This window comes from Lucilia cuprina, chromosome 3 (assembly GCF_022045245.1).
Source record: "Lucilia cuprina isolate Lc7/37 chromosome 3, ASM2204524v1, whole genome shotgun sequence".
Lineage (NCBI taxonomy): Eukaryota > Metazoa > Arthropoda > Insecta > Diptera > Calliphoridae > Lucilia > Lucilia cuprina.
Window position 1 is genome coordinate 51,329,090 of NC_060951.1, and position 72,089 is coordinate 51,401,178.

At 26.4% G+C, this 72,089-nt stretch overlaps 2 protein-coding genes and 1 long non-coding RNA gene across 3 annotated transcripts in view; 1 reads left to right on the forward strand and 2 right to left on the reverse strand.

Moving 5' to 3' along the window:
• Positions 1 to 8,740, reverse strand: part of LOC124419140 — a 13,454-nt gene extending 4,714 nt beyond the window's left edge. Inside the window, exon 1 of the long non-coding RNA XR_006940433.1 lies at positions 8,639 to 8,740. This is a non-coding gene — a long non-coding RNA (uncharacterized LOC124419140). The remainder of the gene's footprint in view (positions 1 to 8,638) is intronic.
• A 1,322-nt stretch (positions 8,741 to 10,062) lies between these two features.
• Positions 10,063 to 32,279, reverse strand: LOC111681053 (voltage-dependent calcium channel type A subunit alpha-1-like). The gene is made up of 2 exons (XM_023442772.2): positions 32,019 to 32,279; positions 10,063 to 10,315 (listed from the first exon to the last, which is right to left on the reverse strand). The coding sequence occupies exon 2, from the start codon at positions 10,312 to 10,314 to the stop codon at positions 10,063 to 10,065; it is 252 nt and encodes an 83-aa protein (XP_023298540.1). The 5' UTR covers position 10,315; positions 32,019 to 32,279.
• A 37,318-nt stretch (positions 32,280 to 69,597) lies between these two features.
• LOC111683203 (serine protease gd) overlaps positions 69,598 to 72,089 on the forward strand; it is a 4,565-nt gene continuing 2,073 nt past the window's right edge. The window contains exons 1-3 of the mRNA XM_023445255.2: positions 69,598 to 69,952; positions 70,990 to 71,140; positions 71,606 to 71,891. Of these exons, the coding sequence (XP_023301023.2) occupies positions 69,740 to 69,952; positions 70,990 to 71,140; positions 71,606 to 71,891 (650 nt within the window). The 5' untranslated portion in view covers positions 69,598 to 69,739. The remainder of the gene's footprint in view (positions 69,953 to 70,989; positions 71,141 to 71,605; positions 71,892 to 72,089) is intronic.

Here is a 72,089-nt window from a genome sequence, read left to right on the forward strand (position 1 = left end):
GTCCTTATAAGAATACAAATGTTTAAGTATTATACAGAGCTGCGTGTTTTAAATGCATTTCAAATTGTATGTAAATTTTTGTTATAATTTTTTTGTTCTTTCGTTCTTGCCTTTCTGTTCTTTAGATTATAAGTATTACAAGTGTTTTTTATGTCTGTTACAACTGTCTAAAATTGAATTATATTTATGTATGAATTTGTGGTTTTTTCATACCTTTCTTTTATGTTTTTAATTTCTATTTTCATTATTATATGGATATACAAACTCACACTCACACACATTTGACTACTTTTAAAAGGTGTAGTATATTGTATCTGTGTTTAATTGTTTATAATTGAATTATTAGGAAGTGAAAATATAATATTGTTTTATAAGTGTTATTGTTTCGAATGGTTGGCTGTCTTATTGGATTGTTTTTGTTTTCTTTTTCGTAAATTGATTTTGACATTGCTCATGAACTTTTAGGCCATAAAATGTAACAATGAATAAGAAACAAACAAGACACATACTTACATATTGTAAATTTAAGTTATCTAAACATACATAACCAAAAGTCAATTGAATTTCACAACTTTTAAATTGTTTTTAATATAACAATCTTTCTATTTCTAGTTGTTCTATAAACATTTTATTTATTTTTTTGTTTTTCTATTAAATTTTGTATGAAATCAATGTTTGTTATTAGTCATCCGACCACTATCATCGCCGCCTACACAAAAAAAAAAAAACAGTCAACTGAATTTTTTGTTTGTAATTCTAAAAGAGAGAGTTGTTTGTTGTTTTTTTATTATTGCAAAAACTACAACGACAAGAACAAATTAATTTTTGTAAAGCTTCTTTTTTTATTGTCAATAGATTTTATAGTATAAAGTTGTTCTTATTATCCCTTAAGGGTAAAAAACATCACATACAATTTTGTCAAGAAATCTACAGTTTGTTTGATAGAAGAAGTTTTTTTAAGGAGATGATGTCCGTTGTATTCTAGAAAAATTTCTACAAATTATACAATATTTTTGTAATGGAATATATGTAAACGGCGACTTAATGTTATTGGTGTAGGTGGATTGTATTTTACATCAGAGCTGTAAAATTATCTGTAAGGAAAAGATGGGATTTCTATTTCAAATTTTGTAAAATATTATTTTTATTATTTTTTTATATTTAAAACAATTTTGTTTTTTAAATTCTGAAATTTTTAAGAATTTTTTACAGAGCTATCGGTGCATGGAATTTTGTACCCTACATATCTATAGTGACTACGTTTGTACTGATGTTTGTAACAGTCAAAAATATTGGCCCTACACACACATCCTTTATGTGTCGATTTATGTATGCCCGTCTGACTGTCAATGTCCATGTGAAATTGTGCGCACGCTATTGGTCGCAAAATACTTCTTTTGAAATTTTAAATTGTTTATTGCTAAACTTATTGTAAACCGATATTTGCATTATTTGGAAAGTATAGCATCCTAATAGGAGGGTAGTTTTTTATGCCCTGTTGTCCCATTCGGGGTTTAAACATTTTAGAAGACCCTATTCACAGAGCGGCGACGCAGGCCTGTGGTAAATTAAATATTAGTTATTACCAGGGCAAACAAAATTTCATAAAGTTAACTTTTTATACGGACACACAGGTGGACATATTCTAAAATTGATACTGAACCGATACTTAATGGACAAATATTTTGAACATTACAATTAGCAGCACAAGCTCAAAATACCTTCAGAGCTATTGTGATTTTAAAAATTAAATAAAACTATGTCAAATTGTATTTCATAGAACCTAGTATTTTGTTGTTAAATCAAAATTTGTTGATAGGCTCTTTCAGCATATTCTAAAACCACTCCAAAAGGTCGTTTGTTAAACCGCGAACTGACGAGTGCATTCTTAAGCTTCACAGCGCCGAAACTAAATTATGGAGTGTAGAAAGATCGTAGGACAAATGCGCGGCAAAATTGCTTTGATCATTCCGCTAAAGCAGAAGTAGATACGATGCTGAGGAGTCTAAACGGGAAAATTCATCAGGAAAGGGAACGTTATAAGATCGTTCAGTGAATTTGCTAAAGATTCACTGACAAGGTCCACTAACGCCCATTAGCCTTAAATGAGTTTTTATCCGTCATAAGTTGCTAAGAGCATACTTGAAGAAGCGGCGGATGGATGGGAACGCGTGGTCTACAAACTATCATATTGGTCCTAGCCTTTTTTCAAAGGAGTTCATATATGTAGCTATTTGTCGACTCTTTCAAAATTTTTTAAATATATTTTTATTTATTTTTGAAATTGGCCCTTTTTTACAAAAGAAATCTTTAAGGGTTTTATAGTCGATTAATAAGAATATCACTTCTTTTAAATGAATCATTTTGTTTTTTTTTTTTGCTCGAAAGAAAGCTTACATCATTTACTTTGAAAACTTAATGGAATGCAAGTTAAATATCTATAAGAAAAAAATTAACTAAAAACAGCAAAGTTTTCGTATATTTCGTATATAAGTTTTTATATATTTACTATTTCACTTCTAACAAATTTTTAACTTTCAACTAATTTTGACATTTACTTTCTTTTGCAGATAACACCAAAGATATAATCGGTAAGTTTATGATGCTTTATAATATGTACAACTTACAAAGAAAATAGTATTATACAAAATACTTTTAAATATATTTGTATAACCTCTAAATCTTAACATAGTTTATTTCCAAATGCATCCAAAGAGTAAAAATCGTTTGCCAAATAAATATATCCAAGAAGAATGTGTGTATGTATAATACTTTTTAAAAGTACTTTAAAAGGAAACCCGCATTAAGAAAATGTCACAAGTACAATAAACTGCATACATACTTAAAAATATATCAAATGTAAATATGTTTCTAATCTTTAAAGTCATAAAATGTAGGACAAACATTTCACATGAAAAGAATAATAATATTGCGAAAGTCAGCTTTTTTCAGGAAATTATTTTGAAAAACAAAACATAAAAGAAACTACTTATTTTAATCGTTGTTAAATGGATTCAAAATAAAAAAACATGCTATAAATTTGAAAAGAGTAACTTTCCTTTCATAGCTCTTATAAAACTATATTTAATTACAGTAATCGTTTGATAGAGAAAACCTCTAAAATATTTTTCTTAGAAATTGATAAGAGGGTTTTTTATACTTATTTACATGTATGTAAAAATATTTTTACTCAAATAATTTTGGCATAAATTGGTTTTTATATCCCACACTACTATAGTGTGGAAGCGTATTATGCGTTTGTGCTGATGTTCGTAACAGCCAAAAAAATACTGCTATACAAACAAATATTAAATCTATCTTAAGTATACCACTCGGTTCAGAGTCACTTTTTGAGTCGTTTTAGTTATGTCTGTCCATCTGTCTATCTGTGTGCCAACGTAAAGCTTGTGCACACGCTACAGATGGCAAGTTTTTTCTTATAGCAGTTATAACAATTAAATTCAAAACAACCACAACCCTTAAATAGGACTTATAAGTTCAAATTTTAAATGTTCTAGTATGTCTACAAAACATGGTAGAGCTTGTTTTATAAAACTTTAAATGACATTGCCAATTCAGGTAATGATCGGTCTTTATCTGGCCCTAACCCCCATATAAACTCCCTATAAGGACATGACATGAAGACCATAATTACTTATAAACTAATATCACTATGAAATTCTACACAAATACTACTTTAATGTAGATGTAAATTCATCTACAAACATTTATAAGGATAGGAACATATTTACTCTTACCCCTACATTAGCCGATTTAAAGAAACCCTTTTCTTCTATAAAAAAATAATAAAAATCTTCCGGAATTAATGTATCATATGGTCGGCCAAGCCCGAGTATGCATTCATTTATTTTTAAGTTTTTCAACAGAAAAAATTTAACACCGTACGCGACAGGTCAATGAATTTGGTATTTTTATATTGATTTAATGAACTATTTCAATTGCAGTTGTTTTTGTTATTATTGTTAAATATAAACAACTAAACATGAATAAACAAAAACAAAACAATAGATACATTCTTCATAAACACTTGAACTATAAAGATAAACAAACACATATGAATAGAACAATAAAAAATGAAGTGTATATTTTACATACAAAAGTATATCTGTGAGAAATCAATTCCTTGCAAACACACACACACCACTATGGTCTACAAGTGACTCAGAAACTGAATGAATGGATAAAGGAATGAGTAGGTAAATGAGTACATTTCTATGTTAGTAAATAAAAAATTAAACATAAACAAATAAGTATGCATTCATAAAATACATACATATGTACATATTCAGACGTAAAAAGTAATTTTAATTCTATTTATTTATCATCCAAACGAAATAAAAACATTAACAAAAACAAAATATTTTGGAATTTTTTTCATGAAAATCTTTTTCGAAACGAATTTGTGTTAAATTGAAAATATTTTCTTTAAATATTTATTAAAATTTTGACACCTGATAATTTGCTGATCGATTTCTTAAAATAGAAAAGGTAAAAACTGTGAATTAGTTTAATATTGAATCATTTTTAATCTCATTTCGTGCTTAATTCAGAAATGAAAACATTAACAAAAACAAAGTATTTTGAAAAAAATATTCTTTTTGTGAAAATCTAGATCGAAATGCTTTTGAGTTAAATTGAAAATATTTGCTTTCAATATTTATTAAAATTTTGACATATGACAATTTTCTGATCGAGATTAAGACTTTTTTAAAATAGAAAAAGTGTAAATTGTGAATTAGTTTTTATATTGAATCTTTTTAAGCCTCATTTCGTATTTAATTCAAAAATACAATCATTCGTATACAAAGTATCATATAACTTTCATTTATGAAATGAATCTAGGATCAAATTAGGCCTGATCATAACGAAAATTAGCTTGATAATGTACTCTGATGCAAAACGAATTGGGTTAGATGGTAACATTTTGCACTTAGAAACCCAACTTTTAAACGAATGAGGTCTGCAGATTTTCGCTCAATTAAAATAGTTAATTCACCTCAAATTAGTCCCTTAAATCGTTCAAAAATTGGCTCCCTGGCTTATGAAATATGTATTCATCTAGGAACAGGAAAGTAATTGAAATTTTGTCCATATTCCTCTTCGTTCTGACAGCTTCTGTAGACTGCTGTAATAGTCATCAGCTTCTGTCGAAGTCGACAGCTTCCCGCCATATTTTGTTGTATAACTTCGATACATAAAACTAACTTGTGTTTATTTCGTCATGATCATATTCAAGATGGTTTTATCTGTATTATGAATTATGAACGAATTTGAACCATTTTCAACACCAACAAGTAAGTGTTATATTTAATATAAACCTACAAGTAAAAGTTCTATATTCAATTATGTCATAAATTCCGTATTCATATGAGCATCAGCTTGAATTTTAGATGAAGCCCTTTGATGGGTAGTTGGGTCAATTATGTATCAAACTTTTTTATGAATAAAATTGTTTAGAATTTAAGAGATTATAAACTCTCTTGAATTACAAATAATTTTAAATAAGTTGTATTTCTCGAGATATTTTTTGATTCTAAAACGATTTGTTGACATTATAGTGAAATGTAGACCGGTTCTTCTCGTTACCAAGTAAACTGCATCAATAGAGAATATTTTCAGCTCTCTTGTTTTCAACAATTCGACTGATACTGGTACTAAATTTCTACTAAAAGGTACTTAAAACTGAAATGAAATAGTCTAAATTATTATTAGATTCTTTTCTCTGGAAAATAAATTTTCGCTTTATTTAGAATTATTAAATGAATTAGTATTGTTAAAACCATTATTTGTATCAAAGTTATCACAGAATCTGTTAGATATTTGATCTGTCTGTAGGATGCCTATTTAGAAGAATGTGATGAAGTAATTAAGTCTAATTTTATTTTAATATTGTTGGCTCTATTTCATTTTTCGTCACGGTTGTACTATTTTTAAACGTGGATGAAAATAGAGGTAACCCTAAATAGACATTGCGGGGTTGTCCGACCGAACTGCTGGGAAGATTTTTAGACCCGATTATAAACGATTTCTCACAAAATTATCGTTATATTATATGTGTATAATTTGATATAAATATGTATATTGACATATTTGTAAAAATGTTAGATGAAGTCATGAACTGATTTTAATTATAGTTAATTTAATTAATCTGTAAATCAAAAATAATTTAATTTGCCTTTTCATAATATATAATCTAACACTTATGTACATAAGAAGTTATTTTAGGCATTTGCCATTTTGCCTTAGAAAAAACAGTTTTCTATACGTCTATAGGCGTGAGTAGTAATGACTTATTTAACTCCATATTTGTAAGTGTGCAATGAAAATGTATAAATAGTGAAGAGTTATAATATTAGACTTTCAACTCAATGTAACTCTTTGCTGGGAAACTATTTATTTTTTAGGTCAATAAAAGATTTGTGCCTTTTTGACATGTTTATACATATGTATGTGGTTAAGATATTGCAAAAGTCTCTTCCTTTGCGGAAGTTGAAATTTAATATCCTCAAACACTATTACCACTTTTCATAGCCTATTTTACTAGTAAAGGTACGTTGAACTGTCTGATAAGAACTAGCTTTATTATGCAGATACATTGAGAAATCTGCCAGAAGAAAATAAAATGCATATATAGTATTAGTATTTGAAAAACAATTTTTTATAATTTAATCTTACATACACATTTTTTTAAGATTTAATATTTATTTTAAGAAAATAATTTGTTTCACACTCTAAAGGGTTACTAGCATTTTAATTCACATAAACCTAAAAACAATAGAAACCCACTTAATTTTAATTTCGAGGGGGTTGTAAAATGTTTGTTCTATTTATTATTATTTTTTGTTCCTTTTTCTATTGTGTATGTGTAGAAAGATTTAATTTTTTTTATATGTATGTTTGTGGATATGTTTCCATTGGTGTTTGTGTGTGAGCGTGCGTGTGTGTTGGAATATCTGTGTGAGTTCAAACAATTAAAATCAGCTGTGTTGGGGATACAACGACCTGTCAAGTTATAACAAAAACAACAAATACAAGAACCAAATTAAAGTAAGGAAATACGAATACGAAGTAAAATAAAAAAACAACAAAAATTCTTATTTTTTCACTACATCTTTTTCTTATTCTATATGAGAGAGAAGAGTATTTGTAATAAAACAAAATTTAACGAAACTTTGTTGATAATTTCCTTTTTGATTTCACTTTTTGTTGTGTTTTTTTATTAACATATACACCACATGGTAAATTTCTCCCAGAAAACAGAAAGAGAGCTAGAAAGAAAAACCAAAAGAAACGCGAGTATTTGACAATGTAAAAAGAAAAAATACAACAAGATAAATGCAAAACACCGCTAACGAATACACTCTATATATACTATTATTAGGATAATGGAATGCACTAATCAAGTGTTTCTTTCTAGCACGCACTTCTAAGGATATTTGGTCTCGAAAAAGAATCAAAGAAAACTTTTAATAACTTGACAAAAATAAAAATAATCTCGTTTTAGATTATTAGGCATTAACGAATTTAATTTTTATTATAAATTTTTAATTATTTTAAATGTTGATAGCAATACAATTTAAAAAAGAAATTTACACACACATATATAGAGGGAGAGAAATATATTAATACACTTACAAACTTTTGCATAGCTATACATGTTAGTACAACATACATACATATACACGCATGATTATGTTCAAGGAAAATTTGACCGAATTTTTCCGTTTCTTGTGTTCGTTTAACTAACGACCACGATTGTGTTGGTTACGGCGACGATATGTCGTTTATATGTAAAAATAAAAAAAAAGATTTTTCTGCTTGTTTTTTCTTCTATTTTTCTAATGGGAATGGGACTTTTTTTTCAAATTCTGGGCATCAAGAATTCTTAATTACTGATTTCTATTACACACTCAAAAAAAGTTTTATAAAAACTTTATAAAATATTTGTTTCTTTTCAACTAACTTCAATTTTGTAACATTTAACTTTGTTTTAAATGTTTTAATTTTCATACACTTTCAGCACTTTTCATTTTGTTTAAAGCAAGAAAAAAATGGTTGCCCCTAAAATTAGGTTAAACTTTACTTGAGAAATTTCTTTAAATTCGAGGCTTTTAACCTTAATTCTTCACTCAAACCCGGGTATTTGTTGTAATTCTTTTCAGGTATTTATTTAGTTGTAATTTTAAAATCGAGAATTTTCTTCTTCAATTGGGAAAAAATTAAATTTTCACACTTGCTCCACTTTTTTTCTTCATTATTATTTTTTTTTTAGAATTTCATGTAGGTATAAGGATTTTGCCTCAACCTCAGTTTAGACCGCGCACACCCGCTCTTGTTCACTTTTCATAGATTCACTTGTATCAGCACCAGCCCCCTGACCCAAAAACCTGCATACATGTGTATTGAATTTTCCGTAAGGATAGAAAAATGAAAAAATTTGTCTTCACAATTCTTTTCACATCACGCTGTTACGTTTTCCCAAAACGAAACACTTTTTTCAATTCAACTTTTAACACTCGAAATTCATGTTTTTCTGAATATTTTTTATACAATTAGTTTCATTACTCTAAATACTTAGATTTTTTCACAATTTTTAATTAATTTATTAGAATTTTACCAATTTATTTTCAATTTTTCACAGAGCTTCTAACGATTTAAGTCTAACCATTTGGGGAAAAAATTCAACGAACCTTACACTTAAACTTGGTCACAATGTATTTTACAGCTTTAAAACACAAATACATTCACACGCAACGACCAAAATTTTTATTTAATTTTCCCTGTATGGGTGACGATTTCAGGCTAGAAATGTCAAAACGAAAAGAAATGTACATAGACTACCAGAGAGTAAAATAAATTGGCGATGGCAAAGAGTAAATAAGAAAAATATATAAATTTAATACATTTTGGGGGTTGTATAGTTGTCTTTTTTACGAGGCCTATAGTCGTTTCGCATGTGGTCGAAAAACAACCCCCTCTTCATTCACACGTACACAAAAATTCAATGTGTATGTAAATGTACTTAAATGAAGTTATGTATTGTTGTTGTTGGACTGGTTGTATTCCCTTATAAAGCACAATAATAACTTTTTTGTGATTGTCAAAATAAAAGCTTTCGCAAATACAACTATGAGTTGTAAACATTTGGTAGAGCAAAATATATAAATAAAATATTTAATGGGTAATTAATAACGCCGAGTTTTTTGTAACCTTTTAATTAGCATATATGCAGCTGTTTTGTAGTATTGTTTTGTTTATTTTTTTCTTCAAAAAGTGCCTATCCATCGCAAGGTTCTTGTCCATACTAAAAGCTCTTTTTATGGGGTTGTTGTTATTTTTAGGAAGCTCTATTTTTTGTACGAATACTGGATTTGTAGCACAAATTTGCTTTTTGATTCAACAGGTGTTTTTCGGTACTGACCCCACTAGTTTTTTGGTAGTTCTATGTATCCCTTTTTAAAATAATTTCTCAAATGTCTAATAATTGTTTGGGTTATATGATTATTTATATTATTTGTCATTTGTCGACTAAACCATAGCATAGACAATCGACTAGACTATAGGCTAAAATATTGATTAAACTAGAAAAAATACTATAGACTAGATTTTTGACCAGACCAAACACGAGACTATGCTATAGACTAGACCAAATACTTTACTAGATTATAGAATAGACTATAAACCAGATACAGAATAGACCATAGACTAGACTATAGATTAGAACATAGATTAGATTATGGACTAGACTATGTACTAAAATATTGACTAAACTATAGACTAGACTGCAGAGTAGACTATAGACTAGACTAAAGACTAGAATATAGACTAGAATGTAGACTATAATATAGACTAGAATATTAACTGGACTATAGACTAGACTAGACTAAGAGCTAGAATATAGACTAGAATATGGGCTAGAATATAGACTATATTATAGACTAGAATATATGTAGTCTAGACTATAGACTAGACTACAGACCGGATTATGGGCTATACTATAGACTACACTATAATAATTAATTATATAATCAATCTATATACTCACATGATATCGCCCAATTTCAGTCTAGTTTGTATAAGTGCACAACTTTTGTGATCACTAGTAGTAACGGCGCGTCGACGTCTGGGTGGTATTTTCGGTATATACGGAGAATTCATACCTCCACTACCACCCTCACCACCAATACTGCCATCTATACTGCCAGCATTTAGTACAGTGCCGCTCAAGCGCACCATTGGTGATGAACCACGTCGACGATTCGACATGTGTCGACCTGCTACACCGCCCAGCATGCTGCAACAAAAAAAAATAATAATATATTATTAAAAAAAATTAATAATTTTAAAGAAATCTTCAAAACAATATAAATTTATATATATATTTACAATATTACGCCTGTTGTAATTGATTTATCTTTTGTAAGTGTATAACTATACATATACAGTTGTTTGTTTTATAAAATAGCTTTAAGTCATGTATGTGGCTGTTGCAAGTAGTACGTATGTAAAATTACATTAACTGTTGCTTTTGTTTTTATATAAGTTTAAGTGGCAATTATCTTTGTACTTGTTAAATCGTAATTGTAAAGTAGTTAGTTTTTTATATAAATATGTATGTATATGTATGTATATCGTTTTATTTCAAGTATAGGCATAAGTGTACTACACTGTTTTATATTAAAGTTTTTCCACATAATTTCCTTTAAATGCAATAAACAATTTAATTACAACGATTTATTGCAAAAACAACAGTAATATAAAGTTTAAAAAAACTATAAAAGTTTTTTTATTACCTTTGGCAATAATACATCGCATAATAGTCGAACTATCCATTAAATAATCATGTGTTTTCCTAAGACATAAAGAGTTTTTATATCTTTTTTAATTAAATATTTTTAATTGATTTTATTGAATTTTATTTTTAATATTTAAAATCTTTCTTTTGCTTAGTCATCCGAGAAAAAATATTTAAGAAGTTTTTTTAATAAATAATAACAAAACCACAAATAATTTAATGGATTATTTTGTTAATGTTTTCTTTTATTTATTTTTATAACTTTTTGCCACTGGCGTTATGATTTTTCTTCAAAAGAAGTCATTTCGGGCTATTAGTAATAAATAAAAAAGATAAAAATTTAAATGTTTTTAAGTAAAATGGAAAATAAATTAAAAATTAACATTGAAATACGGATAATAGATAACGACATTCGAAGATTAAATGTAGATTATTAAAGAATTATTGTTTGGTCTTTAAAGGCTTTTTGTTAACGAAAAATAATAAAATAAAAACAGATATATATTTTCCAATAAAATTAGATTTTTGTATGAAAAACTGAAAATTTTTTGAAAACTGATCATCTTACTCAACTTAGAATGCGATTCTGGATCGGTCGGTATACTTTAAGGTAGCTGTAGGACCAATATTTGTGGGCTTTAAAAACATCGCAACAAGCGTATAATATCCTCAACGCTATAGTGGTGCAGGTTATATAGTATACAAATATAATTATAATTATTAACCCTAAATTATTGTGTATATTCTTACATAGCTTTAATTGGAAAGTATTGAAAATCCGAGGACTTTGATAAAGTATATATAAAAACTAAAACTCTTGTCAATTCCGTTCTATCGTTAGAAACAAAATGTCAAACATTTGTGAGCATTAATATTTCTTATCAAATATCTCAAATGGGCTTAAATAACGCTCAAATTGAGAAATTCTTTCCAATTCCGTAAAAAAAGTTTTATATGAAAAAAGTAAAAATTTTTTGAAAACTGATCATCAGAAAAATTTGTGATCACTAATATTTTCTATCAGATATCAATTTTATATGAATTTTAAGTTCAATAACAATCTAATTATAAAAAAATATTTTCTAAATCCTTAAATAGCAAACATTTGTCTGTAGTCGTTCATATTTATTTATCTATCTATCTATCTATCTATCTATCTATCTATCTATCTATCTATCTATCTATCAAATATCTATTTTTATATAAAAAATAAAATTGGAGGTCGATAATTGAGAGCCAAATTTAATTTTTATATGAAAATCCTGAAGTTAAAAAAACACAAAAAAATTTAGGATCACTCTTGATCATAAAAACAAATAAGAAAGTTTAGTCGGGCAGAGCCGAGCATACGTTACCCTACACTAAGAGTAAATTTTAAAATTATTATTCTCCATAGAGAATATTATTGATGAAAAACATTCTAAAATAGAATTAATTTGGGAGGTAGGTTAAACATGGGCTAAAGCTCATAAGATTTGAATAAAGAAAATTGCGGCATGTACATTGTACAAATCCGAAGACTTTGATAAAGAATATATGAAAACTAAAACTATTGTCAATTCCGTTCAATGAGTTTTATATGAAAAACCTAAAATCGGCTGTAGATCGTTATAAAACGCCCTTGCAAAATGCCAAACATTGGTGAGCATTAATATTTCTTATCAAATATCTCAAATGGACTTTAAATCTTTAAAAACCGCTCAAATTGAGAAATTCTTGCCAATTCCGATAAAAAAGAAGAATTTTATATGAAAAACCTAAAATCGGCTGTATATTGTTATAAAACGCCAATGAAATACTTAACATCGGTGAACATAAATATTTTCTATCAAATATCTCATATGGACTCCAGATCCTCAAATAACGCTCAAATTGAGAATATAAATAAAATCTGATATACATATATTAAAATAATAAGTTCCGTTGAAAATATCTAGGAAATGTTTGGATATTTTTATCAATACATGGTTAAATGAAATTATTCCATTTATTAATAATTCACCTCATTTTATTGTTACAATCAAATTACATTAAAATATTCATAACCTAGCTATTTATAATTTACATACCTACAATAAACAACAGGTGTTAAAGCAGTCAAGCATTTGTTATCTTAAGTTGTCAAAATATGTATTTTCAACTATATACATATTTTTTTTTACAAAGAAGAACAATTATGTAAATTTTGTCATTACATTATCATTACATTACATTATCAAAAAAATCAATCAAAAATAGTTTTTGTGTTTAAGCAAAGGTAACTCCACCTCCGGTTATCGTTTAACCGAAAGTTATTCTGCCGATTTAAATATTTATTTTTATGAAAACTGTCAATTTAACCCTAAGCGTAATAAATATTTTAGTTGAGTTAATAAATATTTATACCTTAATATAACTTTATAAATATATTTTCAAGAAAACATATACATTTTTCCTTTATCTTTGAAATATACATATGCTATCTATCTAAATACTAAAACACTATTTTTAAATACATTTTTAACAGCTTCAGTTTAAAGACGTATATATACTAACTTACTATGAATTTAATTATAAATTGTTTCAATTATTTAATTATGGTTTTTCTGGTTATTCAAGCATTCTTTTTTTGCATTTCTTTTTTGCACACCTGAATCTTGCTGAAATATTCTTTCTTGCACTTGTTCGTTTCTTATTGATTTTATTTAAGAAACTGGTCATTGTTAGTTGAGTTTAATTTTTAATTTATTTTAATTTTCTCCTATTTTTATTTTCGTTATAATTTCATAAATTCATGTACATGTCATTTTTATTAAAAATAATAAAAATGTCTGCATATTATGTTTAACCGTATGTACATATAACCCAGGAATATATACATATAAAAGAAACTTTGCAAATTGGATTACTAAATTTTATTTTAAAAGTTCATTTTTATAACTAGAAAATAAATGTGTCCCGATTATTACGAAAATTGGCTGTAGATCTTTATGTTACACAATCAAGGAAGTAAAGCTTCAATTGGAAACAAGTAAAAATGACCGACATAATGATGCCTTACACCCGTGTGTATGTAAAATATAAAACATTTTCAGAGGGGAACTTTATATGGTTGCTAAGGTCAAATGAGTCCCGATTATTACGAAAATTGGCTGTACTATTTAGACTTAGACTCGGTTGTATAGAGATTAAGCGAAATAAGTAATAGAGCGATTTTAACCTTTGAATTTGTCCTTGGGTTAAAAAAGCGTATATACCAAATTTCATCAAATTATCCTGCAAATTGTGACCTTTGGGGTTCATGAACACCCATACGGATAGAAAGACGGACAAAAATAGCTAAGTTTACTTAGGAAGTGATTCTGTGCCCTTCCGACTTAGCTGTATATGGTATAAAAATAGAAAAATCAGTAATATTTCAAGGTTAATTGTAGTTCACCACGCGCAAACAGTCAAGAAGAGAGACCCTGTTCTGCAACTCATATTTTTATTAAAAATCGTTTTTTTTGTTTGAAAAAATTAAAATCCCTTGATAATTTGATCTAAATCTGAAAATAATAAAAATCTTACATTTTTTCCATCAAAAATTAAGTTTGTATATGAATAACCTAAAACCAACTGTAGATCCTTTAATAACGCAAAATGGTGATAATCTGTAATCACTCATATTCTCATCAAAACTGATTTTTATATGCAATACCTAAAAATGGCAGTAGATAATTAAATAACCATCCATTTAAGATAAAAGTAAAAACCTGTGATCACTATTTTACCCTACAAATTTATATTTGTAAAATAAGTGTTTACAAGTGATCAAATCGATTTTCCAGAAAACCTTAAATAATGCTCCTATTGAGCATATAGTCAAAATCATTTAAATTTTCCTTCCGAAATTATATTCTTAAAAAAGTCTAAACTTTGTTTTTGACCATGAAATAATTCTTTAAATAAAGAAGAAAAAATATGTGATCATATTTTTACAAAAAAACTAAAATCGGCACTAGATCCTTAAATAACAATACAAGTTGCAAATATCTGTAAAAGCTACATATTCCATTAAAAATGGAAATTTGTAGGAAATAAGTTTTCGAAAATGAAATTAGCGAAAATTAATATGAAAAGCCTTTAAACGATTTTACATCCCAAAATCGCATATCTAAAGTTGGTAAGATCATTAAAGAGAATTGAATTTTGTATTCAAACCCAAACCTGGAATTTATTTATAACCGAATAGTAAGAATCGGCATTCTTGAGTAAAATATCTTGAAAATTCACAACAAACATCAAAATTTTACTAAAATGATTTGCTGGGTTATATTCATGCACATAATAGGACACATTTAACACCTTCATTTCATTTCCAGACATACTCTGTAATTCATTATTTAAACGCTACATCAGTAAAATAGGAAAATCACCAACAGCGATTATACACTTCATATGTGAAGGAGTTTAGATAAAGCCGTCCATGTCCGTCTAGTATGAAAACAATTCTATAAAATTTTCAATTTCGATTCAGTCAACTTGTCGGATTTCACTAATTTATATCAACTTTCTCTCCCCAGTACTAGATTCTGTTGATGGCCTTCGAATAAGACCCATTAAATATATTCAACCTTCTACCTTATTTTCCAAAAAAATGAACATTGGTGTAACCAGATGAAGGGCTTATAAAATTCGTTAAATCTAAATTTAATAATTGAACTCGTTTTTATCAAAAATTATTTTTCATTTTGTACCTAGAATGGTTATTTGCCACAACATTTTTTTCTAGTGACCATGAGATGGGGTGTCTGGTTAAAAGAGTAAAAAAATGATTGACACAACAAAAAATATGTAAATCCATTGTTTGAAGTGTTTGTAGTGTGGGGTTTATTATTTTTTATATCCTAAAATAAATATACAAAAATTTTCACAAGTATTGTATGAGGTTTTTGATAAAATTGGAAAAAGCATTCCCATGATATTTAATATTCAATTTAAGAAAATGTCAAAATATATATGAAATAATTTTGAAAGTTATTTCAAAAAATTTACTTAGTTAGATAATTATAATGAAATACTTTATATTTATTTTAAAAAGTCTTAAAAAACTCTAGTGGAAAATAGAAAAGCTTTAACATAATATATAGTAGTATCAGCATTGTCCACAATGATCCAAAATTCCTTGATTCTTTTCCTATATTATTTTAAATGTTTGAAATCATATGGCTAATGACCTATTGATATTATATGTTCTTACTTGTTTATTAATTAATTAATAATAATTTCTTATTTTTTCTAACATTTGCTAGTGTTAACATAAAATACATAAAAAAATAGAAAAACAAAAAAATTATCGTTCAGGGATTATCTAAATAGCGAGTTAACAACAAAATTATTTTAATTTCTAATATCATGCTATAAAGCTTTAACAAAGGGGGTTATCAGGAATATATTAAAATTTTCTCTACCGTTAATTTATTAACGGTAGAGATCCCATATTTAATGTATTAAATATGGGATCTCTTATTTTAATCTATAAAAATCATATTATTATGAACCCTTTTACCAAAAAAACCCTCCTCATCATAGTGTATATATAAGCACATTTACAGAAACATACACACGCACTTCATAAGCAGTGTACTAAACAGGGATGAGAAAGAACTTTATGCAAAAAGTACTTTTTGGAAATTTCTAAATGTGTTCTGGTTTTTTGTACCAAACATAAGGAAAAAATTAAAAAATCCAAAAATTAGTTTTATACCAAAAAATGTTTAATTTATCTTTTACTATAGCATTAGTTGTCAGTTTCAGCTAAGTTCATTTAGGATTGACTGATATTTTTAAAAAATTAAAATTTCAATGCTTTCTACTATATAGGAGAGCTATGTGGTAAAAAAACCCCAAATACTCGTACGTTTCATCTAATACTCGTACGTTTCCAGAAGTAATTATTTTCAATATACATAGCTGTCATTTACCAAAAATCGTATACATACATACATACATACATACATACATACATACATACATACATACATACATACATACATACATACATACACAAAAATGGTATGTAACCCAACACTTTGATTTATCAACATTTATGTTGCTGAAGTCATTCGTTCTTATTATTATTGCTGAAACTGTTTGGAAAATTATTATTATACTCTTAAACTCAACTCAGTCACTCATTTTATGTTTAAAACTTTATTAGAAAATATTGTTTATAAAACCACAAAAATATGTTGATAAAATTTTACTACCTGTTAAGTATGTCTGACATACAGATATACATACATTGATATTTATTAGGGTGGTTCATGTTTAAAAACTTACACAAAGGATTATCACAATAAAACTCGATATGAGTTAGTTTAATTATATTTAAGGACTTCTTTTTGGACCACCTTCTGTTGACTAGTCTGTATACTTACTAGTCAGTACACAGAAAGGGAAATCTTTTACTAAATTGTTCTTACTTCAGCCTAAAACGTACATGAAAGGTTTAATTTTATCTAAATCAAGCATTGATTTGAGCTAAAATCAAAGAGAAAATTTTGCAAATAAGTGTAAGATCACTTTCCCCCAAAAAGGCATTAATCGAATTTTTTGTATTTCCTTATATCCGAACCGCACTTAAATCAACTATTTTGTACTTGGTTTAAGGGACCAGTACCAGTACTATTGATCACGAATACTCAATTCTATACACTTTAGCATTGCCTATACACGAGACTGGTCAAAAGTCTAGTCAATAGACTAATCCATAGACTACACAGAAAAAATTATCGGTAGTTTATTTTCAATTAATATGTTTTAATTTTCTTTATTTTTTATTTAAACAAATTTTTATTTGTCTTAATTATCTCGTTTTTTGAAACTGTTTGAAACTAAAGTGTAAAATTTTGATTAAATTTTTAATTAATTCAATTAATTTTTTAATTGATTGAAAAATTTTTTCTGGCCTTCTTTTCCATTTTAGATTTTTTTTAAATATTTTATTTTGAATTTTTGTGCTAGCAATATTTATAATTCTTAAATAGTCCATAAAATTTTAGGCATATAATATTCAAGTTTCTTTACAATTTATGAAACACTTTATATGTTAAATTGTGTCAATAAAGTGATAATTTTTGAAAATGCTGAACGCATTGTTAAAGGTCTAGTATTCCTTTAACGTTGTGTGTAATCGATTAATAATTTGATTGTTTGAATCACCATCTTAATTGATTTATAAAAAATTCTCTATCAAACAGTTTAATTTATTTGATTAATAATTTAATAAAAAATCAATTTTATATTTATTAAATATTTAATTTATACAATTAATGAATTAATCAATTTTAAATCTTGTCTCAATTATTGACATTTATTGTTCTGATTAATTCATTATTTGGAAAAAAAATATATATTTTTACTTTTTTACAAATTTGGTAATTGATGTCATCATTTTGGTTATAGGTGCAAAACTTGCTTGATACAATTATTTTGATAATTAAAACTCATTTTCAGTTTTTTCTGTGTAGTACATAGATCAAGACAGATTATTCAATTGACTAGTCCATAATATATTTAATAGAGGATACCAATTACAAGTTTAACACCCTAATTTTATATATACCTTACAAAATAATTGTAAGTGAACGTGTCTACAATATGGTAATGAATGTAATGGATAAAACACATTTAAGTGGTGTGATAGGTAAGTCTAAACAACAACAGTACTTTAAAAAATGTGGGTTAAATAAATAAATGAATATAAGTGTCAATTGTTTTTCACTTAAGTGAAAAGAGGGTTTATTTGTATTTGATTTTAGGCTTTGAAAGTCCTTAATAAACATTGAAAACTATATTTATTTTAAGAATATATAATGATAAAACTAAGTTTTTTTTTAAACAACTTAAGTTATGACTTCTTAAGAAATTTTTAAAACACTTGAATTTTTTAATGTTTGTATAATTTGCATAATTTTATTGTATATTTTAAAAAAGTGTCATATTTTGATTGATATTTATCAGTTTAATGTCGACATAACGGTTAATGAATTAATGGTACAGCTTTGTGTAAAGTAATATTACAAAAACCACGATTTTTGCTTTATGTTTACACTCATATATACATAAGTACATTAGAGTATCCCGAGGAACAGTCTTTTTAAGAATTTCATATAGGAATAGCTCTTACTCGATGCGTATTTATGTACTGAACACGGGAAGATGAAAAATATTAAAATTAAAATACTGACCTCAGTATAATTTGAGAAAAATAAAATATCTTCGATTATTTTGAAAAAGGTTTCAAAAATTTTGTAATTTTAAGCTGATTAAGGAAAAAATAAATTTAAAATTTTTGTAGAGTATTTTAAGTTTACAAAAAAAATTTTGTGGGTTGGAAATATTGACCCCTATTTCATCAAACTTTTAGTTTATCCAGAAAAATTTAAAAAAAGTTTTGCATTTGGTTCACTGCATTTTAAAATTTTTAGATTATTTTAAAATTTATACAAAAAAGTCGTTTTGCGGACCAGGAATGGTACAAAAAAGTCGTTTTGCGGACCAGGAATGGTACAAAAAATATTTTAATTATTTTTGCGACGAAAGGCTCAAAATTATTTGGAAAAGATTGTAGAATTTTTTTGAGCATATTCTACTGAGATTAATATTTTCAATTGCTGGTAGGAAACCTTTTCAAAAAATGTTTTTTCTTTTTCTCGTATTTATAGTACGAATTCTAAAAATGAAAGAAAAGAATGAATTCTAAAAAAGAAATGCAAACAATTTTGTATGAAAATAACTCAGTATTTGTAAGTATTTTTTATAAAAAATTTAAAAAATTGTTTTAATTCTACTCTCTGAATATGGGCATAAAAAATTGCTCCACTGGACATCCTAATTACATATGTGTATTAAAATTTCCTTATTTTCAAAATTGTTTAATATATGTTTTTTTACAGAAAAGTTTAAAATTTTTCCATTTTAATAATTCATTAAAATATGCTGAATGCAATGTTAAAACGATTACTATTCATAACATTAAATTTCGCTATTATGATATGAAAATGACCATCAATTGATTGCAAAACTATTTGAATGTATTCAATCAAAAGTTTGCAGAAAATGCATAAAAATAAAAATTAGAATTGAAAATCTAATACTTTGCAAAAACAAATCTATGTAAATTTTTATGAAATTTATTTTGCATAAATAAAAATAATAATAAAAATCGATTTAATCTCTAATAAAATTCTTAAAACAACATGTACATATGTATGTATAAGAGCGAGTATGTGTTAGTTGATATGAAATGCTATAAATGATTTTTGGAAAAAATATATACATAAAAATATATGTGGTGTATGGGCATCATAATAACCTAACATCTCTGTATAGCTTTCCCGATCTAATAATTATAAATATATTTTAAGAAAAAAAACTTCGTTTTAAGAAACAGTATAGAAGAACGTTTAAAGTCTGTAGATTAGGTCACATGATTGAATTTGAACTAGTCCACTAGATTCTAGTAAATTTATTAGTCTATGGACTTGTTTAATGAGTATTTCAAGTTGTTTTTGTATTGTTTTATAGACTCATATATTGACTATTCTGTGGAATAGTCTCTTGAATGTATACTATTTTATTGACTAACTTATGGACGACTCTATTGACTAAAATATGTTGTTGTCGTTTGATTAGTCTAGGTACTAATTACCGACTGATTTACTATTTTAAATATGTAAAAATCTCATATGTGAATAATAATCTACATTTTTTAATTAAATTTTAAAAAGGATACCTTACTCCTTACAAAAATTACTGGGTTTAGAATCGAATTAAAACTGAACTCATACAATAAAAATCATTTTTCACAACTCCATTAATATAAAACCTCAAGAAGAAAACATATTTTTTTATGAAACCATATTTACTCGTACTCAAAACTATGGTTTACGATGATGTATGTGGTTTTCTAAGTTGTTTGAGTAGAAACTATAATAATTTCCTTTATATATGTATTTTTTTTTATTTTCATAGTCTGCTTTATTCATCAAGTATTTTTTTCCAAGTACTCTACAGTACATACACACATACATACATGTTAGTTGATTAAGGTTTAAATATTATTTTATTTTTAATATAAATAAACAAACAAATCAAATTTTCTTTATAAATCTTTAACAAAATTTAACATAAGATTTATATACATATATATTAGTTTAAATTTTATTAAATTTATTTTGAAAATTGTTTTAAAATCATAAAATGTTGTGTCCCTTTAACCTTTTAGTTTAGTTTTAAAAATAGGAAATTTGAAATAAAAGTCCCTAAAAGGTTTTTGGTTTGCAAATAAAGAAAGTTGTTTTCATTAAATTTAAATTACGATTTGAGAGATCAAATTTACACTTTAGATAATATTTTAAAAACGGAAGGAATGAAATTTTAGAAGAAAAAAAAGCAAATTTATATAGTGATTATGAAATTTCCACTGAAATTTTCATTTATAACATGTAGATATGATTAGCTCATTGTGTTAGTATCACTATGAATATTGTTAATTTCCTATATTTCTCTATTCTACTCTAAAATAACTTATAGCAGAAAAAACAAAACTACCAAAGCCATTAGTAATATATTTTTTCCTTTATTATTTTGATTTCAATATAGTTATGTATGTAATCTATATAAACTATTTTGTGCTCATTTATAAAGTAAAGTACTCATACGTACACAGGAACACCTATCTTTCACAGCAGATACATGTGTACATGTATGTGTTTGATGTCTTCAACATGCGAATAAGGTGGGGTTTAACTAACTTTAATAACTTTTTCTAAGAGGCTCAACTTTAAAAGCTCTATTCGAGATGTAAAGTTCTATATATACTAGGAAAATAACGTAATGATTTTAAACATTCTCAAAAGGATTCGTCTCAAACAAAAGGTCAGACGGACGGACATAGCTTAATCGACTTAGAAAATGTTTCTAAGGATGGGTGTAGGATCAATATTTTTGTGCGTTACAAAAATTTGAACAAACACAATATGCCCTCCCTACTGAAGTGTATAAACATATTTTCAACAAAAAGAATTTTTAAGATTTATAAACGGTCTCATACGAATTTTAGTAAAAAGCATATTATTTTTTTAAATTAAAAAAATTTAAGTGTATAAGTATTTTATATAAAAATTCTTATAGTTAAAATAAACTTAAAAATTTATTTTTTTTAGTGGTATTTTCGAACCATACTTATGTTTGTATAAAAACAAAAATATTCGGCTGTGTTCGGCTTATATAGCCTTTGTCTATATGTTTTAATTAATTTAATATTTTCTTTTTTCTTTTATCACACAAAATTTTCCATCCCTGACCCTACTGATAATATAAATCTACCGACTGTGTTGTTCTTTTTACACACTTAACAATCTAAATAAAACAATATATACGATTTTGGTAATTTTAAATAGGAAACCCTGTTTTACTTCTGTGGATATATGATTATGTGTTACAAATAAGTCATAAAAATCAATATACCCTCCATCAATTTTAATAGTGTTTGAAAAAAAATATAGTGTAATAAAACTATATAATTTTTTTTTTGCATTCTATGTATTGTATATATTTTCTACTTTATAAATATGCAATTTAAAAGAGTATATAAAATATTTATTCTGTTACACAGGCTTTTACCTCAATATTTGTACATTCTTCATTTGCATCGTAATAGAAAGAATTTTATACATACACATTCACATTATTTAATTAACTTTACATGCATGTATCTAGCAGTTTTACAAGGACTCACCAGTGTATCCATTTAAAGAGTAGTGAAAAATGAGAACCAGGAGAATATACTTTAATATATTCTTTCAATACAATATTTCTGTTATTTAACCTACTAAATGTAACCTACTCCAAAGTCTATAGTTCATATGTAATCGAAGTAAATTGTCAAATCAATAGACTTTTTCTCCTACAACAGAAACTTACATATGAATTATTTTAGAATCTACAGGGTATGTTAATATATCTATACATGCATCACTACAAAAAATGTATATATATTAAAATATTTAGTCAGTTTAAAGTTAATAAAAAACGTTTTTCTATTACCCATGATTGTTTCTATATAATACAATTGTATCAAAAATGTTTACACCTTTTTTGTTTAGTACAAATTTTAGGTGAAAATTGGTTTTATAAACAAAAATGTAAACATATGCATGCATGCTGTTCATGAAAAGGAAACCAATTTATCATTACAAACAATAGTTATATTTTTATCGCAACCACTTTTTTTATAACAATTACTATTAGCAACTGTAGGAGTATGTGGCTTTTTTAAGCAAATATATAATGGTGTATAAAAAACTGATAAATAAATGAAATTATAAAAAATACTAATATCAATAAAAATATTGTGACAATGATTTATTACTATTAACAACAACTGCTACTATTAATATTGTATTTTGAATGTCATACAATAGATAACAGGGTTTTAGATTTCTGTCTGGTTATATACTTCAAAGAAAATTCTTAATCTTTTTTAGAAAATTTTCATCATTATGTTTTCCGAAAAATATCAACATAATGAAAACTAAATTATTTTTTTTTTTAACGGAGATATGGTATATTCATATGTTAATTTAATTTACACTACAGTTGTGGGGAAAGTATTAAGTGATTCTGCTAATCACCCAAAAATAATGGTCCCACCATAAAGTATACCAGGTTCAGAATCGATTTAGCTATTTCCGTCTGTGTGTCCATGTAAACCTTGTGCGATAAGATAAATTTATGGAATTTGGCACGCTTAATGAATATAGAATATAGGTTCCATACATCTCCATGAATAGGGCTTTTTAGCTCATAAATATGTTAAATGTTCTTGTAGTTCTCCACAAATCTGCAAAACTTAGCTTTATATAAGTTTAAATTATATTGCTTAATTATATGGCCTCTATCACCCATAGAAATTCTCTTCAGAAGATAACTTTAAGGTCAAAATTCACATACAAATGCTAATGTCAAAATGAAATTCTGCATGAATGAATTTAATATAGACCTTAAATCTTAAAAAAAAATTATAGATAGGTTTATACTAACGCCAGCCCTTTTACAAAATCTATTTTTTAGTCAACAAATTATTGAAATATGTATTTCTGAATTAAGACACCGTCCGACACTCAAAATTAGACTCGAACCGGATGATATATGCCTGAAACTTTAAACGTAATGGAGAAAAACTGCTTTGTTATATTTTTTTGTTAGTTTGATTTCGTGATCCTGCGTCCTTTTTAAAGGACTTCAAGGTTTTTTTTTCAAAGCAAGTATTTTAAATTACTTATACTGATCAAATATTGCCAAATTTGATGTCAAGCTTTGTCAAGATAATAATTTTAAAAAACGTTTTTGACAGATAAAATAAAAAAAATACAAAATATTTTCCCTCTCTTCCAGTTGGCTTCACACCAAATTTGACATTTTTTAATTAGTAAAAGTATTTTAAATTTTTTTCCTTAAATTTATATCATCAGATGTATATTATCCGTTTCTTATCTAACGATTTTTTTCTCTTTTTGTCGGACGCTGAGATAAATCTGAATTAAGATAAAAGTCAAATTTATTTGGATTGTCTGATGTATATAAGTTACATACAACAAAAACGAACATATAAAGCTATTGTTACTTCAAAATTGTATGGTAGAGTGTCAGGGGTGGAATATTGTGTATGATTTAAAAAAAAAAAATAACTTCATATACATATTAACATATATTTCTAAAAAGCATCTAGATGATAAATAAAATGATATTTAAAAAGTGCAATGTTTTAAAACAGCACAACAAAACATATATAAATATACATACTATGTATGTTGATATTTTCCAATTAATCAATTATTTATTAATTTTTTAAAATTTTTTCAATTCATATTAGAGTGTCCCATTAAAGAGTCTTTTTTTCAGAACATGCTACAGTAATATTTTCGAAATGAAACGCTAAAATCCCGCAATGGTTATTTAATTAAGAGAAACATTTTTTATAATTTCTTTAGAGTATTCAGCTTTGTCATTCCGTCTGTCCGTCCGTCCATGTAAATCTTGTAATCAAACTACAAGACGCAATTTTCAAAATAAATTAATGAAATTTCCCTAGGGATAAAGCCTATTGAAACAACTAGCATTGACGACCCTCTTGAACTTTATAATTATAGGGCCTCATTTGACTTTAAATTTGACTTAAATGTCCACAAATTTATTCAACAATAATTATTTTAAAATTTATATGCTCTTCCTATGGATTAAAACTTTTAACTACAATTTTATAAATATTCAAAATACACACACATTTCTATAAAATACCACACAAACATAAATATTTGCTTGGTCAGACTTTATAAATACTTTTAAATAATTTAATGGTCAAAAACATAAACACAATGAAAATGTTTGGAAAAATTTTTATTATACAATTCGAAATAATTTGCAAAAAAATAAATTTAAAATAAGTTTTCAAATATTTTTGTTGAAATAAAAAGATAAAACTACAAATGTCATCATACTTGCTGATACATTGTATTGTTATATTGTGATATAATTCTATTTTACTTCATTTTTTGTTACATAAATATGTTTATATGTATGTATTGGCAGTCTCTTGATAATGTTAAATTCATAGTAAATAAATATGTATGTATAAGTAACACAAAAGTCAGTTTAGCGTAAAGATACCCAAATCAAATAAAATTATACTGAAACTGAAATATACCTAGGAAAAGTAGAAAGGGCGATGCCTGTCATAGAAAAGAAAGGAATAAGAAGATAATAGAACTAAAGCTACAAATAATGGTCACACAACAGGACCTCAACCTACACACAAACATCAAAACAACTACATTAATACCCAGCAGTTCCACTGGTTGATTTTAACTAGTGATTTAGCATTTTGTATATAAAAAAGTCTGGTTATAGCATTAGCTATGATGTACTATTTTAACAAGTCCTTCAACCATATGGACTTTAATTTATAATATCTTATTAGGAACATACAATTAACTTTGACTTAGTAAAATATTTTGGTAAAAATACAATGAATACAATCACTTCTTTTAAACTATTGGGTTAGTGCTAAAAGAAACTTACTATTGAATTAACTCAATACAAATAAGAAACATCATAGATTTACTTTTTGATGAACAAAGAGATGAAAAAATTAACATCAACAATGTTAAATTATTTCCCAAAATAGAAGAAACACATAAATTATACATAAGAGCATAAAAAATACTTAGTCAAAAATGTCTATCAATGTAACAAATAACAAGTAAAAAATTATAATCGATCACATCCGACCATACGATACCCTAAAGCAACTTTACGTATTTTTAAAGTCTGTCTTATTTTTACAAACAAATTGTGCGGATGATTTTAACATCCAAAAATGTTAGTCCTGCACTCAAAATTAAAATATCGGCTGTCCATCTGTGTGTTCGCACAAACAAATAATACACACATCTATCTCACCCTAGTCCCCATACAAAATATTCTTCAGAAAATGAACTTAATTCAAAGTATTTATAAGTTATACAAAAACACATCCTCTCAATCTTGTCTATAGGTAACTCTATAGTCTCGTCTGTAGTCTATAGACTATAGCCTAGTCCATTTTTATTTATTAGTCTATTGTCTGGTTTAAGTTTTGGTCAATTGTCTAGTCCATATTTTTAAAACGACTTAAATTGTTTCGTTTTGAACAGTATTTGCATTATTTTGCTTTATAAGTATTTATATACATATCTTGGAGTCTAAATTCTACACATTACTTATGCTCTATCAAGCACGTGACTCTTAACATTTAGGACTGTAAGAAATTCGATTTTTATGTAAAGGAGCCAAAAAAAAAAGCAGACACATAAAATAAATAAATCTTTGCAAAACCAAGACAAAACCTCGAAAACACTTAATATTTTATTAAGAGATTTGTTCTCTTTATATCTCCAAGTTTAAATAGATAAAAGTTCAAGTGTTAATGTGATGGCGATCTTTGATTATGACCAGAGTTTAACCGAATAAACCGCAATGAAATATTAAGGAAGTATACTAAGTTTATTAGAAAGCTGAATGCAGTTATACCCAGCAAAAGTTTGAATTGAAAAGTAAGGAATTTAAATTCTATAATTTACTTTCACCATATAATTATTAGTTATTATTTTAACACGGTAATGATATTGTAGGAAAGTGCTTACCAAACTCGCTTACACAGAATTAGTTAGGTAAGTTGTTACTAAGATTAAGGAGTTAAGTTATTTTTTTTTTTTTTTTTTTTTGTTAATGTGACTGACTGCGGCATCTACTATTCAAAAACAACACATTAAGGCAAAAAGTACGAAAATACGAACGGTATGTAGTAGTCATTGAAAAGCCATTGCCATGTTTTTACTGGGTATAGAAATAAACTTTGAAGAAAATATAATAATATGTCTCTGGTACGGCTAGTAATTTAAATATTATTGCTATAATTAAATCTAATCACCTTAAATATTTGTTGCTCAAATACGTTTGTTATTTTGAAATATTCTTTTGCTGTAAATAATTATGCTAAGAAGGGTGTATTTCATTCGCCATTTTTTAAATGCAGGATTTTTTTATTTGTCCTTTTATTTTGTCTATTTTTATGGTGTTGCTTTAATTTTGTGGCTGCTGGCCGCCTTTTCGTCTTAATTTAATGTAGCGGAAATTGTCTATTATAGGACAATGATGTGCAGTGTATTTTATACGGAATTTTTTTAAATTTGTTTCTTTTTAGTCGTTTTCATATCTTGTTGTAATGATTAAAATATAAAATACACAATCTTTTAGTGAAAAGATGAGAGGTAAAAAATTAGGTTTAATATTTACCTTGAAATCTCTGAATTATTTTGAATGACAGTTTTGCTGACTATAGACTAGACTATTGACTAGACTATAGACTAGACTATAGACTAGACTATAGACTAGACTATAGACTAGACTATAGACTAGACTATAGACTAGACTATAGACTAGACTATAGACTAGACTATAGACTAGACTATAGACTAGACTATAGACTATACTATAGACTAGACTATAGACTAGACTATAGACTAGACTATAGACTAGACTATAGACTAGACTATAGACTAGACTATAGACTAGACTATAGTCGAAGCTACAGACTAAACTTTAGTATTCACTATAGTCAAATCTCTACACTTTAGGCTACACTAAAGACCAGTCTTCAGATTTTAAATGCTAAATTTTTTGTAATAGAAATACGTTAATTATGTATACTGTTACCATTTAAATAGGGAAAATAATGTATTAAAAGAAATATGTTTTTTACATAATCTTGCTTTTTGGCTAGAGGACAAAAACATAATGAACCTACCAGAACGTAATACCTAAACAAATTAAAATCATGATTTGGTATAAGCATTAAATTTAAGATACAAATTTAGTTTTCTTAATTTTGCAAACTTGTTACATATAATCCTTAGAGCATTTCAACAAAAGCAAGAAACTCCTTAAAGGGCTAAATAGATATCCAGAAAATCTACGAATAATCAAAAAAGCTCTTTTTTACATAAATTTTCTTTCTTAATTTTTAAGCGAAAGAAAAAAATCGAAACTTCAGAGAAAAGAAAGTTTTGAAAGAAAGATTTAAGTTTTAGTCGAAAGTTTTAATCGAAACTTCAGAGAAAAGAAAGTTTTGAAAGAAAGATTTAAGTTTTAGTAAATTTAACAACACATATTTACAATAAAAATAATACCCATTGCAAACAAACAAAACAAGTAGTACAACAATAAAAGGAAAATGGACAAATTGAAAATTTGAAGTTTTAAAAAAAGGAAATAATGGAAACAAGTAAACACATTTTTTACAAAATGGTACTACTACTTTTACTACTTACTTATGAAAAGCCAAAAGGAAGATGTTTAAGAAAAAGGCTTTTAAATAAAAAATGGAAACACTTTAACTATTGTTGTCATTTAATAAAAGGATTATAAAAAGGGACTTGATTCCCTTCAATTCATATAATAAACTTTTGTATATTTGTGTTTATATTTATCATTAGTAGGAAATTTATTTATTTTTCTCACTAAACTTTCAATGTTTTTGGGTTGACATATAAATGAATAAATCTAATAAATTTTCAGATTTATAATGTTTTTCTCTTTAAATTCTTTGTTGTGCCTTTAACAGGTTTTAACTTTTTTGTTATATAGGATTTATTTGTTAAAAATATTACATTTAGAAAAATGTCTCATTCTAATAGTGTAGGGCATTAAAAGTTTGCTTTTGCTGGCTGTAGTTTTTTTTTTTTTTCTTATTCAATTTTAAAGATAGCCAATACAACAACAAGATTAAACTGATAAATTATAACAAATTGTGGTCGTAATTTTTCACCCAAACAATAGAAAAGTGTTTGTATTTTTTTATAAAGTTCTTCATTGTATTCAAGAAAAGAGGAATTTATACAAAAGTAGACAAAGGCGGCAGTCTGGCTTCAAATGTTGAGGAAGATTTTTATAGAAAAAGTTTTTTTAAACAAAGGTGAGAAACGTGAAATAGTCAACATGTTGATTTAATTTTTTAATTATATTTAATCTATAGAAAACTTTGTCTATTTAAGTTTAAGTTGAAATTAATGCCATTATTAGCGGTTAAAATTTAAAGAATTTTGAAATTAAGTTTAGATTATAATAATATAAAAATAAATTAATTTAGAAATATTAATTTGTAATTTCTAATGAATTACAAGTTTCCCATACGTAACAATTATTTTTACCAAGCATTTAGTTTAATTTTCTACAAAAATCATTTCAACAGCTTTCTTATACAAAACACTTTTTTCTATATATAAAAGTTTACAATAGAAAACACTTAGTCAAAACTTCTATAAAATACATTGAAGATTTTTTAAAATAATTTTTATATATTTTCCTAAAAACATTTCTGCAGAAGATATTTGTACAAATTTTCGTTTTAGAAACTTTTTCTATAGAAAACATTTCTTCAAGTTTATAAATTTAGGAAAATTTGCTAAAAAAAGTATTTGAACTGATTTTTTAAAAAACTATTTCTATATATTTTTCAAAAGTAACACTTCAATTAGTGTAACATTGTTGCAAACATTCGATAATTTTTTTAATTTAAATTTCCTACAGAAACTATTTTCCATAACATTATGGAAAATTTTTATTTTTTTTCAATTTCCTGTAAAAATTATCGGTCATTATAAATCTTTAATGTTTTACATTAAACAATAAATTCTTTTAAAATAAACATTTTACTACATAAATATGATAAGAATTCTTTGAAAGTTTTCTTTCTCAAAACTTTATAATTAATTTACACAAAAAATACCAGATTCATCATTTCAGCTTTATTCTCCACCACCAAAAACAGTAATATTTAATGATGCTGCTACTTTCATCTTTTTTCATACAACATTTTTTCACCCTGATAATTTTCTAAAACTTTATCATATTATTCAAAATGAAATGAGAAAATACTGTATATAATCTTTTTCTATTTTCATTTTGTAAATTTTAAAGTGGATTTTCATACAAGCAACGAAAATATACACAAATTATTTTATTATTTCATTTTTTTTTTTGTTGTTCTCACAGCAACAACCTGATAACTTTACGTAAATTTGCATAACTTTTAAATAAACAACATCAGCAGTGTTAGCAACAACAACAATTACAACGGCGTCATCGGTGGCAACAACATCATCATTGAAAATCATTTAATGGTAATGATACGTCGTGGCAAGTAATAATAATGCGAGTAAAACATGTTATAGTCAGTCCGTCCCTGTGTCTGTTTTTTGTGTGGAAGAATATAAATTTAGTTGTTGGTGATGTTGTTGCTGCTGTTGATGTGTTGATTTGTTATTGTTCTTGTGTTTAAGCACAAAAACACACACCCACCTAAATTTTAGACAATAAATATACCTTTAAAAGGATGGTACCATTTTTAAGGAGAAATAAAGAAGAATCAATGTTTTCGTGAACGAGCCTAATAAAGAATTGATTGACTAGTCTGTGGTGCGATCTATTGACAATTAATTTGTCGGTGAACTAGACTATAGACCAGTTTGTTAACAAGTTAATAAACAATTCTGTTAAACAGTATGTGAGATATCTTAACTAGTCTATGAACTATCTCGACTAGTCAATAAACTATTTTATTGAATAGTCAATAGTCAATATACTTATATTAACCAGTTGTTGGAGTAGTCTATTGAATGTGGGCTAATCAAATATTTTGAGAAGTATATTGACTATGCACTAGTCTATTGATTAATCTATGACTGATCAGTGGGCTAGTCTATGAACAAGACTAAAATAAGTCTTATATCTATTGTCTATTGTCTGAATAGGAAATAATTTATTAACTTGCCTACTCCATTGACTAATCTATCAACTAATCTATTAAGTTTTCTATGAACAAGTCTATAGACTAGTCTATTTAATAAACATTGAGAAAATTTTTGAAATTTCATAAAGATTCCTTTTAGCATATATTTTTTCAGTTAGGAAGCATCTTTCGATTATTTTTTGCGAAGCACCTTAATATTTACATACACCTAAAATAGGGTGTTTATTTATTTATTTAGCTTAAGCTACTTTATGAACATCAGCAACAACAACAAATCTAAATCGAGAGAAAAAAAAACCTTTTTCATTTTTTCCCTACGTTCTTTGTTTACAGTGTTCTGATGGAAATTTAAACTCAGTCGCACAAAAAACAGGCATATGGTGTGTAAACAAATACAAGAGGAAAATATAAATGAAAAAGTGGCACAGTGGTAGCAAATAATAATATTACAAATAAATAAAATTTAATACATAATGACTTAAAGAAAAATACAATATTTCCTTTTTTTGTTTTTGTTCCACTGCTAAATGTTGAATAATAGTACGCCCACTAGTTTATAGGATTTAACATAAATACCGCTAAAAAAATTATTCAATAAAGCAGCAATAGCATGAATATAAAAATTAAAAGTTATATGTTTTTTACTAACATTTTTTATATGCCATTGTATGATATATGATTTAATGTTTTTTTTTGTTCCTCACAATTTATTTAGATCAAATGAACAATAATGTTTTTAAAACGTGCATAAAAATACAAATATTTCATAGAGGGCGAGAGGTAATAAAAATGGCTACCATTAATATAATAGAAATAAACACTTACCTTTTAAATTGACTGAGGATAATCCGTATTATATCCAATTGTCAACTGTGACACAATTTTTCTTTTAGTTTTATACATTTACTATACAGCATGATTTACTGTAAAAATATTGATTGGAACATTTTAAAGTAGAAGAAAACGACGACGACATTACTTGATTTCCTCTTGTAGTTTATTTATTTATTTATTTGTATATTTTTATTTTATATTTATTTATTTAGGATACTTTAGACCTTTAAATTATTTTTCACTTCTTTTCTTTTGTATATTGTAGGTTATCATTAATTTTAATTTGTTTTAATAAATTAATTTTTGTTATTTGTATTTTATAAGATTTTTAATTGAACACATTTTTTTATTTATTTATTCTGATTTTTGTAGCATTTTTTTCGGGTATATTTTATCTTTTTAAATTTCAATTAAAATATTTATTAATATTTAAATTAAATTACCTTTCAATTGATTTTTTATATAAAATAATTTTTTTATTGTTTTTTTGTACGTTTAGATTTGTATTTGTAAATAATCGCTTTGTATGATTATTTTGAGGATTTAACAAGTATTAATGAAAATGTTTTAAAAATTTAAATTACTCATACGTCGTCATGTACGTTAGTGTGGTTCAATAAAAAAAATTGATTCGGAACAATTTTGATTGCGATTAACTTCGCTGACTTGTTCACAATTACTATCCTGTATATCTGGTCATATATGCGACTTCCCTTATCTGTCTGTCTGTCTGTCTGTCTAACTGTATATCTGTCTGTCTGTCTGTCTGTCTGTCTTTCTGTCTGTATATCTGTATATCTGTCTATTAACATGATTGGCAGAAACTGTGAGGAATCCTCTTTTTTATAATATTTATTTGGTGCTAAAAATGATGTTCTCTGACTCGTAAAATAATATTAATATCAAGTTTAAAACTAAATTTATTAACTATTGATGTTTAATATTTTTATTAGTTTTATTTAATTAAGATTTAATTAATAATTATTAAACAAACAATTTGTTTTGTAAAAATATAAATTGGTTTTGTCAACATTTAGTTATTTGCTGACCACAAACGTTAAAAAAATTTTAAATTAAATCAATATTTTAAAGGCTAGATTTCTTACTACAATTAACATTATTATACCGATTGTTTGATACTTAAACCCCGTTTCTCGCTCGTGAAACCAAACATATGAATGTATAACACGAAATATACATTTAATGAAAATATTAATTATGTTCACATCACATACAGTCATTACATTTACATTTTTCTATTATAAAAAAATATATATATTTGAATTTCTATTTTGATTCGAAGAACTCCCTTCCCCCTCCTTCTTCCGACTCGTGCCAAAAAGTTCTTCCCTACCGTAGGTATGATTTATTTTTAACAAAAAATAATTAGTAGCAAATTTTCTTAAATTCCGTTTTCACATGTTTACACATGCTGGAAATAAAAAGAAGAGGAAATAAACGAAACAAATATATTATAAATAAATATTATATAAAAAATACCCAGTAATAAAGGCAACAAAATATTTATTTTTTAATTAGTACAATGAAACAAAAACTCAAAGAATGTTTGTTGATTAATAAGAATATAAAAATAATAATGAAAATTTCGTATCAGTTTGTGTGCGTAGAATAAATATTAAGTTAAAGTAAATTTTAAAGTCAAATATATTATGTTACTTTACTTTTGATAAGTTTGTTTAATAACAAATAATTAAGGGGATTTTTTACGTATAAATTAGGATTTTTGTTAAGCAAATAAATTAAATAATAAACACTGTATAAACAGAAATCCCTGTTTATTATTTATTTTTATATTTCATAAAGTAAAATTTTCTCTTCCAATTAAAATGCATTTCCGTTTTGCGAATGAACATGATTAGTCTTTCCAATCGTTTGTTAAGATGTCTGCATTTGACATAAAATGCATTACAAAGACCTTAAAAGTAAAATCTCAAAATTGAAAGATTATTACGCACAGCAAGTATTGGATTGTATTCAATTTAATATATTTTCTATATTTTCTGTTTAAATCTCTGTCATATAAAGAAATTAATGGAATATACATTGAGAGTGTATAAGTATTTTTTAATATTATCAATATCTGTACAAATATTAGGGAGGTTAATATCGAGCAATAGAAAAATAAATCTTTTTTAATTAAAAATTTACTATTTTTTATACCTTTCACCTTTGTAAGAATTGTATTTTTCCATCTATAATTTCTAGAATATAAATTTTCTACAAAATAAGTATTATGTACTTTATTTCGGTTAATATAACCTAAATTTGTTTGTGTGTATGTAGTTACTTGTATGCAGAGATATATGTCAATGCACATCTTACATTTAAGTAATCGAAAAACTACTCCCCCTTATACATAATCTTCATTACATGAGAACATGTTACGGATCATGTTATCCCAAAATTTAAACAAGGGATTAGTTTTGGGATAACTCCGATTTAATGGGAGGATGGACTACGCGATCCTCACCTATTATATCACAATGCTAAATTCTGAAACAGTCCTCGACCATTCAGGAGTACTCTTTACACGCGTGTGCGAAGTAGTTTTAATTTTTGTAGGGTATAGCATTGTCGTTTACCATTTAAATCCGTCTTTTTTAAATCGAATTTTTGGGGTATTTTAAAAATATGGTGCTGTAAACTACACTACAACATAGACCTGCAAACTGCTATAGGTCTCGTGAAAGTGTATTAACTTTTTGTGAAGCTATCATTTGGTTAATAAAAAATAAATCTGTGTATTCGTTTTCTGCTTTTTGTCCTTTTGTGGTTTATTTTTCGAAAAACTGTTGTCGTTTTCAAAACAACGAGACAATGGCTTCTCTAATGAAGTCTTATTCAGACATCATACGTATACTTAATTTAATGTCACTCATACGCAAAGGCGTGCGTTCATGTTAACTTTTTTAATTTTTGTAAATTTCTTAAATTTTTGATTATCAACATTTTTAGTTAAGGCGATTGTAAGTAAAAAAATGTAAAATCAGATCAAACTTAATTTAATTTTATTTTTGACATTTTCTTTATTTTACCTAACTTTACAACTCCTGATTGTATTTGTCACCATTTAAATTTGTTTACTATGTATTTACTTATTTTTCAACCATACTTTTATATATTAAAGCATTTTTTGTAATGTGCTTAATACTAACAAACTGTCATATAGTAGAAGGACAAGTTTATTATAAGGACTCTTGATTTTTGCATAAAAATAACCACGACTGGCAAGTTGTTATACTCGAAAGAAAAAAATTCATAACAGACATTTCCGTGAAAAAAAATTTACATTTTCACAAGTTAAGAATTCTGTGACAAATATGTATATAATTATTATAACAATTGTCAAACGAAGTTTCAAGCAACAGGTGTAAAATGTATTTATTTCAATTTAATTTAAATTTTCTAAAGAAATATAAAATTTCAATGGCTGCCTTCTTGAGAAGGGGAGGTGCGAGTCAACAACAAAAATTCTTATATATTGTAAGCTTTAATTTTTGAAATACATAACATATTATGTGTATAAGTATTAAATAACAAATAGGAAAATAATTTGTTTAATGTTAATGTAAACATATGTTAACAACATTTTGTACATGTAAAATATGTAATTTAATTTTACTTAATATAGATGTTTACCAAAAGTACAAATGTTTACATACATATTGTATGTATTTGCTAAGTACATATTATACATTAAGTTTTTGTACTTATGTACATTCAACAGTTTTGTCATAAAAATGACTTAACTGAAAAATTTTTTATGTCGAATTTTGTATAAATATTCAATTTTATTTTGCAAACCTAAATCGTTATTAGCCTTTTTGTGTTGTAAGTTATAACTGTTTTGTGGCAAATAAAAGATATGCAAATTTTTATACTCAATCAAGTGTAAACTACATATTTGTAATACTTATTTTTCAATATGTAATTTTCTATATAAATGTTAAATTAATCATGAAATATTAAAGTATGTTTATATGTATAAAAAGAATAAAAATAAAGTCGATCTTACAAAATTAAGTTCCCTGACGTTGTCTCAGTAAATGTAAGGGAAATAAACTATGAAACATATTAGACAATAGATTAGGCAGTGAAATAGTATATATAATAGTCCTTAGGCTATGTGATAGACTAGTAAACAGACTAGGTAATGGATTAATCAATAAACTAGAAATATACGAAAAAATTATCAAAAATATAGTCAATAGAATAGTCGATAAAACTCTTTAATATACTTGGAGGTACTTAGAGTAGATAATCAATTTGTCAGTATGTTAGTCAAAAGATTTATTTATAGATAAATCGGTAGTGTAGTTAATAGTCTATTAACTTATGATTATATTGGTCAATAGACGAGTGAAAATATTGTTAATAATCAATAAAATATTCAAAAGATTAGTTAATAGAGTAATCATTATAACAAAAAATAAACAAGTAAATCGTCAAATTTAGTTTTTTGATTAGACAATAAACTGGGCAGTGGATAAGTTAGATTGAACACGTCAGAACTATTCCATAGGCTAAAAAAGTCCAGTTTATAACTATTGACGTTTAAAAGAAATACTCATCTTAAGAAGTTTAGATATACATATGTAGACCCACTCTAACTTCAACTGTTCTTGACAGTTTGAGTTGCGTCTGGCCTACCATCCAATCCGTACTAACCCTGGTGCAAATTTTAGCCAAATCGATATTTTGAGTTGACATAAAATTGCCCTCATACATATGTGTGTAATTCCATCAAATTTTAAAATTATATTGAAAACTAAAACTCGATAAAGTTCAGACTTTTTCCCTCTTTGACAATCAGCTTTGTGTACCTTTTTTATAACACTTAAAAAGGAAACGTTAGACATGTTTTATATAAACAGTAAAAAAATTGACCAAAATGAATTTTTCACAAATGACGTTTTTTATATGCTTCACCTTTGTGAGAAGAGTATATATTAGTTTGTCATTCCATTTGTAACGGCTATCATTTTCCCGACCCTATAAAGTATACACATATATTCAGGAATTGAAACGACAAGATCCAATATTATAGATATTTTGGAAACGAAATTTTCAATAATTCTTTTATAAGCTTTTGAAAAATATCCTATAGAAAATAAGCAATACTGTGAAAATTTGTTCACAGTTAACAGCTAACAGCAATCCCATTATTTTTATGAAATTTAGGAAAAATTTTTTTCCTCATTTTTTTATTCCAAAAATATTCATGTTCAAACTAAAAGTATGTACTTAATTAAAAACATTAATGAAAAAAAACTAACGCACACTACAAAGTTGCCGGAAAAAGTAATTAAAAGTTATTTTTAATAAACATTTTAGATTTTATTATTAAAAATTAAAATTTAATTTATTGAAAAAAAATGTTTGCTTATGAATAAGAGTAGGAATAGTATGGTAAGGAAAAAATATACACATAAAATACAAATGACCTTTTATGCAATAACCACTACTGTGACATTTTAACATTTGTTTCATATTTTTTTTCGTTTAGAAGAAAATATGGAAAACTACAATTTTCTATTTTTAAATTTTTTCGATATTTCTCTTTACAATTTTTTGCACACTCTCAGATACTTTAAGTGAAGTGCAATTGTATGGAGCAAAAGAAAAGTTGTGAGAATAATATGTTTCGAATATATAAAAGCATAAAACGTAAAGTTATTTTTTTATCCTGGTGGTGTTTTTTTTTTTTTTTTTTTTTTTTGTACATTTTTGTTTACTTTAAATATGTCAAGTGTTTAATGATGGTGTATTGGTTTTTGTTTTTAGTTTTTTTTTTGGAGTTTTTAATTATAATTTAAATAAAAATCTTAAAACTAACATATAGTTAGATCTTAAACAAGTATGAATATATAATCATGCATGGTTATATGGCACCCTACACCAGTGAGTATGTTGAACATGTAGATTACTTTTCACTATTGCGGTGTAGCGTATAAAAATGCAATCCACTATAGACTGATATTTTTATAATTGAAACAAGAAGTAGAGAGATATAAAACCAGAAATAAATTCTCTAGTACTTAACTTGTAATTGACCCTGTAATAAATCACTTAATGTAATATTTACCCTCAAGGATGTGTGTTACAAACAGAATGACAAATTCTTATACAGATATCTATTTATAGTCGATATCAAAAGAATTTTATTATAAAATTGTTCTACTTTTGACATGTAGTATACATATTGTTTAAATTTCAGTAAATTTAAACAATTACTTTGTTTTCGCATTTCTTCATGATGGCATCTGGTATGTACCACAATAATACTATTTATATTTTCATTAAATACATTTTAATTACAACTTGTTTTTATAATTTTCAAAAACAACTCCTGTTGCCACTTTGGCATGTTTTCCATTTCATATGTATGTTTTTATTACAAACTCTAAATATTTCTCGAAAAATGTAATAGAAAAATGAAGCAACAATATTTTCCATTAAAATATATAATAGAATATTATTGTTCTTAAAAGCCATAAAATTTAATTCAATTTAAAGTATGAGTTATTTCATTCACTAAATGCTTTATGGTTGTATACTTGATTTGTCTTCATGTCTTTTGGTTCATAAAAAAACAACAAATGTTTTGGGGTTTGTATAGCAATTTAATCAAATGATTGTGAAAATAAACTCTCAGATTTATATTGAAAAAAAATCAAAATTAAAGCAAAAAAAAATCCACTACCACAGCTAGTACGAGTACTATCACAACTATAGTTGTTATAATTTTACAGCTAAATGTGAAATGTTCATTTCCACTTGACTATTATACTTCCGGAATTTTGTCAGTTTTTATTTTTTGATTTTCCTTTGAGTTTGTGTGTATACAATTATTGTGCAAGTACGTGTGTGTCGTAAGAGAATTACTTTTTGTATGAGTTTTTGTTCTAAAGTAGTAATCCTGCAGTTCTGAATGGCAATAGAAATCTAACGAGATTATTATTTATTTTAAAAGAAGTCTGCCACACAATTCTCCTTGATCAAAATACAACAATTGATTTCGAAATAGATTACCAAAAGGCATCTACTTAAGAGTGAGTTACATTCTCTTTTCAGTATATATGCAATTAATTAATCAAATAATAAAACATTTGTGTAAACTGCTATATAGATTACAGTTTAAGATATCTGTCAAACTTCAAAATAAGTATGAGTTTATGTGTATGCGTGTTTTACATATATATATTTATTGTGGTATTTAACTTTTATCCTATTAGTTGTTGTAGTTTGTTGATTTTCTCTGCTTTAACTACTATAGTTTCTCTTTTAAGCTGGTTTATCCTTGTTTTATTCTGTTCTTAGCTAAGCTGTTGTTTTGTTAATATTGTGCACTTGTTTGCTTTGTGTCTAAGTGTGGTTGCATGTATTGAACTCTGCACTTGTTCCCAGCAATTTAACAAAGACTCAATGTATCTTTTTTAGAGAACATTTTCCTTACATGTAATTAATTCGATTCTGTACTGTTCCTTAGAAAGTAGTTATTAAACCCATCTAAAGAAATCTATTGCAGATTCAATACTCGATTTATAGTGGATGTGACATATTGTTATTGTCGACAAAATAATTCAAATTACTAATTCGGCTTAAACACCTCAAACTGCAGGGTATATTCACGTATGTGTGCGCTTCTCTGTCTATGAGACTGTACATTGTCTATCGTAAAAAGTTGGACTTTCAACAGGTCGTTTTTTGTTATTTTTGTTTGCAACTTTTAATATTATAAAGTTTTTAACACAACTTTAGTATTTTTTTTTTCTAACTATTAAAGTTAATTAGTCATTTTGGTGTTTATATTTGCTGAAATTAGAGTTTTAGTTTTTTATTTTTCTTTTTTCTTCAGTCAACTTGGTAAATGGCAAAGTTTAACTTGTTTAAAAAAACACAAAATGCTAACTGTTTAATCTGTGAAATATTGTCTAAAGATGTTGACTATATAATTATACAGGCACATTGTAAATTATAAACAAATTAATGAATAGATTAAACATTTTACAAGAGATGGTTATTTCCTCATTTTAATATAAGGTCAAATGTAAAAACATTGGAAGACAATGACTTCTTTCTATAGCAAATTGTACTCAACTATTCGAATTTATTAAAGCTGAATTAATAAATATTTATTCAAATAAACCCTTAAAAGAAATTTAGCTATATTAAAAAAAAACTTAAACTTAAACTTTCTTATATATATTATCTCCCAATCTTATCAATATTTTTATGTTAATTCTGCATAAATAACAAATATACAAAAAAAACTTCCTTTCAGTGGAAGATACTCATCAAATACCAATATTCATTGAATCGAACTTGAAAACATTCATAAACTTTTATTTCAATAAAAATTTTGTTTATATAAAGATGCATTTAAAACATTAGGGATAGGTCGAAAATATTACTACTATTCCCAAATAAAATTAAAACATAACTTTAACTAATGGTGGGTTACTTATATTCTATTCAAAGAAACCTTACTCAAAATTTGGAAGACTTGAATGTCTTATATCAAATTATTTTAGGTTTGTTTTAACAGATTTTAATGAGAATGTAATAAATACATTGGGACATTAGAATATTGATTTCAATAAACATACAGAAATATCTTAATTAATGGACTCCGCTGTGTTTTTATGGTCGGGAAGTTATAATGAGAAATGCCAAACGCAATAACAAATTTATATTAAATACCCTTTACCTTCGTGGGAAGGAGTTTTTTACACGTTGATCCAACTCACCAAATATTGACTGTGCTAGCATTACTCATAAATTTAAAAAAAAAAAAACGTTACATTTTAAAACACCCGCAACTTTTTTTCTAGAATCACCCTACTATACATAGTTTTATTACCCTCTTTTTATTCATTATACTAAATGAAATTACAAACTTTTCAAGCATATTTTTGGTATTTCTTGTCATATTTAAAGTTGTTACTAAGATAATTAAACCCAAAAAATGTATACTATTTTATTCTGTGAAAAAAAATCTACTCTGGTTAATAAAATAATAACAAAAGTTTTATAAATTTATATATTTTTCAATACAACTACGTAAACAGAATAACCTTTTCATTAAAAAAAAAATAAAAACACAAAACTTTATACAATAACAAGAATTCAAACAAAAATATATAAAATAAATTTATTTCATCTAGTATCTGTTATAATACTTCAATTGACGGAAAAGACACTTGAAAGTCACTTCATTTCTTTATTATAGTTTTTTCTTTATTTCTATTATTTTTCCCTTATTTTTCTATTTAGCTTTTTGCAGTTTAGCGTAAAATTTTAGTTTATTGTTTTTCTCATTTTATTTATCTTACTTTGGTATATTTGTTTATACTACTTAGTAGTAGAGCAAATGGAAACAGGAAATAAAAAATTATAGTAATATTAGTAATATTACACAGACAATTCAATGATGTGAAGTTTTTTTCTGCATTACCTGTATTCATTCATCAATATTGCTGTGTTTTTAATAAAAGATTAACTGTGGTTCAAAACAAAAATTAAATTTTTTGTTAACACTTAAAATTGTAAAAAATTGTATTTTAAATTCTTACACTTATATTGAGTCTTTTATCAATTTCACTTATGAAATTTAAATATGATGCTCTTATCATTGCTAAATAAGAAAAATTAAATTAGAGTCAAACGTGTTAAAACCTAATGGAACAGAATTTTTGAAAAGTATTGAGTATAATAAAAAATTGTTTAGCTGGAATATATATTACGAAAAAGAAAGTGATATCAACTTTCGCTTAAAAAACATAAGCATAAGCACTTTGCTCAGGTACCCAAGCTATTTAATCTCCTACCATTTCTATTATATAGTCCCCATACACACTCTTAGGTGGGATCCTGATAATAATTCCATCCTCCATTTGCCTTTAAACCAACATTCTCTTCCGCCACGCATACCCTAAAGAGGACCACTTAAAAAACCAGAACAATTAAAAGTTTAGGGCAATAATATGCGGATAATTGGTACCGCTGATAGGTTAGGTTTTCTATAGTCGGTTACATAGTACAGTACAACACCCCTTTTCCATAATATTAAAATAATACCAAGTTGGGGAAACTTTACCAAGGTAACGTGATTGCCTTCCTCGTAAAAACTGTACTATATGTAACTTAAAGACAAAACAAAGACTGAATATAAGAATAAAATATAATTTTGTATTTAAAAATTATCTGCATTTGATTGTGGGATATGATACCTTTCAAAGGTTTCAATTTTATATAAAAATATATTAATTTTCTTTGACTTGAAAATTTTGTTTTCTTTGATGATATCAATACATCAACGATTTTTATGTTTAAATTGGCAAATTAGAACTTTACGGAAAAAAGCCTAATAAATATTAATCATACGCACCCTAAGATATTTGTGTTTATTTTGTATAAGCAATATTTTATATTGAAATATGGTTGACCATTTGTTTGCAAATTGAGTAAAAAATTTAGAAAATTGTCTGCCCTTGATTTGGAGATGATATTCTCTTTGAAAAAGATTCACTGCAGTTCTCTTTAAAATATTTATGTTTTAAACCACTGTGCAAATAAGATTACAACGATGGTGTTTTTGATCTCACTTACAAACTTTACTATCAATTCCCCTCTGTCACACATTCTCCCTTCCGCAAATACTTTTTTTGTTTGTTTTATTGCAGTCATTGAATTGTCGTTGATATCTTTAAATGTTTTTCTGAACGTGTACCAAATTGGTAACTGGAATTATGTGGTGAATGAAGTCAATTTTAAATTTTTCCTTAACGTTGTTCCTTTGTATGTAAGTTGTAAATGTATGTAAGTATGATTGTGTGTACTAAATGAATGAGTATGTGACTTTATCTACATGTAGTATTGTGAAAAAAATACCAGGATAATCTTATAAATTCAATGAAAACAGCAATAATAAAAAAATAAAGCGAATGAAAACTTTATGTAAGGAGCATTTTAAAATAAACTGGTAGATTTCTAACATTTTCATTCAAGATCAGAATTGTATTCAATTAAAGCCTCCCTCTTTAACTCATTTCAAACCTTATATTTCGAAGCAAAAACCAGAAGTTGAATACAAAAAAATAAAGAAACAAAAATATAATAAATGAATTTCGATGTTTTATATTGTTAAATATTGAGGCAATAGCAGGTGGTATTTTATTAAGTGTTTTACAGCAAAAACCTAACCATACTCATGTTTACAAGGACCAAAAGAAATGATGTATTATTTGTGGTTTTAATAGACTTTGGGGATAACAGAAAACATATGTACATACATATTCCTACATATAAAACTGATGATGATCAGTTTAATAAAGTTGTAACAAAAGCTGCAACTACAAATAAAAAAAATGTTTTCTATGGATAAAGGTCCTTTCATCTCATAGTTTTGGTTGTCATGTGATTGTCATTTATCAAAATCTAAAAGCAATTTTTCTACAAAAACATGTAACAGTCAATAGTTTTTTTTCCTTTTAATTTTTATTTTTTCGTATTTTAGTGTATGTAACAAGTTGTTGTCTAACATTTAATGTTGTGTTGGAAAATACATTCATAAAACTCCAATATGACCCTAAATTATGATTTCTAAAATATGAAAAATTGATTTTATTTCTTTATCAGGTAGTATTAAGTCATCAGCTATGGTTGTGCACAAATCGTTTTAAAATATAATTTTATATATTTTAATAAAGTGATTTTTTAATTTATCTGCTGTTTATAATTGACTGAACTGATTTGCATAAATTTTTTTAAAGATATTATTATTAATTATAAAAAAATGGACAAAGTCCACTCCCCCAAAATGTTTCCCATGGATAGAAAAAACTAAAAATTAGAGTCCTACAAATATATACGAACCCAATTTGGATCACATTCGGTTAAACAGCCGTATTTAACAATTTTTTTAAAAACTTGGAAGTTACGAAATTTTTTATAGCAAATTTAAAAAAAAAACCTTTCTTGTACATTAGTATATTAAATAAAAAACAAGTAAGAAATTGTAGTTGGGCGAGCATATAATACCCTACACCACTTATAATAAAAAAAATTTAATTCATTTGTACCGTGCGACCGATATACATATATTTAAGAAATTTATCAATAAAAAAACAGTTATCTAAAAGAAGCTATATATGGCAGCATAGTCCAAACAGATCCTCATTGAATTTGATGAAAAATTAAACAAAGATTTTAAGACTTGTATAAAACTTAGTTGAGTGGCGTTTATGTGGAGTCTAGTCTATAGTCTAGTCTATAGTCTAGTCTATAGTCTAGTCTATAGTCTAGTCTATAGTCTAGTCTATAGTCTAGTCTATAGTCTAGTCTATAGTCTAGTCTATAGTCTAGTCTATAGTCTAGCCTATAGTCTAGTCTATGTGGACAGAATAGCGAAAATGCCTCAAGAAATTATTCTAAGCCGAATGGTATACTTTTGTGCATTACTAACATAAGCAGAAACCATATATATTCCCCTCACTAAAATGGTGCAAGGTTATAAAACATCTTTATCACCTTACAATTTCATTAAAAACTTTTTATACCAATTATTGTGCGTTATAAATATAAGCTTAAACTCAATAAACCCTTTCCACTAATGTAAGGTACAAAAAACTTTATCACTTTAAAATTTCAAGTTTTTACGCAAAAATTAATTTGATACAAAAAAAAAACAAATCTATATTACAGATTGATAAATATCACACAAGAAACTACTCAGGAAAAAAGAACTTACAAAAAAGAAGTACTAAGCAAGACCACAAGAAGTTATGTAAAGTCTATTTCAGAACTTCCATCCTTCCTTGTCATAAAAGGGATGTCCATTTTTTGATTCCAAAAAGCATTTTTTATATTTTTTGGAAGTTATTAGGACTCAAATAATATTAAAATAAATAAATTACACGCAATTAACTCCAAAATAAATTGGTTTAATTCAAAAAATTTCAGTACAAAAAATTAAAGCTCAAATTCAAAAAAAAAAATATTTCATTCACTACTTTGGACGTCAATAAAGTAGGTAAAAAAATCCATTTGAAGTGGTGATAAATATAATTCGCTGGGTATTAATATAGCCATTACATTTGGAATTCGTTTTCTGGAATATTGTTGTGATTATAAAGAACTTAATTTTAAATTAAACCGTTATATTAAGTGATAAAATATTGGAAATAAGTTGCGAGGAACATACTATGTTATAGGAAATATCATTTAAAATATTTTACGAATGCAACACATTACTATTATTAATACTTGAAATTTTCCAGGTATAAACAGAATCTATTATTAAATTTATTTTATACTTAATTTTGTAAAAAAAGAAATCCCAATATCCAGTACATTTTAACTTTAAAATTATATAAAAGATATTTCTTGGTATCTTTATTGTACCCTTAAATCTCACAAAGATCGAAAAGTCAACTACATATACAATTTTATCTTATAATTTACAATAATACCCAGAACAGAAGAAATAAAAAGTAACAGCATAATTTGTGGTTTTACTCAAAAGTGCAGCAGCATCAAGCAGTTTGAACAGGAAGAACTGGCTTGAGAATGTTTGATCTGGTTATTTTCCATTCATTCGGTTTTATGTTTATTTGAAGAACTTGTACTACACAACGTATGAGTAATTTAAAAAAAAAATTATTCAAAAATCACTTTATATATAAATTGCTTTTTTTAATATTTTCTTGAGTTTTTTTGCATATAATATTACATTTTGTCATATAGAATCCAGAAATGATATCATTATATATGGAAATAGAATTATTTTTTTTTTTATACATTTTTCTTGTTTTTTTTTCCTTTATAAACAAAAATTAAATTGTCTTGACACATTTAATAATATTTTTAAAATGAATGACAAGCAATTTTTTTTTACTTTTTCAATTTAATTACATTTTATCATAATATTAAACTATTTTAACTAATTCTTAAAGAAACTGGCAAGTGCACTTGTTTTTAATTAAAAAAAAAACTTTTTTTCATTTTTTTAAAACTTATTTTTGTAACAAATTTTATAGAACTTTTTATATATAAAGGTATTTTCATACAAGTAGCTTGCATGTGTATACATATTTTCCTTTCTATAATTTCTATTAATTAATTTTTTCACTATAATTTTTCTTCTATTTTAATCATCTTATAAATTTTTTAGCATTTTTTCTTACAAATTTTCTTACTTTTCTAAAAAACTTAATTTTTTTAAAGACTTCGATCTATTCACACTCACTCACAGACGTATACGCACACAGAAAATACACACGCGCCTGCTGTGTTCAGTGTTAAAACTTTCTTTATTTCCTTCTTGCTTTTTATTTCCCGTTTTTTCTTTCTTACAAATTTTCTACGAATTTCTCGCACATTTACGCGCTTTCGTTAATGCGTGCGTACGTTCAGCACTACGTTCGTTTAGAACTGAAAAATACTGTAAATGTTGAAATAAAAGACAAAAACGTACGTGTTGCAGACTTGGTCGAGAGTTTGAGAAGGTCGGGTGGTTGGTTGTAGCAATATTAAATGTGGGTGGTTGACTGACTGGTTGTTGATTGCCAACATATGGCAACAGTAACTTTTCAACGAAAAGTTCGAATGTCTACATCATCACATTCTTAAATCATACATTAACAACAACAACAACATCATAGACAGTTTGAATACTTGTCGTTGTTGTTGTGAAGCAACAATTGTGTAGTTGTGCGGTATTTTTTGGCGGGAACAGGAAATTCCTGAATTCGCCGCACTATTGGAAAATAGGGGTATATTGTGTTATTCGCCCTATATGCAAATGAAAAAAAAAGAAAAATAAAACAACAAGAAAATATTAAATTGATAAGATTCAAAGCAAACATATGTTTTATACCAGTGGTATTTGAATATTTAAAGTAAAATGTTTGTATAATTTATGGCAAAAATATGATTGAGGTTTAAGCTTTTTGGTTATTACGGAAAACTCATTTATTGGCTTTTTCAATGGGGCTATAAGGGGGATTGACAATGTTATGTGTTACAAATTGTTACAAATTCTATGAAATCTTTGAAATTCAATATTTGAAAAAAGTACTTTTATTTCATATTAAAAGTTTATGCAAATTATTTTTTATGTATAAAATTTCATATATGAAAAATTTATACAAATTGATTTTTGAATTAAGTTACTTTAACAACATAATATGAAAAGAACTCTATTTTATCTAATTGTATGTCGTAAAATGGTAAAGAAGATTAGGATATCTCAAAGCAGGACAATATATAACTGAAGTAAATTATTAATTTTGAAGTCAGTTGGTGAACCATTAAACAACTTAAAAATTGTATACATGCGAGATGTGCTATTTTATGGACTGCTCCACCGGTAAGACCATGATGTCAAAGTTGATAACTTAGGTTTGACAACACCTCCTCTTTTCATATGTAAAATTAAGTTAAAATTAAAATCAGACTACCAATTTATTAGATACCGAATTATTTTCCTCTATTTTACCATTATTTTCCTCTATTATGCCAAATATGGAGCATGGGATATGGGAAAACGGAGCATTTTCAAAAGCATTCGTAAATGGCTCAAATGAAATGAACACAATGAACGGGTATGCTAAATCGATTAAAAAATTATTCTGATTCGATTAATATGGTAGAATATTTTTATGTGTTACAAAAAACATCAGGATAAAATTTGTACCCTCCAGGTACAAATTTGTATTTAGAAACAAGGTACCTTTAAAGTACATTGAAAATATTGTAACATTGAGTCCAAAACCGTCAGTGTAAAAATAGAAATGCGAAGAAATTATTTTTTAAGAATGATTCCAAATAGCGTATTTGTAGACTTACAATGATACATTTTGATTATTGTACAATAAAAGCATATCGTGTTGGCTAAAATTAAAAAAAAAAACAAGTATGAAAGTATAGTCGGGCATGGTCGACTATATAATACCCTACACCATGAGTATATTTTTAAAATTTTTAAATTTCATAATGAAACTCTTATGTTGAATTCACCTTAATTCCAAAGTATTTATGCAATTTATTGATAAAAACAAGATTTTCTTAATAAGGCTTTATATAGAATATAGGTCGAACGTAGACCGATCCTCATTAAATTTGGTAAAAGGGTATAATTTTAAATAACAGTTTGTCTTGTTGAGTTTCAATGCGATACAAATGGTTACAAGTCAATTTTAGACGTTTAAGACATTTTTTGAAGGGGGTTTGTATGGGGGCTAGGGTGTCATTTATACTTATACTTACTTATTTGTGACAATTTTTAGAGAGATAGTAGTATATTTGGCGTAATTATGGCATAAAAAACACTAATCGGGATGTACGGTTGCATGGGGGCTAGGTGAAATAATGGACCGATTTCGATGGACCATTTTCAATAGGCTTTGTCTCTATGCCAAAAAACATGATTGGTCCAAATTTCATCAAATTATCTTGAAAATTGCGGCCTGTACATGGCGCACAAGGTTTACATGGACAGCCAGTCAGCCGGACAGACGGACAGACGGACGGATATGTCTTAATTGGTTCAAAAAATGATTCTGAATCGTTCGGTATACTTTAAGGTATTGGACCAATATTTTTGTGTGTTACAAACTTCAGCACAAACGTATAATACCCTCCCCACTATAATGGTGTAGGGTATAATTAGAGAACCTTTTATGATTTTTCGTTTTTCTAATGGTAATTTTAGAATTATCCAAAATATTAAGCTTAATGTCCAAAAGTATGTAATAAACTATAGCACAAAATATTTTTGTTGGTATGTATGTATAGTATATCCAATATGCAAACAATTTACAACCTAAACACAATTATTTAACACATAGTATAACCGCAAGCAATCAACCCAGAATATAACACACAAAATTGATTACATAACCGAGTACTTTGAACAATTTGTATGGGGAATTGATAGGCATAACATAATTGATAAAGATTCAATATATTTTTTTTTTTTTGCATAAAGTTGTACATTTTTAGCATTTTATGAAAATATGTAGAATATTTCTCACTATTATAATCGCATAGTAGATTAATTATGGACGTTAATATTACATATGTAATTATTGATTTCTATCTATCTAACTCGAATATAATATAATTAATTTATACACAATTCATTTGTTGCACAATGTAAAGGAAGTATATTCGAGTAAGGCCAAACATATAGTGTCGTAGGTTTAATTATTGCATTTTTTATATTATATATTTATAAAATATTAAATTTTACATTTAGATATATTTTAAGAATTTATTAATGATTTTCTGAAAGAGGCTAAATATGAACCAATCCTAAAGATCGATTGGGCTATGTCCGTCCATTCCTTGGTCTAGCAGTATTTATATTTGTTTAAATCAATATTCTAAAGATCCCAGATATACTTGGTATCAAAATCTTCCATAATTCTTTTAGGCAATTATTTTCAATGTTTGTCTTTTCATTTTGTAAAATGAGAACCTTAATATTTTCAATCTGCTAGCATTATTATTTTAAGCAACCATGTACATACATATGTATATTTATGTGCTGAATATGTTATTTGAAATATATGTATTAGAACAGTTTGATTCGATTTATGGTAAAATTATAGTTAGTTATAATCACATCCATACTTTGATCTATTCATGAACTGGTCTTATGTATATTCCTTATAAATTGTTTCACTAAAAGACTCTCTCATAATAAACAATAATACTATTAATAACATGGCAATTAGCAATATTTTAACAAAAGATAACCCAACAAACAATACAGCATCAGTCTTTATTTATTTAAAAATTATTAAATAAAACTTCACATAAAGTTAATTTTTGTTAATTATTTATACATCTTTCACCTTCGTGAGAAGAGTATATATAAGTTTGTCATTCCGTTTGTAAATTCTATAATAAAATTTTCCAACCCTATATAGTGTATATATTTTTTAATGCTTATAGATAGCGGAGTCGATTAAGAAATGTCTCTCTGTACGTCTGTTAAAATCAGTTTTTAGAGGACCCCAAATTTCGGCGAGTTCTTCAATAATTATGTTAGGCATGCTTTTGTTTGGTTATTAATACAATAATGATATAGTCGAAAATGAAATAAAATGAATATTCGAACACTCTTACATTTTTTTTAATTTGTATAACACTAATAAACCATGAATAGTGATTATCAAGGAAACCAAAATATGCAAATGCATATTTTTTGTGGTGCCTCGTATGAACTTAACGTTTCAGACCAATATAAGAATTTTAGCATCGATTTGCTAGAGCATATTTTTGCATATTTTACCCATAAGATTTAGCATGATTTGACTTTTTTAGCATATTTAAGGTATATTTTCGAGTTTTTACAGCATATTTTACTCTTTTAATGCTTTTTCATAATTGTTTTTAAAATCTTAAATATTAAAAAAGAACTTTAAAAGATACAAAGTCTTATAAAACCGATTACTCATGGATCCCAATGAATTCCAAGTAATTGGTTTTATGAGACTACACTGAAAATAATCCATGCTCAATTTTACGTAAAAAAAAATTTCGTAGCATCTATTTTCGTAATATTTACATAAATTTCGTGTATAATACGAAATATTATTTAATAAAACCCTTTTCTATTTTTACGAAAGTACAAAAACCTTTCGTAATATTTTTTTCTTAAATTTTAGCGAAATTAATGATATTAATTTTTATAATATTTAAGAAAAAGTATAATATTATTCTCAAATTATTTTCATAAAAAAAATTGAAAATTCGTGTGGAGAGTAATTTTGAACTAAAATTAGAAAATTTTTTTAAAATGAACAAAAGAGTTTGAATAAATTAATATTTCGTAAATTTTAGCATATTTATTCAAAATTCCCTTTTATCAATTTATGTAAATTAATTTTTTCAAGAATATTTTGCATTATACTAAAATATTTCGTACAATTTCGTATATATTACGAAAGAATTTCGTGGTGCGAAACAACGAACGATTCATACAATGTACGACGTTTTTCGTATATATTATGCATGTATTATTTTCAGTGTACAGTACTGTATTTTTTTTTTATTTGAACGAATTCTGTTAAAGTAGTTCTTTTAACTTTAAGAAGGATCAAAATCTAATATCCTTACATAAAAAAAAAATATTTTAAGAGCATATTTTTAAATTTTTAAGAGCATATTTTGAGTTTTTTAAAGCATATTTGTTGTATCCCTAGTATATATAAGTATATGATTTTTACAATTCATTTGTAATACATCAAAATATCGATCGTTTCTGTTTATGTGAAATATTTTCTGCTGTTAATAAGAAGTATGTTTCTTAGTTGAGTAAATTTTTATACATAAACCATATATATGAATGATAACGGGGCTATGTAATTCTAATATATACAAACACTACTGTTTAATGTTTTTATTATAAAATACAATGACAATATTGAAATTTATCAACAGATATTGTTCAATATACATATGTACGTTTACACATAACGTATAATAACTGCAACACGCAGAGTAAACAAATATGCAAATGTTGCTCAGCAGTTTTAAATGAGTCAATATATCGCATTAGACTTGAATTTTGATCAAAGTTTTTGACTCTTTTATGTCCTTATATAACGACAAGCCAATTGTCCTCAACTGTATTATAAAAAGTAATAATTTATCGCAGAATTGCAATTGTGATATTTATTTGTCACCCCAAACTGCAGGGTAAACACGCAGATATGCACATGCCAACGTATAAGATTCATTAATGTACATTTATTCATGCAAACACATCAGATGGTTTATAACATTCAATTAGAATACCCACAATTAATTAAAATCAAATAATTTTACAAATGCACAGCCAGACACAGCAACTACAGCTGTATGACTTAAGTCAAAAGATACATTATTTTATGTAAAGAAGATAGTAATAGTAGTAGAGACAGCAGAAGCAACAGTCAGGCATAAGATAGAACATTAAAACCACGCACTTGTTCGGTGGCTTTTCTACTCGAACAGGAATAGTATGAATGACCCACGGTTAAAGAAACTAGTGGAAGAAAGAAAAACATAATAAAAACGACATCAAACATTGTCATCATCCACTAAGAAGTCATAACAACGGGATACTAATAATAACAACTGTGATGAACAACAACTAACTAAGTATAATATAACTAACTAACTACATATCTACAATATTATAACATATTTTAGTTGTACTCACTGTTAAAACCATGATGTAACAATTTACTTAAGTTAAAATATGAACTAAAACAAACACGCTTACCGATATACATATATAAAGGAGATATAATGCCCTGACGTTTGGGGTGGATATCGCGAAAATAAAACTTCTATTGAAAAGTAACATGTAAGGAAGCTTTAAAAACTACTTATTCATTCGTATTTAACACAGCGATATCATCGGAGGCCACCCCTTACCACGATCGATTATAAATAACTACTTAAATAAGTCCTTATGAGTATGGAGTGTAAAAGTTATTTTGCTTTTTTCTTTCTATTATGTGTGTGTAAAAACATACTGCTAGTACAATATCAAATAAAAAGAAAAAAAATCAAAAATATGTATGTCACTATTACTGTACTTAAAAGTAAGCAAACAGTATGTATTAGTCGTTAGAAAGTAAGTTGCAGTGTAAGTGCAGGTCATCACCCAGTGTTTGCTGGATGTTATGATATGAACACTCAACTTTTAACTTCATTACTAAACACAGTACAGAAAAATAATAATAAACGATTTTTAAATTTTTTCTATATTATTTTATATCAATAAATTGACGATTACATCTCGGCATTGAAATACCAAAGTAATAATTGACACCCTTGCATAATATGCCATAGATTGTAAATATATTGTACATAGTCAAATTTAACTCAGTAGTAATATGAGATACATTGACTGCCTATAAAACTGTTGGATGGCTAAAACATTTACATTCTTTAATTATGTTGTAGTTTAGAACTTACTGGCTGATTCTTCAATTCCTCACCTCTCTCTGTCTTCTTATAATAAAGTAGTGTCAATGTTAAATGGTTTAGTTTATTTACTATAGACAACTGTGAAAAAATGGGTTTATAAATGACGGCAGGGACTGCTACTCTAGTTGAGTTTTTTTTTCTGTGTTTTTCTTTTTTTGCTGTTACCATCCCCTGAGACAATTAAAAATTATATAAATGTTTTTGCTTTTTCATTAACATTAAAATGAAATTACATTTGCAAATGGAAAAACTATTTAGGCCATAAGTTAATATAATTTGTATTTGATTGTTACAAAAAAATCTAATACACTAGTGAACATAGTAAAAGGTACAGTAAGGTGGTCTAGTGGAAAAAGTCTATTTTCTTCAAAATTTTTTTAGTTGGAATTTTTTAAGACATTTTAAAATATATAATATAATATTTGTTTATTAATAACACAGTGATACAGCAAAAAAATGCAGGGGTTCTCATATACCAATTCCATTTCGTTATAGTCCATAGAGTAGGAATATATTTTTAATTTTTCCTGATCACTTCGTTTAGTTGCTTTTTAAGAGCAAAAGATGTGAAAAACAGCTATTTTTGAAGTTTTAACTTTTAAAAAAATATATATATGGTAGTTTGCAACTGATTTTTAAATTTGATATTTTGTTTTAAAGATACAAGTGTTGTCTTTCAACCCAAAAAAAAATCAAAAATTTATGATTAATGTCTTGGTTACGGCCATTTAAGTAAAAAAACTCACACTTTTTTCACAATTTTTAATTTTCATACTGCTCTACGTTGGCCATGAAGCAGTAACTTTAGCTTTTATTACATTTGAAAAAAGGCACATTAAGTTGGGTTTCCAATGATTGTCAATTTATGATAATCGATGAAAAAGGTTATGAGTTGTGCTAAGTTTTATAAAAATATAGCATATTTCTTCCATACAAAAACGTTCATGTTTCTGGTTTTCTTTGCAACAAGTTTAAAAAATGTTTATAAACATTTTTATACAAAAATTAATTTGTATGGAGAAAACCAATAATTCGAGGAACATGCTATTAGAAAAATTGGCATAAATCATCCAGTTTTTCATAGATTTTTATGAAATAACAAGTTTTAGAAACCTTCCTTTATGTGATTCTTCAGGAAAGTAATAAAAGATGAACTCACTGCCTCATGGTCAAAGTAGAGCATGATGAAAATGAAAATTTTTTAAAAAAGTGTGAGTTTTTTTACTTAAACGACCGTAACTTAGACATTTGATCATAAATTTTGGATTTCTTTTTTTGGATTAAAAGGCAACACTTGTATCATTAAAATAAATATTGGATTTGAAAATCGGATGAAAACTACTAAACTTATGATTTTTCAAAATTTAAAACTTCAAAATGGCTCTTTTGCTCTTAAAAAGTAAGTTAACGAAGTGATAGGGGAAAACTAAAAATATATTCGTACTCTATAGACTATAACAAAATAGGATTGGTACATGAGAACGCCTGCATTTTATTTTTCTTCACTTTTGTATCAGAGTGAATTTTATCATATATTTTCATAACAGACTGTTTGTTATTTAAGCTTATTATTTTTGTGATAAAACGTGAAGCTTTTGAACCTACTTAAATAAAATAAAAGTAGGCTCATATCAGGCAAACAAAATAAAACTACTTAATCGATTTTCATTATATTTTCAAACCGATAGATGTAATCAGTAAACATGAGCGGCTTCACGGGGAAAGTGAAATTTACAACCAACCTTGCTTACCAAAATTTTTTTATACAAAAAAGAGGAAATTAAAATAAGTAAAAAAAGTATTTCTGAATCAATTGGTAAATTTTAACGTGGGTGTAAGACCAATATTTTTGGGTGGGGTACAAAAAGTGGTGTTATAACGAAATCGTGTGAAACAAGTATAGTGTAAATCGAGGTACAAATGTACAACTAGGATAATACGTAACATTAGGAAGAACATACATATTTTGTTATTGTTAAAGTTAGCGGTTGACTTAGAATTGGAAGATGTGTATAATATTAACAAAATATTTTTAAAAATTTAATTCCTAAAAAAAACTATTTAATGTTTTTTAAATATTTATTTTAAATTTCTCAATTTCTTAATATAAGCAATGCTTTAAAGAATTACAAACTCTTCTATTTATTTATTTGTAGTTTATTTATATTTTTTACATTTGCCTATGTAAAGGATCTAAAACGGATTTATATCTATTTCTATTTCACTTCATGTTTATTCCATGTACTTCTATGCTTTCACATTCTCAAATAAATTTTTCATTTTAGTTTATTTTTTCCTATGGCAACTGCAAAATATTTCCATGTATATGTATTAAATTTTCCATAGTTTTGCATACATTTCAACATCATATACTTTGTAACAAAGTAAAAACATACAACTGTTGAAGCAGATTGTTTTGCTGGCATAAATCGGCTGACATGAATATGCAACAAATAGATGTGATGCTATGCAAAAAAAAGAAAAGAGTATTAGACAGACATACTTGAAATATGATCACTATATTGACATAGGACCTAATAACTAATAGGCCTTGTCAATTGTCGCAGTTACACAGTAGTTATTGTATTTTTTAGCAATTGTTAAAATTTATATTCAAATCAATTTTATAAATTGTCTAAGTATAAGTTGATTTTCGTTTACTAATTTCTATTTTTCTTTTTTTTTTTTTCTTTTCAGGTAAGTCTTCTTGATTTCTTTATAATGGTAAGATGTAAAAAAATTTCTTAAATACAGAATCTGTTGTAGGTTTCTATACAAACCTCCCTAAATATATACAAAAACATAAAGATTTGACCATATTATAAAGAATTAAAAAAGAGATTGCCTTTTTGCCTAGAGTAGCGAATTGCTTACCGAAAAATAAGTACTACCCTCTTTTAAAAATTTATTGCTTTTGGTTAGTTAAAGTTTTCTATGCGCAAACATTTACTGCTAACACGTTAATAACAAGATAAACTTAAAAACTTTAACCTTCAAAAAAAGTTGAAAACTTTTAACAAATTTTGTAAATTGATTTAAATTCACAGTCAACAACGATTCACACTAAAAGTCATGCATTTATGTACATTGTATGAATGTCTCTTTTTTGTTAGTATTTTCTCATGATGTGACTCAGATTACCTTGAATACTAACTAGGAAATCATGATGGTAGCATTTAAAAAAAAAAAGGAAAAACACTGAAAATAGGTTACGATAACCCGCATTTGAACAAGTGTGTTTCAAATCCACTCTTACACATATGTACACACGCCCGCACTTGCAAACAAATTTCATTCTAACGTGTTCAATTCCATTAAAATGCAAATGATTTAAGTTACTTGTCATCAGTATCAGAGTGCGTTGCTATAAATGTGTCTACTTTTGTATAGTTCATTGCAAATAAAATCTAAAAAAAATAAATTTATGAAAAATAATGCAAAAATATAGGAAAAAAAACAACAGTAGTCTGCTAGTAAGATTGAGCGATTGACTGTATGAAAGAATGAATGGCATTTGGTGTGTGCAAACAAATACTCCTACACTTAAACACACATATGTAAACAAATGCCTACAGATGTTTGTTGCTTATGACTGGGTTCTTTGGTTTCCGTTTCCTGTTTAAACATTTACATACATATTTCCTAGTCTATTTTTGGGCGTGTGTATTTATAAGCTGTCAAGCATAAATTTAGCATATACGTTTTTTGTGGTTTGATTTTTTTTTCTCTGCCTAACAAATTTGCAAAATTTGTTATACTTTTTTTAGGGGTGAAAAAATTTAAAAAATATTAACTAAATTTTTCAAACTTTACACGCTTATGATTGTTTCTATATATTACATATAAGTAGTAAAAAACAAATATACGTACATATTTGTAAATATATATATGATTTAAAACACTTTTTATCATCAATATATTGTATCCACCAATCATTATTCCCAGTTCCCATAATTTTGTTAGTTACAGCCTTAAATTAATCTCAATAAATATGGATATATTTATTGATTTTTAATAGATAATAAACGATCACAAGTTTTAGCTATTTTCCTTACTTAGGTAAAAACGGCCTAATGTAGAAGATTTGGTATAATCACATTTGAATTCTTATTTAATTACACTGGTCTGCAATGAAACTTTTCCTTAAAATTATAATCAAATTTAATATATTTATATACCAAGTTTTTTCTTCATTTCTTTCTTTCACATCGAGCTATCAAAATAATGTAGTAAAATTTAAAGGAGTATACTCGATACGGAGTTATTACAGATTTTTGCTCTTTGTATAGTTAATGCAAATAAGAGATATACCCTAAAAAACGATTTTTTAAACTTTGACCAAAATCTCCATTATCTATCATCTATTTAATGCAAGTATGAAGGATCACACGTTTTTGCTATTTTATCTATTAGAGCTTTATACGGTGTTTTATTTTCTAAGTCATAACAATATAACTATATACGGATACCACTACATAACAAATTATGTACATTTCAATGAGCCACAAGATTTGGGGTATCGGTGTAATTTTTGCATTTTCTCAGGCTCATATATTACAAAATTGTGAACATATAAAATCAGAAAATCTTTATATCTTCATTTCATGTTGAAAGTTTTAGATTTTGAAATTATACTGATTTTATTAGCGACACCTGTGCGTATGCGAGTTAATGATTTATAAATAGTACAAATATTAAGTATACGTCTAATTAAAAAAACTCGAAACTTTTTTGCGATTATGATATTGATTTTCAATGGAAACGGGTTTTTAAAAATACATAAGGATTTACAACAGATTTTAATGTTTTTTTTTAACCATTTTAATGGAAAATTTTGTTGATCACATATGATATAGCAGATTTTTAGCCTTTTCAATAAAAATCCATTTTTGTAAAATATGACTGATCACAGATTAAAATAATATTTAGACTGTACGGCATGCCTTATTTGTAGTTTCAGTATAGAATACGTTCAAGATCTTATAAATTCTATAGTTTTCTCCTAGAATAAACTTACTTATTATCGTATAAAATATCATGTAAATCGATTAATATTTTTTATTACTATTTTATGCAAATTGCTTTAAAAAGTGTAACAAAACTGCACACAAACACAATCAGTATGTATAATGAAAATTATCCATAATTGACATAGGGTATGAACTGATTGAACATGTCTGACTATAATATCTTACTTGTTTAACTTTTTGTGGTTTCCTTTAGACATTATTTTTTTCTAACCATTGGTGAACATTTTTATCATTTGATAAACTTTTCAATACATACAAAAAAACATCAGAACATCACTCACAGAAATACATGAAAGTGTTAAAAAAATATAAACATTATATATTACTTTTACATCAATACTTCATCCATCAATACCTTAATATCGAATTTTGCCGTAAAATAAATACAACAATATCTACATCTTCTTTCATACAAACAAAATATATGCTAAAACTTAAAAATCGAAAGTGATTGTTGAAATAAGCATCTAGTTTCCACATCAATAGTTAAATATTTACAGTATGTTCACCTTTTTACCCCAGAGTATACTACTTATACGTTCTTTATAAATATATGTATGTATGTGTAAGTTGTAAGTAGACTTTGGCCCAGGTATTTGTACTTAGTTTTGCACTTTAAAAAATAAACCAAAATGTTGTGCCAGGATATTATTAATTGTAAGACTTATTTAAGTTAAAATTTTTTTCTGTGTATTGCATAAATTTTCTATAAAATCTCATAAACATACAAACATGTAAACATACTTATAAGAACCCCAAAGTTTAGAAACAATCTCCCAATGAACACACCCCACTTCCACAAAGGCACAAATTACTTGTCAATTTTTCGGTTTGGGGTTTATGGTAAAATCAAAAATTTGTATTGCTAATAAACGCACATATTTTATTTGTGTCTACGTAGTACATATATGCATACATACTATGACGTTAGTGCCTGGAGCACTATTAATGTCTTTACCCAGTGACACTTAGGTATATACATGTACTTTACTCGTGTATTGACACAAGCCCTAAATCATTGATTCATTGGTTCAACATTGTTCAGTTCATTAACTTTTTTTTGAAGGGATCCTTATGTAAAACTAAAACAAGTCAACAATTTCCCAAATCAATGAAAAAACATATTCAATTGTGAATATTTAGTGCGGTATTAAATCGATTAACCGAATTTTTTATCGATTAAAAGATTGATTTTTTCAATTAAATTTTATTTTAAGTTTTACTCAACCGCCTTATAAGTTGTCACCCAGACTCAACTTTTCAATCTAACGATGTTAAACTGCCTATATTCGATTCTCTTCATTTCAAAAAATGTTATCCAATATTGGCTAAAATCGTTTTTGGTTTTAAGAAATGTGCAGTTTTTTTGGCGCAAAATCTATATGTAGCCTAAACTATGGAAAATATAGAGTATTTTTTTAAAAAAATTTTAATTGTTTATTATCAAAAAATTATAAAGCTTATAAATCACCACCTTAATAAGTACTGACAAATATGGAGCTAAACAACATGGAGCTAAAACAACATAACTATTTAGTTGTTTTATTGTGCATTTAGTAATGACCTTCACACAGAAACACCATTTTATTTCTGTATGTGTAGAAAAGCAGTTGCAAACTAATGATTAATAAAATGTTCAAATGAAATATCAAAACTTAAAATAAAGTACTTACATGTCTGATTATATGTAAGTCATTATAAGAGTACTTTAAAGTAATCATTACGGTAAGCAGAAGACATTGAAAAGAAAGTGGATAAGTACAAACCACTGCTCAGTTTTTACTAAGGTATTGTGTACATGTTAAATTTGAAATTTTTGAAAATGCTTTAAATTTGTTCAATATCATCTCTATACCTTCAAATTATAAAAAATCACATTTTAGCGCATTCCTTTTAAACCAAGAAAAAATTTCAATAACAATTTTAATATGAAATATATAAATAATTTTTGCAACTTTATTACCTTTCTTGGACGTAAACCTATTGAAATATGTACATATTACAGTTACCTATTAAGGAGCAGATTGAAAAACTTTTGGTAAAATAAGTATGTATTTATGTTAAGAGCAATTACTTACTTCAAACGTCTCTCTTTTGAGCTTTTTAGGCAAAAAAAAGTAATAATAAATTCTTAAGGTTTTTGTTGTCTTTATCTCTAGACAATTGTTACAAACCATTTGTGGTTTTCCTAGTTGATTTTCTTTGTGTCAATATTGACAAACATTTAGAAAAGCTGAAAATCTTAGAACACACTCGTAGTCACACCTTTACACTTCCGTGCAAAAATAAACAAGTAAAAACAAATATCATAAGAAAATATTGACAATTCGACTCACGATTGTATGTCAAGCATGAAATTGATGAATTCAAGTAATTAATTCACATCGTACAATAATTTTACAAAGATAAAGCCAACGAAGCGTAATATGTACCAGCTTACTAGCCAAAGAGAAAAAGTATAAAAACATTAAAAGTCAGTGTTTCCCAACTTTGAGCAATGTCAGCGTTTTAAGCCAATTAAAGTTTAAGCTAACAACACTGTAACAATTAAAGTAAATATCTTTCAAATACAGTTTTCATATAAGTTAAGATAAATATTTAAGAATCACTGGTTTATGTAAATTTTGCATACCAATAGTGGTAGAAACATCGTGTAAAACGCCTACTTACGTGAGTAATTACGCAAAAATATACGATACAAGCATTTAAACGTATTAACTACAAATATATTTACATTAAATCTGTCCTTCATGGCATGTACAATTTTAGAATAAAGATTTTAATCAACTGCAGGTGGCTTTTTTCATGTAACTAAAAGTGGTTGATACCAAACGTGAAATTGGCACTTTTCTTTAAAAATACCTGTTCTTAATTTTTCAAACGAGCCAGACTAATATACACATAAATTGTCAATATTGATTGCAAGTAAACATCAGGGTAGTTGTTAGTAACTGTGATTTTTAGGACGAGTCTACAGGAAATGAAAAAAATATGTATTACTTTGGAGATTATACCCATTACATGCTCATACACATAGACACACATACACATATTTGTTTGTACATTACAACTCATACAAACAAATAGTCATACTTTTTTGTACATAAATAAAATTGACTGCGAAATTATTTAAATATTTCACGTTTATTACAACTTAAATGCTTTAAACGTACGATTAATAAATAATTCAATGTAGACTGATGGTTTATTTTTTTTAATATTATTAATGCTTTACAAATGAAAAAATGGTAGTATGTATGTATGTATGTATGTATGTATGTATGTATGTATGTATGTATGTATGTATGTATGTATGTATGTATGTATGTATGATGTGTATTTGGTAAACATTTAAGATAATAATTAGTTTACCATAAGTTTAACTTACTTTCACAGAGGTTAAATTATTTATTATAAAATAAAATTACTTTAACTATTTATTATCTTTTACAACTAATAAGAAAGCGTTCAAGAGAAAAACTTATTTTTTAATATTTTGGTTAAATGATTAGAACTAAACTAGAACTGAACTAGAACTGAACTAGAACTGAATTAGTACTGAACTAGAACTGAACTAGAACTGAACTAGAACTGAACTAGAACTGAACTAGAACTGAACTAGAACTGAACTAGAACTGAACTAGAACTGAACTAGAACTGAACTAGAACTGAACTAGAACTGAACTAGAACTGAACTAGAACTGAACTAGAACTGAACTAGAACTGAACTAGAACTGAACTAGAACTGAACTAGAACTCATCTAGAACTGAACTTAAGTTACAGTAATTTGAAAAAACGCTGTATATTTCAAATGTCCAACATTAACACCCCGATAATTTGGTGAAAATTTCACCGAACATGTAAAAATAAAAATATAAAAATTTAAATAAAAAGTGTTTATTATAAAAATATTAATTTTTACGAAATATTTCCTTATTAAATAAAGTCTTCAGTATCTTTTTACTTTTAACCTTAAAATGTCATATGGTTGTCTAATATAGAAAGAAGTCTATTTGTCACTCCAAATGCAAATACTTTTAAATATATTTAAATAAAAAAAATAGTTTTATATTTTACAAACATAAAAAAGTCTTATACATTTAGCAACTTGTGTCTGAATATAATAACTATTACTATTTCAAAAAACAAATGTTTATTTTTTCTCTAAAAATCCCATTTAGCCAACGGAAATCCTTTTCCTACCACACCAACATTGACAACATCATCACCGTAAACTAGATTTGTTACTCAATATAAGTATTTTTGCATTAGCTAAAGTAGCAAAAGAGTTAACTGCAATTTTAAAGTTTTATAAAATTTATAAAAATTTTGTGTGAATTATAAATCTTTGATAAAAGTTTATGAATATGACCCTAAAAGATTCATTTTAAAACTCTTAAGATTTTATTTTGCTAATAAATGTTACTTTATGTAATGGAAAAAACCTTTACTATGGTGGTATTTTATTGATTATTTTATTAGCCCAACCTTATAGTATCTACATATATATCATTTTGTGAAACGTGAGTAAAAAATTAACGTTAAAAATTACATATTGGCATTGGTGTTTTTATTATTGTTTTAAATTATGCTTTGCACTTTGTTTTTAGATTTAATGAAAATCTTTACAAAAAAATTTCCAAACTGTAGTTGTGTTCTTTTACCTTTTAAGGGTTTTCTTTATAGCCGACAGTAGAAATTACAGTTCAATGCGGAAATAACAGTAAAAATTGTGTTGAAAATTTAAATTTATTTTTCCCTTCTAATGTTTACATTCAAGTACGTGTTCAAATTATATTTCCTTTACAAGTATTAAAGTCCGGTGGTAAAGGTCTAAAAAATTAAATGACGTTTGTTTTAGGTGAAGTTTTCCATTTTTCTTATTTGTTTTCAAATTCTATTTAGTCTATTTTCGAACTTATTTTAAGCTGAAAGTTCAATGGTTTTACTATTTCATGTATAAGCGTGGTTGTGGGTGGCTGTTTGTAATAAATTATACAATTCTTTGTAAATTTTTAGGAAAATAAATTAGATTTTCGCAACACATTAATGATTAAAGTAATCTATATTAAATTTTAGCTTTCAATTAGTTTAATCTCTAATATATTGTCTAAGTTTTCTGGATTTATACATTCACACTTACATATATGTACTTTGAGAAGGGCTACATATAAAGGAGCCGGATGATATCGACCATTTTAATTAGCTATTTTTAATGCTTAGGAAATCTCTCCTTTAGATAATATTTGTCAATATATTCCGTTCTCTAACTGCTTTCGTTTTGAGACTATCGTGTTTTCAACAGACGCAGAGTCAGACTGATAATATCAACTTCAAAATAATCTATCCTAAAAGCTTCTAAAATGGACCAAGCTAAATTTCAAACTGTTTCTTAATATTTTTTGTATGAACTAGGAATTTCGACAATTTTTACAGCTATTTTGATTTTTTTCGAATTTTTACATCGATTGAGTGGTATTTCTGCATGAAATTCAAAACAAGATTTTTCCTCGAGACACTCTACTGTATATCTTAGGATGAAATATTATAGTATAACTTATCCCCCATATTCATAAACACATTTTTATTTTATGAACGATTTATAAATCGAATTTCGTATGGAAATTTTCTTTTATAAACCTTTTATAAAATAAAGTGCTGTTTATGAATAAGTGGGTAAATATACCATATGATACCCTACACCAGTCAGTATGTACGCTAAAAATGGGGATTATTAAAAAAAAATAAAGCATTTGTTTTTGTTTTTTTACTTCATTTCGGAATATTTTTACTTCTTTTTTGGTAAAAAAGAGATTTTTTTCAATAGAATTCGTCCTTTGGCCCAAAGAAGCGTGTGTGCCAAATTTCATCCAATTATCTTGCGCACAAGCCAGCAAGACGGACGGACGGACATAGCTTAATCGACTTAGAAAATGATTCTAAGCCGATTGGTATACTTTAAGGTGGGTATAGGACGAATATTTTTGTATGTTACAAACATCAGCCCAAACCCAATATACCCTCCCCACTAAAGTGGTGTAGGTGTAGTATAAATATAGTTGAACATGGAAGACCATATTATACCCACACTATGAGTAAATTTACTGAAAAAAAATAATATACTTAAAAAGTATTTTTGTGGCAGTTAGATCAATTTGGAGAAGGGATATATTTTTATAAAAATTTAGTTATGCTTAATTTTATTGCTATACTCATGGCTATAAATCAATTTTGGGTGTTTTGTATGGGTGCTATGTTAAAAGCACCGATCATTATAAAAATCGTCTGTGTCATTTATACTTATATATAACATTGTTATGCCGATTTTTGATGTAGTTATGACATATAGAGCCCACATCAAAATATAAGGGGGGCAAGGTGAAATAATGTACCGATTTTAATCATTTGCAATAGGATTGCCAATAGCTAGAATACTAAAGTTGTGTAGGTTATAAAAACTCTAACAATCTGCTAAATAATGAAATAAAAAATAAATAAAATTCAACATCAAACAAAAAATTCATAAAGCTAAGTATTTTTTTTACTTAAATAGAACCTATGACGAAATTCGTGATATCGTAAATTCGTACTCCATCTTAAATTCTTTAATGGAAGAATTTTAGGATTTTTCTTATTAAAATAATATTCCATTTACCAAAAACGTAAATATTTACAACATTTCCAAACAATTATTTTACTGAAACAATTAAATATATATATTTTTTTTTTTTTTGCAATAATAATAAACAAAATTTCTTTTTGAATCTATAAAAATATTGTTAAAAATATATAAATTGAATTTTAACAAAAATTTTACTAATTCTATAAAATTAAATTTTGTAAAAAAAAGTACTTATATACATACAACAATTTTATTTCGCATTCTTGAAAGTATTATTCTGTACTGTAAAAACTTTTAATTACATTTAATGTTATAAACCAAATAAGAATTATATCAATTATTTTTTAGTACATTCCAAAACTTGTTTTATTGTTGTATTTCATATGATGACATAAAAATAAAACTCAAACAAAAACATTTATTGAACCAGTAAAAATACTTAGTGAAAAATAAATTTATTTCAATAAAGTGTTTGTGAGAAAATATTTTCCTTCTGTGTGAAATTCAAACAAATTCGTTATAAACCCAAATAAAAATATTTATAAAAATAGAAATTAAATTTAAGCAAACGATTGTTAGAAAAATTTGAGAATACCAAATAAAACTCGGGAGTATCACGGTACTTTTCAACATCGAATAGTATCAAAAAAAGTACGATCGTACCAATTTTGCCATCCCTGATCGGTATACTTTAACGTGGGTTTGCGTTACAAACATCAGCACAAACGTATAATACCCTCCCCACTTAGGTTATAAAAACTCTAACAATCTGCTAAATAAATAACAATTTAATGCACCTAATCATTTCATTGGCAACGCATATTTGATTTATATCCCTACTTTCTCTTTTTCTCCTTTTCTATTTCAGCCTTAAAATATACCTTAAATTTTTTTTGCTTCACCTATTATTAAGTTTAAAGTAAATTTGTTAAAAATATAATAACAACAAAAATTGTAGACTTTGTAAAATTTAAATATTTTTTTCTCTTTTGTGTTCAACAAAAATAAATTGTTTCTCTTTGTGGACATGAATATTAATAACGTTTGCGCCTAAATACTACTTTCAGGTATACAACAATAAATTTAAAAGTATAAAAAAAATTAAAAAAAAAACAAAAGAGAACAAAAAATATTTAATCATAGATTCAACGTTTTTTTTAATGTTGACAATATTATTTAAAGTAAAATACATATATAATTCCTTCTGCAAAAAAGCAAAATTTTTAACTTTAAAAACTTGTAAAAATTAACCCATAAATAAGTTTTTTGTAAAAAAAAGGGAATAAGTTTAACCCATTTTATATTAAATAAGTACAAGTAGAAAGTCATAGATTTTGATTTTCTGAAAAAGAGTTTTTTTTAAATATATATTTTATCATGAAAATCGAGAACAATATTTTTTTAGGTCATATTGGATCAATATATTTCACAAAGTGTTAAATACAAAGCATGACAATAAATTCCAAAATATTTACAAAATGCAGTTTTATTATAATACGTATTCTCGAAAAAAACTAAGCAACAACAACAATTATAGCAAGAAAGCTGTTAAAATTTACAAATGTTTACAATATTGCAACATATGTGTTGCTTGCCATAAGAGGTAGACAAATAAATATACTAACGTACAATTTTACGCACTCAAATGTTTCCGTAGTGCTGTAGGAAGCAATAAAAAGAACTATATAAATCTTAACAAGGTGCGCTATATAGAGTTCACCGGTATTTTAAACTTGATAATAATCTTATTAAAATGATTTTTATTCGTTCACAAAGTACACTGCTAGATCTTAAAAAAATTATATATTCTTCATTTAAACATATGCAAAATTAATCTTTATAATTTCAAAAATTTCGACCAAAAGAAGTGAGAAATTCTGTACATACATTCTTCTTTAAAATTTCTAAATTCGTTACAGTTTAGATTTTATCAAAGTTTAAAGTTCATATTATTTTGATTTTTTTTCCAACAATCATTAAATTTGAAATTGTATATTAACTACTTATTTGATTTTAATCCTTTTAGTCCCCAATTAATGCCTATGTCTTGTAGTTTCACGACAGTTTCTTTCGAATATTAAATTTTTAACGTAAGGAAGATAATATCAAACAACATCCTTCAGTCAAGGATATTTCAAAAAAGGCACCTTTCATTTTATTTATACCTTCACATACGTTTGCATATAGTGTAGGTTAGAAGGGGGACCATATGCCACTTTGTTTTGAGGCGGATTCAAATTAAAACCACTATACATATTCTTAATTTTTTTCTTGGTTCGGATACTTTGATATATTGGCTTTAGTTTTTTTCCTTTCAATCTTTCCTAAGTCATCCTCATGTACATATGGGATGGGCAAGATTTGTTTGCTATTTTATACTTTAATTCATTAAACAAAGTATAATAAACCAGATATTTATTGTTTATTTCACAAAACTTAACAAAAAAATTAAAACAAATTATTACTGATTTTTTTCGATATTTTAACCAAATTTTGTTCTACATCACAAGCATTACATATATTTGGCGTATGTGCCTAACGGGCAGTTCTGGGGTATCAATTTTTTCGGGCTTCAAATTATATTATCGAAAATATTATTATGTCTTATTGTTAACTATTATTGACGTTCTAATAATGACCAATATATTTTTTCTATCACAAAAACTAAAAAGGTTACCACAAAAATTTCACACAGTGAAATATTTTCACAGCCCTTTGAAAAACAATTAATGATGTCTGCCTCCCATCATATGTAAAGTTAATATTTAAAATTCTCAGAGATGGCAGATAATCGATAAACGAAAACAAAATTTGATAATACGATAAAATCGATTACTCGGTTTTCAAGTTATTCGCATTGACAGATGTGCCCCTATGGCGAATGATCCCCTTCTACTCTACTGAACAATATATAAAAAATTTAGATTGGCACAATGAGGGGATCTTAAGTAAACAGCGTACTTTTTAGTTTGAAATTTTAAGTGGGCGAGGAGCCACGCCTATATTAAGAAAATATTAAATTCGTATATTTAAGATAATATAACAGTTAGAGTCCTTAAATTTTTGTCTGATCCACTTTAGTGTCAATATTTATGACAAAACGTTAGTCCGCCCACTTTTTATCATAAATATTGACACTAAAGTTGATCAGACAAAAATTTAAGAATTAGGGGGCGTGGGACCTCCAATATAAATTAAATACAAAAAATTCCTTTATCTTGGAGACTATTACAGTTAATATATGAATTAAATGCAAAAATCTTCTTCAAACTTTCATTTGGGTGGCTTGGAGTTCCCATTTGAATTAAATACAAAAACTTGTATATCTGAGAAACTATTAGAGCTAGAATCTTAAAATTTACTTGTTGATCTTTGACATTCATGTCGACAATTAGAGAATAACGGGCGGACTTTCAATATATACATATATAAATTAAATACAAAATTTTGTACATCGTGCAAACTATTAGAATTATTTTGTATTGACATATTAAGACTGACTTTGGGAAAAAAAACTTTTTATGGAGCCCTAGATTAGTTAAAAACTGAAATTGTATAGAGACTGTAAACAATTTCAAACAATAAATCATATTTCTAAAATTATTTACAATCACAAATCTACAGGGTTATTATTTTACTTACAGATTTTATTACAAAACTATTGTTGTTCTTTCTTCATATTTTTTGTTGCCGCTGTAGTTATGGCAGTATAAAGTTAAAGAACGTGATAAAAACTTTAGTGAAGAGTAGATGTCTTGAGGGTATGATACACAAAAAAAATAGGAATTACATTTATAAAATTATACTTACAACATTTTATGTACAAAATTTAAAAAAAAATGAACGCGAAGAAAGCAAAATACAATAAAACAAAATTTTAAGGTGCAAAAAAATCTCTAAGAAACCCTACAAGCATCATAATAATATCTTATAATATTTTTAAGGTAAAAATTTTCAAAACACGAAAAACTTTTTTATTAAGTGTTAAAATACATTAAACCAAGTAACAACCCAGAAAAAACCAACGAAAAAATGCCAAATACAATATCACAACCATTAAGAAACTTATTATATGTGTTTTTTTAATGTGGATCATATTTTACTGGTTTCCAACAACAACAACAGAAATGAAAACATTTACAATAACAGCAACAAATAAACAATTTGGTTTAAATTTTAAATTAGAATTTCAAAAAGTGTATATTATAGTATTTTGTACTTAGCACTAGTACATACAACAGGTTACAACTTGTTGCATGCAACAAACAAAAGTAATAACAACATACTTACTACTGAGAAATAACCTCCACTAACCGTTACTCTAGTATTTGAATTCGCCTTAACTTAAAATAGGAGAAATTTTGTATTTTTAAGCGCAGGCGCTTTTTGTTAGTAATAAAAATATTCCAATAACGTCAGAAAAGAGAGATAAGAATTTGTTTTTACTTTGAAATTATTATTAGTACCTGTTGGTTGTTTGTAAATCTTTTTTGTCGGATGTCTTTAAAAATGTACTCAATTAAAAACCCTTCAACTGTTGTTATTTTCAAATTTCCCTTAATTACTTTATGATCCCTAAAGTTTAATCACTAAAGAGCAACCAACAGCTGCTTACAAAAACACAAATTACTCTTATTTTATTTTATACTCTTTCATGTACTTATCATTTAAGGGAATTTCCCTTAATGATCATTATTCACTCACTGCACAATTGCATTTCATTCATTCACACTTTCTTTATATTTTTATGATTCTGTTGTTTGTGTTTGGTTTTTTTTATGATCCCCATAATTTTTAGCGGATTTTTATTTCTTTCTATCTTCTTTTATTATTGCTTAAGACACATTTGACATTCTCCGTGGTAAATGTCATAATAAAATCAGTTGTTTTTGAACGCTCTCGCAATTGAGTTGCATGCGTTCTCTGTACATATAAGAAAATAAATGAATTTGAAAATAAAACAAAAAACTATAAAAAATAATAAACAAAATAAGTGCAAAATAGTGATAAAGTGAAAAAAAATTGCAAAAGAAATAAAATTTAAATAATGCATTTACACATCACCACCATCATGTTTATCATATTCGAACATATAAATAAAATTTTTACACAAGGTATACCAATAAGTCCTTGTCCGAAAATGTTTCAATATCGTTTCGATGGCGCGGAATGGTTTGGCATATTATCGGTGCGTAATCCAGATTTTGGTCAAGCTTTACATTTGCGTGTCACCCTCTCGATGAGAGGGAAACCGACAACGGTAAGTTTTAAGTGGATATACTTTAATTATTTATATTTTGAAGATGTGTATAAAGGGTTTATAAAGAACTTTCTGGTACACCAGTAAATGTGAAAAAATTGAGAAAATATAATTTAACCAGATAAAATCTATTTGCAATGAAACTTTTTCATTTCAAATTCTTTCTGTACAGGGATATTTTAGAAAAAACTATTGTTATTCATTCCCTTTAAATGCATTATATAAAGGAGAGGGATCAAACTCTTATTAGAATGGGCCTGATATAGGTCCAATGTTTAGGCTTCAGATTTTGTGTAATCTATACAGTTTAAAATGTCATGAGGAACAAAATTGTGATAACTATATAATAGTACTAAACTTGATGTGAATTTTATTCAATTCATTGTTCAGTTGGATTACTTGGCAATTGTTTATGGCCGTAGTAAAGAATGGACTCGATTTTCATCTTTCACGAGAAGATATCAAATGACAAAAAGCTAGAAACATGGGCATAGGCAAGGAGTATTCGAGTTTAAGTTTAGAAAATGAACCGATCAAATCCTTCATGAGCGCCGCTATGCTAAATTAAAAAAACTCAATATACATTAGATTGAGAGTTTTAAAAAGTTACTTTAAAATTGTTCACCTTTCTAAGATATGGCATGTGAAACCTTATGAAAATCTGAATAATAGTATTCTTATGTATTTCTTTATAATTTGCATTTTTAATTTCAAACTTTAGATCGGCTAAAAAATATTTTCAAAAAGTTTATCAACCTTTCCTTATTCACTCTATTATTTATATTTCGTTATATTTGAAATGATTTTCAAATTTAATTATATATTTTCAATCCAAAATTTTGCACCAGGAAGTTCTTATTAATCATATTCACAAAATGTCCTTAAATTTACTTGCAAAGCCCAGCACACTTTTGCACCTTACACTATTTCAAAATGTATACAATTATACTTACGATAACATGTTTTTTATATCCTTTAATCCCTTTTTATATCCTTTATCTATATCCTGTGTGTTCTGGGAACAATAATAACAACAGAATTATTTGGGCGAAATTGAATTGCTAACACGTGGACAATTCTTAAGCGACACACCGGTATTGTATAAAATTAAATTTCCGAAAAATCACTTTCCACCTAAATTGTTACAAATCACAACGAATAATCAAGTTGTTTGCCTAGGAGCACAAGGTAAAGTATTAAGAAAACTAAAACAAAAATTTAAAAGAAATCCTTAAACTTTACAACTAACAAAAGAAATGAAAACCTACAAAGTAAAAAATCAATATTTCTTTTAAGTATTTGTTAAAAGTATTTAAAGAAAATTCTGTAATACATATTTATAAAATCAAATATTAAATACCATTATTTTTACTTTTTTATTATTTACACTTTGGCATTAAATGTTGTTTTTGTTATGATGAACATTTTACTTGATGACACTGTGTGTATGTATTTGGTACCCATCACAAAACACAATGTCTATTGGTGATGTGTTGATATGATGCATCCATCAAAAACTAAAAAAAATAATAATAACATTGAAAACATCTACAACAACCAAACACCACTCACTCATTCATCCATCAATATACCATTCATGCAACATGTTGCGTATTACTACATGTGTGTATGTGACATTATCTAAAAAAACAGATCACAGTATCTTTGTGACACAAATACAATTGGAACACACTAGAAAGTTTACATTTCTACCCGATGAAATACCACCACCCATACAAACATCATCATCATCCTCGTCCTCATCGTCATCATCATCAGCCTCATCTTCATCGTTTACGCCTGCTACAATGGGCCTGGGGGGAGGTCACTCATCTTCAATATCAGCATTACCCATAACAACAGGCATGAAGGAATCATCAATACTACCAACCAACATTGCATTTGGTACTAAACATTTGCCTTTAACCAATATGGAAAAGTAAGTTTAAAATCTTCTACAAACATACAACATACTTACAAAAATATACCAATCGATATATAGATGGACAGACGTATAGTCAAATGGTTTGGGTGTTGGACAGACATCAGACTTAAATCAATGTTAACAAAGAATTTGAAAAATTATTTCCTCTTTTTTTTTGTATTTGCTCTCCTTTTTCTTATAATTTTCCTTTTT

Bases quoted from the DNA above. Each gene is read 5' to 3' on its own strand.
- LOC111681053 (XM_023442772.2), bottom strand. From the start codon at position 10,314: ATGCTGGGCGGTGTAGCAGGTCGACACATGTCGAATCGTCGACGTGGT.